The sequence below is a fragment of the Phocoena phocoena genome, chromosome 9 (genome assembly GCF_963924675.1).
Source record: "Phocoena phocoena chromosome 9, mPhoPho1.1, whole genome shotgun sequence".
Classification (NCBI taxonomy): domain Eukaryota; kingdom Metazoa; phylum Chordata; class Mammalia; order Artiodactyla; family Phocoenidae; genus Phocoena; species Phocoena phocoena.
This window is the reverse complement of record NC_089227.1, coordinates 31,015,384-31,087,472: the sequence shown is the minus strand read 5'-3', so window position 1 is coordinate 31,087,472 and position 72,089 is coordinate 31,015,384. Positions and strand designations below refer to the sequence as shown.

At 35.8% G+C, this 72,089-nt stretch overlaps 1 protein-coding gene across 2 annotated transcripts; it reads right to left on the bottom strand.

Annotated features, from left to right (window-relative positions):
• Positions 1–21,815: 21,815 nt before the first annotated feature.
• HYCC1 (hyccin PI4KA lipid kinase complex subunit 1) lies at positions 21,816–63,632 on the bottom strand. Of its 2 annotated transcripts, none has more exons than XM_065884017.1 (10): positions 63,582–63,632; positions 58,179–58,280; positions 52,242–52,421; positions 51,306–51,386; positions 50,690–50,805; positions 50,221–50,316; positions 41,658–41,774; positions 38,593–38,680; positions 37,732–37,891; positions 21,816–22,390 (listed from the first exon to the last, which is right to left on the bottom strand). In XM_065884017.1, exons 1-10 carry the CDS (start codon positions 63,630–63,632, stop codon positions 21,816–21,818), a joined length of 1,566 nt encoding a protein of 521 aa, XP_065740089.1. The 2 variants fall into 2 exon arrangements, with proteins under 2 accessions (XP_065740089.1, XP_065740091.1); XM_065884019.1 differs by lacking the exon at positions 21,816–22,390 and adding an exon at positions 23,214–23,482.
• Positions 63,633–72,089: the final 8,457 nt, after the last annotated feature.

The following is a 72,089-nucleotide window of genomic DNA, read 5'->3' as shown; positions in this document are numbered from 1 at the left end:
GGAATAATTTATATCTATATGGGGAAAAATAAACACCAGCTCTTTCTTAAAATCATACACAAAAATTAAGTCAAACTGTATCACAGACTAAATGTAAAACCTAAAACTACAAAGCTTCTAGAAGAAAACAAAGGAGACAATCTTTGTAATCTTGGGGTAAAACAAAATTTCTTAGATAAGAACTCTAAAATGTGAATTGTAAAAGGAAAAAATGACAAATTGTGCTTCAATAACCAAAGATATATAAGTAGTCAATAAGCACATAAAAAAGATGCTCAATATCATTAGTCATTAGGGAAAGGCAAATAAAAACCATAATAAGATACCATTTCACACATACTAGAATGGCTGGAAGAACAAAAACAGACAATAACAAGTATTGGTAAGGAGGTAAAGAAATTGCAACCCTCATGGACTACTGGAGGGTGTATAAAAGTGCAGCCACTATGGAAAAGAGTTTGGTGATTTCTCAAAAGATTAAACATAGAGTTACCATACAACCCAACAATACCACTCTGCTATGGTCTGAATGTTTGTGTCCTCTCCTTCCCCAATTCATATGTTGAAACTTTAATGCCCATTGCGATGGTATTAGAAGGGAGAGGCTTTGGGAGGTTATTAGGTCATGAGGGTGGAGCCCTCGTGAATGAGATTAATGTTCTTATAAAAGAGAGCCCACAGAGCTCCCCAGCCCCTTCCATCATGTGAGGACACAAAGGGAAGTCTGAGACCCTGAAGAGGGTCCTCACCTGACCATGCCAGTGCACTGACTTCAGACTTCCAGCCTCCAGTACGGTAGGAAATAAATTTCTGTTTTTTACAAATTACCCAATCTGTAGTATTTTGTTATAGCAACACAAACAGACTGACACACTCCAAGGCGTATACTCAAGAGAAATGAAAACATATGTCCACATAAAAATTTGTACACAGATGTTCATATCAGCTTTATTTGTAATATCCCCAAACTGGAAACAACCCAAATGTCTATCAACAGGTGAATGGATAAACACATTGTGGTATGTCCATGCACTGGAATACTATTTAGCTATCTTAACTACAAAAAGGACAAACTATTGATTCACACCATAACATGGATAAATCTCAAAGTAATTATGCTGAATGAAAGATGCCAGGCCAAAAAAAAAAAAAGTATTACTTTATGATCTCATTTATATAATACTAGAAAACGGAAAAACTAATATTTAGTGACAGAAAGCAGATCATTGATTGCCTAAGAATGCAATTGGAGGGAAGAATAGGTTCTAAAGAGGCACAAGAAAATTTGTTTAGTTTTCTTTTAAGGAAAAGAAAAAGTATGACATCATAGCAACAATATTTAAGCTTATATACGCATGGAATAATGTGAATGCAGAAGAATTGATTAAAATACGAAATATGATTTGGCTAAATCTCCTTTTTTTTCTTTTTTTTTTTTTTTTTGCGGTACGCGGGCCTCTCACTGCTGTGGCCTGTCCCGTTGCAGAGCATAGGCTCCGGATGCGCAGGCTCAGCCGCCATGGCTCACGGGCCTAGCCGCTCTGCGGCATGTGGCATCTTCCCGCACCGAGGCACGAACCCATGTCCCCTGCATCGGCAGGCGGACTCCCAATCACGGCGCCACCAGGGAAGTCCCATAAACCTCCTTTAAAAAAAGATAAATATCTGGACTGAAAAAAAAATCCAACAAATCTGATGCTTTCAAGGAGCATCTTAAACACCAAAATAAAAGAAGAGCCAAAAAAAAAAAATGGCAGAAAATTTTATTGTTCCAGAGATTTCTAGTACTAAGAAATAAAAAGAAACATCAACTGGGTTCCCACTTTAGTTTGAGAAAAAACTAACTAGCAAGCCAAGAGAAAGTAAGGAAAGGGAAATAATAAAATTAAGACTAATTAAAACTAAGCAGAAGAAAAAATAAAATTAATAACACCAATAGTTGATTCTGCAAAACAAAATTTTTAAATGAAAAAGCTATTAGCACAAGTAATGGAATGGGAAAAAGAAAATACGAATTACTAGAATTAACTGATGCATAATAGATATTTGTTGAAGAACAAATTAATGAAAAAAGAACAGAGAAAACAAATATAAAAGAGTTCAAAACAGAACTATAATTTAGATGTGTAATATACATAAAGTGAACATGGGAAAATATTAACAATTGTTAATTCTGCAAATCAACATTTCTGTTATATTTGAAATTTTTTATTTTAAAATCTTGGAAGAAAAATTAGGGGAATATGATTTTCTTCTATTCTAACAAATTTTATTATGACCTAGAAGGAGACAGCTATGAAAATACTAAAAATATAATATTAAAACTGATAAAACAAAGGCAAGAAAATAAATACTGATAATATAGTAAGACCAATAAGATACAAATGTAAAAATTATAAAATCCTAGAGAAAACTTAGCAATTGAAACTTTAAAAGAATTTGTCCTGGGCTTCCCTGGTGGCGCAGTCGTTGAGAGTCCGCCTGCCGATGCAGGGAACAAGGGTTCGTGCCCTGGTCCGGGAAGATCCCACATGCAGCAGAGCGGCTGGGCCCGTGAGCCGTGGCCGCTGAGCCTAAGCGTTTGGAGCCTGTGCTCCGCAACGGGAGAGGCCACAGTGGTGAGAGGCCCGCGCACCACAAAAAAAAAAAAAAGAAGAATTTGTCTTTGGGACCCCATAGCGCTTATTGCTGGACTGCAGAGTAAAATAGGGCATATTCATCATGTTTTCAAGAGGAAAAGGGAATAATCCACACCTTAAAAGAAAATCTTTTGTATAAGTCACCATCTTTAGTTTCTTCTCAAAAGAATTAAATAACACCTTTAAAGAAAATTTGCCAAAAAGGAAAAAAGTAATATAATCTCATGTCTTTATTTTATATAATTCTTTCTAATCTTTTCCCAGATGTAGACATATATTTTACATGGCATTATATATTCTGGTTTTTCACATAGGATATCAAATATGTTTCATTTCTACATGTTACTTAATAAAAATAAAAATCAGTTATGGAGAATTTCTTTAACATGACTAATAATTTCACCGCCTAATAGAAGAAATTTATTCATGGGGAAATTAAACTCTAATAGAGGGCGGAAATATACATTTATGAAGACATATACCTTGTTTCTGCCTGAGAAGACTTAAGTAAAACATTAACATGGTCACTAAGTTAGATGAAATTAAATACTAGTTAACAGTCTCCAGCCCACTCTCTTGATAAATTAATAGCAATATTTGGAAAGGTTAGTGAACAAGACTCTCATGCGGTGCCTTTGTTATTATTTGATTTTGATGATGATGACGATTAATAGTAGTAGCAATAGCAATATCATCATCATAATCTTAATGCTGCCACTGCTTTTTCCAGAATGACATTGATACTCACTGCCTCAGATCAATTAGTATTCCCATCTCCACTGACTCCTTATTCAGAAAGAGAAAGTTCACATACCAGTATAAACAAAGAAGCAGCGTGGGGCAGGAATAAATCAAGAGGAGGGATGGGAGATTTTTTAATACATCAGAATTTGATACATTAACTCTGAAAGTGCAGTTGACCCTTGAACAACGTGGAGGTTGAGGCGCCAACCCCTGCTAAGTTGAAAATCCAAGTATAATTTTACAGTCTACCTCATGTATCTGTGGTTCCACATCCACAGATTCAACCAACCTCAGATCATGTAGTACTGTAGTAGATATTTATTGAAAAAAATCTTCATGTAAGCGGACCCATGTTGTTCAAGGGTCAACTGTAATTCCAAATAAACATTGAACACTATTTTAAAATCTAGAAAAATGTGTACTGGCATATTTATCTCAGCTATAGAATGATATATGACAAGATGGAGGCCATTTTCAGATACATATAAAATACAAAACTTTTGTAACTATATAAAATATTAAATGAAAAGCAACCAAAGTGAGAAATATGTAATAAGCTATAAAAGTTTACTACCCAAATTATCAAACAACAATTTTAAAGGTATAAGATTAGTGCCTTATTCTACTTGATTTATAGTTAACATCGACAAACTATTTACACATGGAGACGTGCAGACATCAAATTACCAAAATGAAAACTGCACAGCCTTGCTGGCCTTCTTTAATAAGAAAATGGACATTCTGGGGCACAATTAAAATTTTTAAATAAGTTAAAACTCAAGATTGGAAGCACTGGTTGGTGGAAGTTGGTTGGAAGGCAGGGAGAGTCATGCATAGATGTAATGCATAACTTAACAGCAGTGCAAACTTTTTTCATTGTTCAGAAAATCTACTTAGCAATGAACCATAAAAGAATTAATGTCTTTAAAATGGTAATTCCACTTAGGGGACTATACAAGAAATAATTTGAACCAGTATGTTCAAAGTATTCATACTACCCCAGACGAATCATTTAACTGGTCTTGGTTTTGTTGCTCTAACTATGTGTGATGGTTGCGCTAAAGCAATGGTTCTCACATTCTGCGTGTAAGTAAATCACCTGAGAAAGGCTGGTTCAAGCTCCCAACAAAGAAGATGATGTTTGGACTTCCCTGGTGGCACAGTGGTTAAGAATCCGCCTGTGAATGCAGGCGACACAGGATCGAGCCCTGGTCCCGGAAGATCCCACGTGCTGTGGAGCAACTAAGCCCGTGTGCCGCAACTACTGAGCCTGCCCTCTAGAGCGTGCGAGTCACAACTACCGAGCCTGCGTGCTGCAACTACTGAAGCTGGTGCGCCTAGAGCCTATGCTCCGCAACAAGAGAAGCCGCCGCAATGAGTAGCTCACGCACCAGGGTGAAGAGTAGCCCCCGCTCGCGGCAACTAGAGAAAGCCCATGCGCAGCCATGATGACCCAACGCAGCCAAAAATAAATAAATAAATAGAATAAAGTGTTTAGGAGAGGTGAGGAAATTTTCCTTTTCTCCTTACTTAGTTCAGGTAAGATATGCTAGGATTTTTAAAAATTAATTAATTTTTTTTGCGGTACTGGGGCCTCTTACTGTTGTGGCCCCTCCCGTTGCGGAGTACAGGCTCCGGACGCGCAGGCTCAGCGGCCATGGCTCACAGGCCCAGCCGCTCCGTAGCCAAAGTGAGCTTCCCTGGTTGGCAATACTCTATGTGTGTTGTCCCACATCATCACTGGGAGAATTTAGTGCTATCCAGGACTCCACTGGGAGAGGACAACTGAAAATTCCACACGTGGAATTCTCCTGGACTCTGCCCCATGCAATTCTTCTACTGTCTGAAGTTAATCCGTTTCCTCTTGCTGTAATAAACTATAACCACGAGTTGAACAGCTTCTAGTGAGTCCTGTAAGTCTCTCTAATGAATCACTGAACCTATGAGTGGTCTGGGAACTCCTTAACTTTGCATGCCTGTACAGCTCTGAACACATTGAGGGGATGTGGGATCTTCCCACACCGGGGCATGAACCCGTGTCCCCTGCATCGGCAGGCGGACTCTCAACCACTGCGCCACCAGGGAAGCTCTTAAATTAATTTTTATTAGAGTATAGTGGCTTTACAATGTTGTGTTAGTTTCTACTGTACAGCAAAATGAATCAATCAGCTATGCATATACATATATCCCCTCTTTTTTGGATTTCCTTCCCATTTAGGTCACCATAGTGCATTACGTAGGGCTCCTTGTTCTACACACTTGGATTTAAAAAAATAAACTTTTATTATGAAACACATGTTAAAAGTAACAAAAAAGTATCATCACCTAGTGACATAGTCAGTGACTGGCTGAGACTGGCACATTACCTTAGTCCCTCCACGTATCCTCAGTACAGAATCCCTCAGCCCTTCCATCTCAACCCTTGAATCTAGGAGATCTGTTGGAACAGGAAATTCCAAAACTATTTGAAAAACATTTATTGAGGGCTTTCTAGGTGTCAGACACTTCACTGAAACAAATGTTTTCCTGGAGCTACTCTAAACAGATCATCATAAGGAAATAATTGTGAGTGTGTAAAATATTCTGAAAGACATGAGGTAGATCCAGATGGACACGCCTGTTAAAATGCAGATTTCTGTGCTCCACATGCCTCACCTATTGAACCAAAATCTCTGTTGATGAGGCTGATAAATCTGCCCAGAAAATTCTCATGCAGGCAGTTTGAGGGCTACCATTAAGATAAAAAGTGGACTTAATGGAGTTTTAAGATCTTTCTTGCTCCCAAAGTTTCTGAGTCTACAATTTTGTTTTTAATAATTTAAAACTTTAAAAATTGTAAACTTTAATAATTTAAAATAGCCTAAATGATGAAAAATAGGGAAATAAGTAAGGCATTATTAGTGTACAATGGAGTAGCAGAAAGGTCCATTTGACAAATTTCTTTTGGAGGATTTGGTTTTCTTTACTTTATTAGATAACAATAGCCTTGACAACCATGGTTTCCTTTTTGCTGTGACTTCCATCGTGTGCTCAATTTAAGTACCTTTTCTTGGTTAGATATTCTGGTGAAGCACTGTCGTGAAATACATACTCCAATGCTCCAGCACACAGACAAAACTTGGCTCTTCTTTTTCTTATGATTTTGGTTTTATCACAGCCTATTGTGGTCCTCCTGCAGTATGTGGAAGGAAGTAATGATAAAAACCACATTCCCTAAATATGCTGGTTAATTCCATGCATGTCCTTGATCTATGTCTTCTGTCAATGATTTTTATTCCTTCTTCATCTGTCACCCTATCAGTGATTCTCTATCCTGCCACTAGCCCACCTTTCCAGCCTCTAAATCATTCTGTACTCCAGCCAGAATGGAATCTTCATGCCTTGGATAGTAAAGAATTGACCTTACCCAAAGAGAGGTCTGGTTTTTGCCCTAAGCTCCTGGGAGGTGATCTCTAAGCTGTTGGAATGCCCGCCTGATAGGAGTGTCTTTGTTTACCTGGGGGCCTTGGACCACACTGTATAGTCTAACAATGTGATTTTTGGTGGGAGCTTCAGGCAATGCATTATCAGGTTGACTTCCAGAGGGACTAGAGACTAGAAGTTAGCCATGCAAGTGGTCAAACATATCTACAGGACTGAACCCTAGTAAAATCACCATATACCAAGGCCAAAGTGAGCTTCCCTGGTTGGCAATACTCCATGCGTGTTGTCCCACATCATCACTGGGAGAATTTAGTGCTATCCAGGACTCCACTGGGAGAGGACAACTGAAAATTCCACACATGGAATTCTCCTGGACTCTGCCCCATGCAATTCTTCTACTGTCTGAAGTTAATCCGTTTCCTCTTGCTGTAATAAACTATAACCACGAGTTGAACAGCTTCTAGTGAGTCCTGTAAGTCTCTCTAATGAATCACTGAACCTATGAGTGGTCTGGGAACTCCTTAACTTTGCATGCCTGTACAGCTCTGAACACATTGAGGTCTCTAATTCTTCCCAGCCTTTCCTCCCACACTTCCCTCTATCTAATATTCCCTTCCCCATTACCCTCATTTTCCCTACTATCTGGCAAAATCTTGATATTTAGAATAATTAAATGGCATCTCTTTTGCTGAGTCCTCACCACATCAATCTTGCCCACAAAATCAGTCATCCCCCACCCCACGCTCATTGTGCTCCCCTAGATCGACCAGGACACCAAGCACAAATAACCATGTCTTTCTCATCTCTGCATTACCAGAACACAGCAGAGTGCCTGGTACATAGCAGGTCTTTAGTACATGTGTATGGATTGAATGAGCTACATATGGACATGAGTATTTGAAACAGGGGGGAAAAAAACAGACTAGAAAATATGCACAAATAAAGTACAACTCAGTGAAAAATATGTAAGGCCATTAATAAGCATAAGTGAGAAATGTCAAATAAAGTCTATTTAACATTTACTATTGAGGGACTTCCCTGGTAGCATAGTGGTTAAGAATCCACTGGTCAATGCAGGGGACATGGGTTCGAGCCCTGGTCCGGGAAGATCCCACATGCCGCGGAGCAACTAAGCCTGTGCACCACAACTACTGAGCCTGCACTCTAGAGCTCACGAGCCACAACTACTGAGCCCGTGTGCCACAAGTACTGAAGCCTGTGTGCCTAGAGCCCGTGCTCTGCAACAAGAGAAGCCACCACAATGAGAAGCCAGTGCACTGCAACGAAGAGTAGCCCCCGCTCTCTGCAACTAGAGAAAGCCTTCGCATAGCAATGAAGACCCAACACAGCCAAAATTAATTAATTAATTTTTAAAAATTTACTATTATCTTCATCACCCTAAAAAGGCTAGTTTTCTTTTAGTATGCAAAATGAGGGTGGGACTGCTATGATAAAAATTATTTAACAAAGAAGCACATATATAATTGCAGGATTAGGAGCTCTAAAATATGAAGTGTAAAATGTTACAAAAATGGATGCATTTTCATATTTTATATTCATAAGCAGATTTGTTTTAGCAATCAAATTACTTTGGGAAATAAAATATATCATTACATTTTCCTGTTGCTTTCCTGGCCAACTAATTTTAGCTAACTTCTAGTGAGTTACTATAACAAAATATTTCGGGAATATGCTTATTCTCTCTGAAGTATGTTCACTCAGAAAATATCTGCAAAAATCCACAGAAATTATGTTGCTCTCGTTATTTCACATTAGTGTTTATGTTTTATTATGTTAAAGTAGCTACTCAGGGCTTACCTGTTTAGACGTCTACATTTTGAGTACTTGGGTTTTAGTTTAACCAAAGCCTACACCTGATAAAATTTCATAGAAAGGCTAAAATAGTAACCATGTAAAGTGCTCGTTTACATGGGTTTGGGCTTCAGAAACAGAGAGGAAGAATTTCATGACCTTTTTGGCTTTTTAGGATGGCATCAGGGGACAATTACTGGAACTGGATCCTAGTGGTTGCCATCAATTTGGTGGCGGCTTAGAGACTCTTAACCCTAGAAGGTATCAGGTGAACAGGGTCCTTGTAAATGAGAGCAGCAGTATGTAGATTGGTTTGTTTTGTTTTTGTTTTTGTTTTCCTCCTTGGCTCACTTGTTAATTTTTAATCACAACCAATTGCCCTGGTACTAGAGTTCTGACTGGTTTTGTTTTTACACCAGATAATCTTTGATAATCAGTCTTGATGTTTGGAAAGAACACTTCAGCAATGTCTTTGGCAGTAAGATAATTTGCCCCTAAAATAGGCCCTAGAGAGAAATTATGTACTGTTTTCATATCTACATTGAAGTTCAACATTTTTGAAATGTTTCTAATCCTAGTATTATATCTTTGAAGTGTATTCTAACTAAATAGCCCCAACTTAGCAAAGCAAGATATCCATCCTTTTTTCAAAAGAAAAAAAGTGACATAAGAAAAGACAAATGTATTTAAAGATTGGGTGGTGATTTTATCATAAAAGTATAGTGACTGGCTTCATAGGAGAGTACAGAACATTTATAAGTTGATGGCAATGTTGCTGGCATTTTGCCATCTAAACTCCAGCGAAGGTTCCACTTCTGGGATGGTAGCATGAGTTCTGAGGACCTACTCCCCAGTATACAAGCACAGCTGGTAAAAACTATTTCAACAAACAACCAGTTACAGTCTCTGGAAATTGCCCTAAGTGCTAGAGCAAGTGAAGAAATATTTGTTTAAGAAAATCTACTAAAACTCAGAAAAAACAGAGAAAGTACGTAGAATTTGAGTTAGGACACTCTCCCTCCCTTACACCTCCCAGATTAGCTTAATGGAAGCTCCATTCTAAGTGGATATGGACAAGAATATGGGGGCTCCTCTTTCCTAAGTTCCCAATCAAAGGTTAACTTATCTTACCAGGAGGACAGACCTCTAGCATTTCTCATCTCCTCCAACTCCAAGTCCAAGAGAAAAAATTCCTGGAGAGTGCAGCCAAGAGGATGGGGCCTCCATGCCACCACTCAGCACACATCTACAGCAGAGAGACTCTACCCCAGATATGGCAGGCCAAGGACACTGGGACCCCAGTTACCCTTGTTCCAGCTCACTCAGAAGGCAGTGATTCCATGCCAGGACAGGCAAGTCAAGATCACAGGTTACTGCCCCACTCAGCACTCAGAGTAGTGCTTCAGAGATTTTCTTCTAGGGAGAGAAGTAATTCATATGGAAAGAGAGCTCCAAAGTTTTCCCCAAAGTAACTGAATTTATTTGAAAAAAGTGTGCAGGAAAGTTCAAGCCTAGGTGCTCTAGGAAACAACAGCTCTCTTAATTAAGAGCAATAGTGAAACCACTGGCCAGCTAGTTCATCAGAGAGAATTAAGGAAAATGACAGCTAAGAAGGGTACCCCTGGGGTCAGGAAAAATAAATCTGGCCTCAAAAACTGCTCCTGCCTGAATTTAAGTGGATCAGACTGAAGAACGATTGATGGCCAGGGCATTGTTGAAAACAATAGAGGAATTATCCAGTAACTCATGGAGGCTAACAGTTGGATGTGATATCAAGTAAGGCTGACAGTTTAACAGAGACCAGGGAAAAGACAGTCAAAGAAAGCCCTGTTAAAACCACTGTCATCCCAACGTGACCGTGTGCACGTCGAGGCAGTGCCTTCCAAGAATTGATACCACACAGTGGGAGAAAACAGACTTCATTAAAATAATTTAGCCAAGTTTCACACACACACCCAAATAACAACAAAAATAAGCCCCAGAGGAAGGGGAAGAGAATCGGTATTCATAGTACAATGTCCCAAATTCTTCAGGATAAAAGCAAATAAACCCAGATGAAAACTTGCATGCACATGAGAAAAACAAAGAGTGTATTGCAGTAAAAATGCATGTTTCCTCTTCTTTTTTCTCTGATTTGCAAAGCAATTATATAAAACAGTATGCATGTATGTAACTGTGTTTGGCTTATCACATATAGAAATATAATATATTTTGCAATAACAGTACAAAGGAGGTGGGTTGGATCATAGTATTGGAGTAAAGAAATGACTCCAGATGGTAAATCAAACCAACGGGAACTAATGAAGAATACCAAAATGGTAAACAAAAAGTTAAAAATAACAAATGCTATACATGGATACTTTCTCTCCTTCCTTTTCTCAGCTTTTTTAATAGACATACAATTATAAATAATAATTAAAACAATGTATTCTTGGGTTTGTAGCATATAAAGATTTAGTATGTATAACAATAATAGTACAAAAGAAGGGGGAAGGAGGAATGAAGTCACATTTCTATATCTCAATGGAATTAAGTTAGTATAAATCTGAAACTGATTTTGATATGTTAATATGTATACAGTGAGTTCTGGAGCAACCACTCAGAAAAACTCAAAGCCTATAGTGAAAAAAATAAGTAAGTTAAAATATTATGCTGGAAATGTTCACTTAGAATCAGCCAATACCTGCAGGTAAGTGGCCGCAATGCTGGGCTTGCCTCTCTAGATTTTCGTATTTTAAAAAGAATTCATTCAGATTATCTAGATTTCCATGGAAATCTTGATGTTATTACCCAGTCTGCCATTAATGGAAGTGCAATTCCCCCTCTATCTTGCTTCTTACACTATAAAGCAAGTTCCTTAGATGCAATATTTTGAGGAAAATCATGATGGTCAATAGGGCACTTAGTGTTGCACACAGAAGCATGACAGACAGGGAAGGCAAATCTAAATCCAGATTAACAGTGTCTACTCTATGAACAAATAGCTGCTTCTCCATGACAAAAGAGATTTGATATAATTGGTCTGCCACTAGGCAACTATTTGGTTGCCCTAGGGCATGAAATCTTAGGGTTTGTCACTCCTGCTGGCAGACTGAGCTCTTAGCAGTGGCAGTGATAAGGGTAGCCTTGACGAAAGGAGGGCCATATTGTTTGTCTGTTATTTTATACGTTTTTTAAAAAATAAATTTATTTATTTATTTTTGGCTGCACTGGGTCTTCATTGCTGCGCGCAGGCTTTCTCTAGTTACAGCAAGTGAGGGGTACTCTTCGTTGCGGTGCGCGGGCTTCTCATTGCGGTGGCTTCTCTTGTTGCGGAGCATAGGTTCTAGGCATGCGGGCTTCAGTAGTTGTGGCACGTGGGCTCAGTAGTTGCGGCTCGCGGGCTTAGTTGCTCCGCAGCATGTGGGATCTTACCGGACCAGGGATTGAACCCGTGTCCCCTGCATTGGCAGGTGGATTCTTTTTTTTTTTTTTAACATCTTTATTGGAGAGTAATTGCTTTACAATCGTGTGTTAGTTTCTGCTTTATAACAAAGTGAATCAGCTATACATATATCTCCATATCTCCTCCCTCTTGCGTCTCCCTCCCACCCTCTCTATCCCACCCCTCTATGTGGCCACAAAACACTGAGCTGATCTCCCTGTGCTATGCGGCTGGCAGGCAGGTTCTTAACCACTGCGCCACCAGGAAAGTCCCAGGAGGGCCATACTGTTGAAGTCCATGTATAGCCCTTCTGCTTCCAGTATTGCCACTTTGCTCATTAGCTGATTGAACAAGGACTGACATATGAAAGAAAGATCTACTGACATCCTCAGAATCACCCTGACCATCTGAGTACTTAGCATCTCCTTCAAATGGGGTCTTTGTTTAGTATTTATGTAGAAAACAATTATTCTTACAATCAGAGCCCATTTTGAGCAGTCCAACCATATATTTAGTGCCTGAATTTTATCACTCATCCTCCAACCTTGTTACTTCCATGTCCTCTACCACCTGGCCAACTATGACTCATAAAATGGGGCAGATCTGTACCTTGGGATATCTTTACCTTCTGTGCAGAGCAGACAAGAAATACTGCTCAGATTTATTCTCACTGTAAAGAGTTCCTCTCCTAAGTGTCCTCCACCACCACTGCTGAGTGGGGTTGTAGTGCCACAGTTTACCTCTAACTACTTGCTTGTATAAGACAGCTCAATTTTTTCCTGCTTGGCAAACTGTAATATTCTCTCCTATTATAAGTATAGTTCATGGGTTTGCTTGCTTGCTTGTTTTCTCCTTTCAAACATACCTTGCCTCATTAAATTCAACTTGGTGGATGTAAATGAATATTGAAATGAGATTCCACACTAGAGTAGAATTAGAATAGAAGAGGAAGTGGTGACATGTTGTTCCAGAGGGTTATATTTCAAGCAATTTGGAGAAGAAAATGTTAGTAAAAAATATATAGCACAGGGGGCAAGAAAGAAGTAGAAACATCTTGGCTAAGTGAAGAGAACACAAGTTTTAAGATAAATGCACTATAGGCCTTCATTAGGTAGTAATGGACCTGGGATACAAAAGTTAAACATACTTGTAGCTTCTATAAAAGGAAGCAAGTGAAGCAAGAAGTGAAAATTTGTAGTGTTTAAGTCTTTCCTACTCTATTTTCTAAAGAGTCTTGATATCACTTATGTGCACCACAGAAATATTGAAGAGAATATGATAGAAAAAGAAAGTCAAATATAAGCCCAGAAAAATCTTCATGCTATTCATTAGTTTAAGTAAAAAGAAACATGATGTATCATAATTTACTTCTCAAAAAACTTTTATGTAGATACTCGTTAAAGAACCAAAGTGGTAAAGTTTTACAACCTTCACCTTCATCTCTGTACAGATGTACATTAGAGAATCAAATGAGTTTCACAGACTTCTCTTGAATGGAAGAGGAGCAACACAGTGTTCCTACGTTGCCACTCATTTCCTGGATTGGATTTACATTCTATCTAGTAAAACAAATCTTTATTCACTATCATGTATTCGGTATTATACTAAACTCCCAGAGGGCAACGGTCTAGTGCGGGAGACAGACATGTGAAAAGATAACCGCAGTACAATGTGACGAGGATTATTATATTACAGCACTTTACAAGTATAAATCCAGTGTGATAAGGGTCAAGAAGCTTCAGAAGAAATCTCTGAGATCTTCTGTAGAACCCTAAGAAGTCATTAACGATGTATCAATATGCTGTATTTATAGTATTGACTTACAATCTTTGAATGGGGAGAGATAAACAGACTTGAAACTATCAGTGTCAGTATGGCTTAGATAAAACTGTAGGCCCTCTATGTCAATATGAGATAGTTGTTCATTCCAGTAAACCTTTGCCCAGGAAAGATAAGATGGTAAACAAAACAAAACAAAACAAAAGACAAACAGGAACAATCTCTCATTTTTTGTTTGCATAAGGAAGTTCCTATAGGATGGAAACAATGACCTGCTGACCTGGGCAAACAGCTAGCTTATCAAACAACAGTTTACTTATCAAGATTCTTCAAGGTCCTTATTTGCTGTGTCCACCAATCCTAAACCATTTCTTAACTTTGCCAAATCCAATCAGTTCCCTGTCTTGACAGACATGTCTTAAACCATTTGGGCACAGGTCTCAAAACTCAACAAATAGCTAATTTTCTAGTTCTAAGAGACAGGTAAGCATATCAAGGTGGTGCACTGTCTTACTGCAGTTAACTTTTAGTACTTAATTTTGCTTTATTAGCAGGTCATCAGATGATATTTGAGAGAGTTAAACAACAGCAAAGGTTTTTTTTTTTAAGGATTGCTTATTTAATTGGCATGTACTATAGAGTAGAATCATTTTTGTGTGTCAGGTCAATTTACCTTTCACTAACAGGTCTATGTTGATGATGTTAATCAATGTTAATTGGCTTTATCTTAGGGGGAGCCCCATTTAGAACACAAGATCTGGTCAAGAAATTTGTCCTTTCTGAAACAACGTGAAGTGTCCATCAATAGATGAATGGATAAAGAAAATGTGGTACACACACACGGGAATATTATACAGCCATAAAAAAGAAGAAAATCTTGCCATTTGTGATAACATGGATGGACGTTGGGGGCATTATGCTAAGTGAAATAAGTTAGAGGCAGGGGTGGAAAGGTGAGCAAAATAGGTGAAGGGAGTCAAAAGGTACAAACTTCCAGTCATAAAATACGTAAGTCATGAGGATGTAATGTACGGCATGATCACTACAGTTAATAATACTGTATTGCTTATCTGAAAATGGCTAAGAGAGTAAATCTTAAAAGTTCTCATCACAAAAGAAAAAACATTTTGTAACTCTGTATGGTGATGGATATTAACTAGACTTACTGTGGTGATCATTTTGCAATATATGCAAATATTGAACCATTATGTTGTACATCTGAAACTAATATAACATTATGTGTCAACTATACCTCAATTTAACAATTAATTTTAAAACACATTTGTCTTTCCTAACTATAAACCACTACCAGAGACATAAAGATAACCAATTCATTGTTGTCAGCTACTAAACCAAATGTTAAGTTTGTATAAGAATCAAATGAGAAACTTGTTAGAAATAAAGGTTTCCATGCTTCACTCAGTGATTCTGATTTAGAGGGATTAGCACAAGGCCTAGGAATCTCTATTTTAAAAAGCACCATTTTTTCCCTAATGCAGGCTGTCTTTAGATCATACTTAGAGAAATAATGCTTTCATCCCCGCATATCAGCAAACATACATGTGCTGAACATATGTACATATATGAATATATAAACATATATAAACACATATACACCCATATTAAATGTTCTACCCAAGTCTTATAAAAATGGGATTGCTCTATGACATGTTTTTTTCAGGGAACATTCTATTAAATAATCTCTCTGAATCACCACATACACATCTGCGTTGTTTTCCACAGCTACATCATATTCCACTATATGTGTGCACCATAATTCATCCAGTCCTCTATTAACGGTCATTTAGATTGCTGCTTTTTTTTTTTTTTTTTTTGCTATTGCAAGCAATGCTGCAATGAATACCTTTATACCTTATCCTAAAATTTCTGTAAAATATAGAGAGTGGAATAAACATGGAAGAGCAGGATTCTGCTAGGTCAGAAGGTGTATGCACTTTAAAGTTTGACAGATCCTGCTGAACTACTCATCAATTTAGTTGTACCAATTTAAGTCCTGCCAATGGCCTCTTAAACTAATGATTTCCCCACACCTATACTAATACTAGTATCAATCTTTTTAATCCTTATCTATCTGACAGGTAAAAAAATAAACAAAATCTTAATTTATATTTTACTATGCTTTTAATATCAGAATAACTAGCATTCAGTTTACCACTGAAACACAATTACCTAAAGCTCTACAAAACGTATCATATTTTATTTTTGGAAAACTTTTATTTTGACCTTAAAACTTAACTCTGTCACCTATAAGACAGATGGAATGAGTGAATATCAAACACATGTCTGTTATGTAGTATTCACTTAGTATCTTCTTTTACCAAGTGATAGAAAAGTGAGAGTCACAGGACCTATGTTTAAGCTCTAGCTTTCCACCCAGCAGCTAAGTGACCTTGGGCAAGTCACCTGCCCTTTGGAGAGCTTCAGTTTCCTCTTTTGTAAAATGGGAATTCTAATCATTTTATAGGACTCTTTTGAAGATTAAATGAGATCATAATTTTAACTACAAATATTAGCTATCTACCACCACAATAACAATGCAAGGGAAATTACCAAGTGACTAGAATTATTTGTAAAAGCCTTTCTTAATAATTATAAAATAATTATATGCTGGTATTACAGATTCTGTGAACTGAATCAACTATTTATTGGGATTGCTAAAGTCACTAGAAGAGTTTGTATTCCATAGGGCTAACATACTGCCTACAAAATCGCTTCTCTTGTTTTCTATGATTGCTCCTCTAATAGCAGTCAGAAAATATTTCCTAAATTACTTACTTCCTTAGATGAAATGGAATTATCCAAATATATAATCAACTATACAACAGGATTTTTTTTCAAGCTTCTAAGAGGGTTTTGTTTCTAAGCACACACAGTAATCCTATTCAAGTAACGTCATGGAGATTTCCTAGAGTCAGTAAATGAAATTTAAAAATTTTACCGTAATACAATATGTTGAAGACCTTATCCTTGATTCTTTCCCAAAACTAACATCAACCTAACTCACACATTCATTGAATGTCTCAATACCTACCATGTACAAAGTCCTATGCTAGGAACTAGGGACATATAGTCTCTGCACTCAAGAGATAAAGACCCATATGAAAGATAAAAGGGCAAAGCACTGTTATCTAAATTTGCCTGTACTTCTGGTATGACAAATAATCAGTCACTGGTGCATGACCCATGGAGCTCATCTTCTTTTGGATGGATACTAATGAACTTGTCACACTTCTCAACCATAGCCATGTAAAATGTAAAGCCAGGAATGAGATGTCACTGTCCTATGGCTTACTCCCAAAAGCTCTCAATGGCTCAACTCACCTAAGTCTTCCTCCTTTAATTTCTTCCTTCACATCATGACTTTTGCAAAATTTTATGATGATTTTTTAATTAGTAAAGTGATCTGGAAAAAATATGTTTTCAGTTTTTATTTCATTAAAACAAGAGGCAACACTGCTCTATAAAGTATTGCATATGGAGAACATTTACACAAATATACAAAACTTCCAAAAACTAAACTCCAGTTTATTTCCATAGCCTTAAAAAGGTAGAGAGCACATAAAAATATCCAAAGTCGTAATTTATTCTTTAGGAATGTAAACTCTAGGAACACTATTAGAAACAAGTCAATTTACTATGAAAAGATTAGTATCACTACGTGATTAGAAATAAAGATAAGAGGTACACAATAAACTCCACATAAGAGAAAATAACAGTATGTGAAATAGGACCTTCAGTTTACTAGTAGAAACTTCCTATCAAGACATAAGTACTTTAGAACTCTACTATTAAAAAACACAAAAGCATCTTCTAAAACGTTCACTGGTAATCTCTGTAGGTATGCACAAGTTACAAAATATAGAAGACAACATACTTCTGTTCTCTGATGAAGAATTTAACAATATTAAATATAAATGTGAATAACTCAAAGTATTGAGTATAATTTTACTAAGCAATTAATCTAAAAGTATAAATTCATGCTAATTAAATGACTGGAGAGTTTATTTTTTATCCAAAGATTGGGAAGACACTATTATACATTAACTTCTATCTACAATGATTAATTTAAGTACCCATCAAATTATTCTTTTTTTAAATGGCTTTTTAAAAAATATTTTTTCAGGGGCTTCCCTAGTGGCTCAGTGGTTGAGAGTCCGCCTGCCAATGCAGGGGACACGGGTTCGTGCCCCAGTCCGGGATGATCCCACATTCCACGGAGCAGCTGGGCCCGTGAGCCATGGCCACTGAGCCTGTGTGTCTGGAGCCTGTGCTCCGCAACAGGAGAGGCCACAACAGTGAGAGGCCCGCATACCGCAAAAAAAATAAAATTTCAGTTACCTTATTTAACAGATATATTTCCTCGATGTGCTTCCCTTTAATAAAGTGTAGACTTATTGTGCCTATAGACTCAAACGTTAAATAGCCTTACTTTAAATATCTGCTGAAAATTAGGTCTCAGGGTGTATTTTTCTTTACAATTTAAATTTAAAGGTTTCAACACTTTAATTTTATTCTTCCAAAACAGACAAAATCCCTTAAAAATGGGATCATTTTTTATCTATTTTGGTTTAAAAATTTTATTTCCCTTTATTTTAACTTTTTATCTTTAAAAGTTAATAACTTTTATAATTATTATTGAATAATGTTTGCTAAGTAGTTACTTCATAATTGAAAAGAGCAATGAAATATTGCTTTTCAAAACACACTGAAATCATTTAAGGACTGAGAATTTCTACTCTTCAAATCTACAGAGCTGCCTTTAAAAGTTCCATGGTGGTATAATAAGGGATTCCAGGGTGCTCATCTGCCCTGGGACACTCCCCTGAAGTCTTTGTTTCTCTCTCCACTTGGATTCTAAAACGGAAAAGCTGGCACCCAGCTTCACTAGAATATCCCAGGTAGTCGGATATCTGAAGAGTGAGAGGTTGGGTAATTTCAAGAATCTTTTAGAGGTTTAAAATGTGGAATGGGACTACAATGTCTGCACAGATCCTCTGAGCTATGAGGTGCGAGGCTCCAGTTTTGTGCAGAATCCTTCTTGTGGTAAAAGGTATTACTCTGGATACACACAAGGTCTGTGACCAAATGGTCTCATCAGCATCTTCATAAGAAAATGACCTACAAAAGCCACTCCAACTTTGGAAAAGTGAGTGGGACAAGAAGAGCAGAGATAATTATCATTGTTACCACAGTTAGCATTACCCAGTATTAATAACTGCTATAAAAATTTTCAAATGTATAATCTTTATTTGAAATAGTATCAAAGGTACTACGAAAGAATTTTACTGTTACCATAACTCCACATTCCAGAAAATCAACTGGGACAAATTACTTGGAGCAAAAATTCAGAACCACTCCTTTGAGTAAGCCTTCAGGGTTTTTAAAAGAAAAAACACATGCAGATTTGTTGTGCATTGTGTAAAGGGGTGGTACCCCTTTCATACTTAAAATTGTAGGCATCTACAGCTCTGATTCCATTTTCAAATAACAGAAGAATATAAAATGTTAACATTTTTATTGTAAAAATCAATGAGATTCATTAAAAATTTAGAATTAGGGGACTTAAGTCAGTTGACACTTAAAAAATTAATTAGCTTTAAAAACAATGAAGATTATAATGATCTAGTATCCAATATATTTGATCTAGGGTTGTGAGACCGCTGAGAATTCTAAATATTAGATAAGTGATTTGTTTGCACTTTGATACTGTCTTCTCAAACTTTAATGTACATAATAATCACCTGAGATCTTATTAAAAGGCAGATTATGATTCAGTAGATCTAAGGTGGCTCTGAAATTCTGCATTTTTAACAAGATGGCAGGTAATGCCAATGTTCCTTACTGGTCCTCAGACCACAATGATTTATAATAGCAATGATCTAGAATAGTAACAAAATGAGGTTCCATTACAACAGCTGAACATTAAAATCTGATCTCTTATTTGTGCCAGCTAATGTTTCCTCAAACTTATTCTATAATGTTTCCTAAGCACCTTAACTTGCCTCCAATGCCAATCTTTGAAATTAGTTCTTAAGACTATTATTAATATTGTTAGTAGCTATGCCTAGGGGAAATTCTTTGTTAAATAATTACAAAAAGACAATAGGAAATTCACAGTAATTGTACACAGGATTTAAATTGTAGACAGGATTTCTATTAAATTAATATTTTATCAACTTTCACTGTCTGGTTGCTTTGCTTTTTTTTGTTTTTTCCTAAAATGTATGCCAATAGATCTTATTCCATTTCTATCGGTGGCACTAAAAAAATCAAATTCACTTACATTAAAAACCATATTTTATTCAGGGTTACTGAATAAAAACTAGTTCATGCTTTTTGAAGAACTGGATTTAAAACGATAGCCAAAGCAGTTATGGTCAAAACTGCATTCATAGTGAAAATGCTTTAGCAGTCTTCAAGACATAACAAAATTTTCACATATTTGAGCTCTGCATAAGCAGGTACAAGAGGAAAACTAGCATTTTCTCTGTGTGACCACAGCTAAAGACTGTGAATAAGGAAACTACTGTGTACTAACCATTAACAAGGGGACAGCTCCCTACATCTTCCTCCCCAGTCAACTTATTCTCTCATCCTCAACTCTGCTTTCTCTCTCTTACCCTAGATTATTACTTAAGTATACTTGATTTATAAGGAACCTCAACCACAGCTGAAATGACCACCACTAGCAAACATCAAATTTTTACATCCATCTGGACGTCACCTGACTCTCTATAGCTACATACAAGTTTGTTTAGCTTCTGCCATATTGCCTTTTTATTTTTATTTTTTGGTTGGGAGCAACTACATTGATTATTCTTTCTATCATAACAAGAACATTTCAAATAGGCCTGTTCACAAAACAAGAAACACATTTAATATTTTTCATACTTAAAATTTTAAAGAACACAAACATATATAACCCTTAATTAGTTAATATATAAATGTCCTTTGTCCATATTTCACTATTTTTATTTTCTTTCAATGATATTTTATAGATGAAAAATTTACCTAATTTCCTTCATTTGTAGACAAACAATTCAATATGGTAAACACTGGTATCTTGAGAGATGGGTTGCAAAATTCAGTCATTTCCAGGAAGTCTTCAATGATGTGTGCACTGAATTGTGGGAATCCAAGCTAAGTAGGTTTTCCGAAGCCCAGCAGCAGGGTAAGTCAGTTTTATGGCCTATTACATCTTAGGAACTGAAAGGGATCTTCACCTGCTAAATCCAGATCAAACACTTCAAAGCAACACATCTACTAGCAATCTGATTTCTGATATAATAATGTTCCAAAGATAACAATGGAAACCCCTCTTCCCATCCCCTGGAATCATATCATATTTTAGGTTACAGAGTTACCAGGCATTTTCCAGTGCTTTATATAAATTGTTCTACTAATCTTAAAGATGATCTGGTTACAAACATTTTTAGCAGGCACTTTTCATACATGTCATTTTTGTTTTTTCACATGCCTGTTTTTCAGACTGGCTTGCTAAACAGCCAGCTGTAGAATTCCTGGAGTTGTACAGCAGCCTCATCCTTGAAACACTGTTCTCATGCAAGGAGATTCCCTTTTATACTGAAGGCCAAACATACAGCTACCAAAATAGGAGTTATTAAAGAAAAAGACTCATAACCTCTCATGAGCTGTGACCAATCTGATCAGACAACGTGCCAAAATGTATTGTCACACTGACAATCTTAGGGCAACAGAAACAAATAAGAAAGTAAGAAAAGAAAAAAAAGACTCAAGCCAAGGGGAAAACACACAACCAAGAAATAACAAAACCATATTTCAACTTACTGCAACCTAGACATTATTCCCTTCATAAAGTCAAGGTAGCCTTCAGAATTTAAGACATCAGGGCTCCTGTCAGGAACAGGGTTGAAAGACGACCCTGGGAAATTTCATGAAGAAGCAAAGTCGTATTTTCTGATTCACTGGTTACGTGAGAAAACTCTTACAAATTAATCTGTGGACAAAGTAATGCTAATACTAGGAGGTCTCTGCTGACCTGTTTGATGCTTCACTGGAAGTTCAGTCCTTTCAGAAACATAAATAAGCGTTTCTTCTTGCAGACTACAAGCAGAAAACCTATTGGTATCTGTCCCAGTCCCACAGCCAACAGCAGATGATGGGTTATATGGGACTGTGACACCACTAACTTGTTCAAAGGATTTACTGAATACGGTCGCAGCGGTCTTAGCCAAACCATGACTATTAGGTTTAGGCAGAGATTGGCTGGTTGTTAATGTAAGTCTCTTTAAGGAGACAAGCTCGAGATTCTCACTTTGGGCTCTCTGAGTTTGTTTTCGAGCAAAGTAATCTTTGCACGACTCCCCTGCAGTTTCTTTTTCTTTTCCTCCAGTTTTGTTTCCTCCTGACCGTCTCTGAGTCTTTCCTACACTTGCCTTGTTACTACAATTTTGACTACTGTTTGATAAACCCGACTGGCTAGTACTAGACGCAGCCCTGGAATAAAATCCCTCGTCAACTTCAGATATCTCCATCAGTTCTTCTTGACCTGTTAATTCTGTATTTCCTAAACAAAGAAATAACAAAGATTAATTAACATTAAGCATTTTAAGTAATTGTTTTTTCATGATTCATACCAAATCAAGTATACTTTAAATATTTAAATTTTAGCAAAATATGTAAAGCAACAGATTACAGACCAAAATCAAAGGATAATCAAAACATTCTATAAAATGTCAACAATAGCTCATTATAATTAAATAAGAGTAATTTAGAGTGTATTAAACGAAAAGCATGCCATAAACCACACCCCACTGTGTTTTTAGAAAAAGGTCTCTTACTATTCATGCAAAAGATCAGAAACAATTAGGAAAAATACCACACAGTAAAACTAGAGGTAAACTCTCCCCCAGTAGCAAAGCAGTGTAAAATCAAAGATCATACCAAGGAACTTTTTTAAAAATAGTATTAAAATATTTCAAAGATTTTTTTAAAGGTTGCACTACACATTCTAGATTATTTTACTAAGAGAAAAATATACAGACCATAAGCATCACAAGCTCAAACTTGTTAAAATTCTTTATACATTCTCCTTCATATCAAAGATGGCAAAAATACAAAGATAAGAAAGTAATTTTACATCTCAAAACATAAGCAGAAAATTATTTTGGAAGCAATTTTCTGCCTCATTTTCATAACTGTTTACTCAGAGAGCAGAGCTACGACCATTCCAAAGAGCATTAAGAGTCATTGAGAAACTGTGGTACATAATTCATGCATTTTGATTAGGTGACATGCAAAATTTTTGTGACTGTGCAACTGTTGCTTAAAACATGCAGCAGTGACCCTTTGCCATGAGGTACCTTGGAGTGCAGCTATAAAGTGCTCTGCTAAAACTGCACTCTGCCAGGTGAGTTTATTCCATCCTCCATCATTTTTCTTACAGATTTTTGCCTCCTGATCTCTGGCAAGCCTTTGCTCTCAGTTCTAGGATCTGTGGTTGTTTCCTGTACACCCTGTATATGCTGAGCATCAATCTCTCCTAGTGTTCTGCCTTTTTCCCCATTCCCGGTCCTCTCTCCGGCCACATTTGTGACACTAATCTCAGGAATGACAAGGATGCCCAATTCAGTAGTATCATTATTGTTGTCAGGTTGCTCTAGAATTGAAGATGATAAGACAAAATGATGGCTGAAAACAAAACAAAATAAAAATGCAAAACAAGAAAAGCAAAAAGATCCAAAACAAAAATTGGACGAGTGAATGTTAGGTGTTAAGCCAAATATTTGCACTGTAGAAATTCCCATAATTTACCATACTCTGACAGCACTGGAGACAATGGGGTCATGTTCTTTAATTTCAAATGACAATGACAAAACTCAGAGCATCAATTAATGTTCTGTATTTTTTCACACACATATTTGATGTGGACTATGAAACAGAAATTTTTTTATAGTTTAAAATAGAATTTCTATTATTTTTAAGAGAATATTGTGACCACTTGAACTTATGTCAAGCTTTAGGCAAACTTTCGAGGATTTATAGCCAAAACTTTAGCTCTTCTTAACATGAGGAACCAAGCCAGTTAGGAATTCTCCTTGCACAATTTTTTTATTAGATTACACTGAGACTGCCTTAATAAACCATGATAATGGAAAAATGCTTATGCACTTATATCATGGTTAGTAATGCTACAGGTATAGTTTTTGTTTCACATACCAACCATCTTGTATATTAGTAAATATTAATGTGGCTGTGACAAAATTAAACAGTCTATTCCTTCAGACTCATACTAATTCCATAAATTTAGGCTAATTTGTAACCGTTCATTACTAAACTGGAGAAAAATAAAAATGGATTTGGAAAAACAAATTGGCTATTGGTCCTTTATTCTGAAAATGGTCATTTGGAATCGAATGAAAAGGAATGAAACTCCTAACGAGTTAATACTTGTAGACATTTTATTGTGTCTCAAATCACAAAGCCATGGTTTATTTAAAGTTGTCAAGGAAATGTCCATAACAGATGGGAAAAAATAACATGAATATGTCTACCATGGACCAGTAATGAAAGTTAAAGTTCAAAACACCATAAGACTATGTAAAAACAGTATATACTCTTTTAAAATGTAGAACACAAATCTGTGTGAGGGACATTACCCACTATTTTCAAATATTTTTCATTTCAAGGTCTCCTGAATGGTGCTACAACATGTGAAACAGTAACAGGCAAAAGTCTGGCGGCCAAAACCATATGTTCCTGTGGGTGCCCACTTTGCTGTGCATCTTTAAGTACTACGAATGCCTGGCTCTCACCCTAGACATTCTGATTTAAATAGTACGAGGTATGACCTGGGCACTGGGATTTTTAAAACTTCCCACATGACCAATGTGCAGTAAAGTTTAGAACCACTGCTCTATTCTGATTCTTTCAAATTTTGAAAACTTAAAATGAAAGTTATTATGGATACCCTGGGTACTCCATACCCAGCAGGCACATGCACCTCCAAAGGTCCTCAAAGCTTCATATTGCCCTGCGCTGGTAGGCCAATGCGCTGGTATATTAATTTCCCAATTAGCTAGTGCTTCATAAACTTTTCTTTTAATTGGGGTATAGTTGCTTTACAATGTTGTGTTAGTTTCTGCTGTACAACAAAGTGAATCAGCTCTATGTATACATATATTCCTTCTCTCTTGTACCTCCCTCCCACCACACACCCCCCATCCCACCCACCTAGGTCAAAACAGAGCACTGAGCGGAGCTCCCTGCACTATACATCAGGTTCCCAGTAGCTATCTGTTTTACACATGGCAGTGTGTATATGTCAATCCCAATCCCCCAGTTCATCCCATACCCTCTCCCCCACCGCATGTCCACACGTCCATTCTCTACATCTGTGTCTCTATTCCTGCCTTGCAAATAGGTTCATCTGTACCAGTTTTCTAGATTCCACATATATGCATTAATATACAATATTTGTTTTTCTCTGACTTACTTCACTCTGTACGACAGACTCTAGGTCCATCCACGTCTTTCGACTGAATACACTCTAAATGAAATTTTTATTTCCTAGACAGACCAAAGCATGTTGGTGAGGTAGTATGACATTGCTACTTCTGCTTCCCTAATAGAGGTTTAATGAGACTAAGAAGTTCCAAACAAGCCCATTTCCCATTGCTAATAGTTGTCTTCAATGTGAGGGCAAGTGACACAACACTGTAAAGCAACTATACTCCAACAAAAATTAATTTTAAAAAAACAAAAACAAAGTAAGGGCAAGTAAAATCTGAGGTAAATGCCAGAGGCCACTGCAACTGAGAGTAAAATCAGCATGGCACTGTTGGTGACAACCAAGAATTGTCCATTTACACTGCAGAAGCAGTTTCACAAAAGATCTATTAACGGGATCATTAGTCCAAAATAGTTATAAACTGTTGAAATTATCCAGACATAACAAAGTCAATGATTACTAAAATTTAACAAAATTTTAAAAGATAAGCATAAGTAGCCTAACAGAATAGAGAACAATCTACTACACTGATTGGCACTAAATAGTTTTCTTGAGAGTGTTCACATATATTATTCAATTATATTCTTAGAATAATGTGTTGGTGCACCTCTGAAGCAGGCAATTTGACTCCCATTTACAGACAAGGAAACTGAAGTTCAGAAAGAGTTAAAACAACTATTGTATGGGGGATCTAAACAGTATAACATACTATAAATTCTAACTCTTCAACTCATTAAAGTCAATTTGAGTTAAATATTCTCTTATAGAGATTTTTCAATTACATTTAACTTACTGGCTTAGATTCCTGGCCATTTCATAGAAAGCAAATAAATTACTTGGCTGAACACAGAGCAAGAGCAAATAAATCTCTAAGAAAACCTAAATAAGTCATAACTCTCAAGGTTAATTTATTTTTTTAATTGAGTTTATTTTTTAAAAGATGTCAATGAAAATTAAAATGGTGCTGCAACGTGAAAATATAGAATTTTGCAGGAAAAACTAGAAAATGACAAGAATATTATATAAAATAGCAATAGGCAAATGGATTGCTAATCACATTCACTGGGATAATGGTAAAGATCTGTAATCCAAGAAAAAATAACATTAATTTTTTTTAATCATGAAATTAACTGGCATGTGGAAAAACAAGATATGTTTTTCCACAAGCAAAAATCTTTAATTCATTTATGTATGTTATCACTCAAAAATGGTAAAAACCACAAAACTTTTAAACTGCTTATTAAAGTAAATTCATAGAAAGAAAAACATGTAATTCTGCACAGAGCTAGAAAGAAAAGAAATATAATTCTCAGGAAAATTACAGGATAAAGAAAGATAATTACATAGCAAACATCTGTTATGTTATCTTGCTCCCTATTATTTCTCCAACTTCTTCCCCTATATAATTCTGTGATCCAATCCCCCTACACACAACTTCTTATTGGTCTTACTATTCTCTAGGCCTGGAATGCTCTTCCCCACATAGCTACGTGGCTCACCTCCTTACTTTCTTCAGGTCTTTTCTCAAAACCTTCTCAGTGAAGTCTTCCCTGATCATCCCATCAAGTTTCAATATTCCCCATATTTCATATGCCCTCTTCCCTACTTTGTTTCTTTTTCTTCTTAGCACTTCATTACTTTCTAACCTACAATTATTTATCTTGTCTACCAGATGTAAGTTCCATGAGGCCAGGGATTTTTATCTGGTTACTGCTGTATACCTAGCTCCTAGGAAAGTAGATTGCATTAAGTACGTGCCTAATAAACATTTGTTTGATAAATTGAACGAATCTCCAGTTATGAGGTGAAATTATTAAAATAAATAAAGTTGAAAGACCATAAAGAAGGAATGAGAAAGGTAAGCTGGGAATGTGTTACTTGACTTGATAAAATGAAAAAATAATGTATAGCATAAAAGAATTTTTAGGGACTTCCCCGGTGGTCGAGTGGTTAAAACTCTGCACTTTCAGTGCAGGGGGTGCAGGTTCAACCCCTGGTCGGGAAACTAAGATCCTACATGACGGGTTGCATGGCCAAATAAAAAGAATTTTTAGATGGCAAAGAAAAGCAAAGGATTTTTGTTTTAGAAAAGTGTAGTAGCTGCCTCTAAATGTAGGTTTAGTAAAATGCTTATTAACATCAGAAAGACTTTTTATTTTTAAATCTATAGTTCTTTTATTATGTTATCCAGAGGATAAGAAGAGAAAGTTATTCTTTCTTTAAAAAGACCATAAAGGAGATGTTTTAAGGGAATATAAATGCATAAGAAAACAGAATCTGCTTAAAAGCCCAGAACTTAAAATTTTATGCAAAATGTGTCATGATTGTTCTATACCTATAAAAAAACAGTACTTACATTTGACTTTAAATAATTTGAAAAGTTCAGAAAAGATCCAAAGAGAAACTTCTCAGAGAATATTTTATTTGTATAACCTCTATAAATAGGTAATATTCTCTCCATGTACAGATACGAGGAGAGTTAAAGAATACTTTTAACAGACATTTCCAAATTGATTCTCAAAGCCACTCAAATCATTTCTCCCTAGAAAATTTCTTCTGGCTTTGAGGGAGAAAAAACAAGTGAAACAAATTGCAAATATCATTAAAACTGATCATGAAAAGTTGTGATTTCTCTCATATGTAACTTTATAATCCCAAATATCTATTCCATTATGTCAGTCATGTAACTCTTTATCCTAGCTTTAGCTTCTATTTTTTCACAGCTGCCCTACTTACTAAAAATGACAATTTAAATAAAGGAACAATTTATTATTCACAGAATTTACACAACTCTGTACTCAGACTGATTCATAAGTCTAAAGGAATCTGGAAAAAAAAAAAAAGACAATCAAGGTGAATCCAAAAAAACAACAAAAAAAGAAAGGAACCTGGTTATGACCTAAGACACTTGCAAATTCATTTGCAAAATCAATAAAATAAGCTGACATTAAAAAAAATTAATCTGTATCATACAATTTTGACATTAATTATGAAAAGTATTTTAGAGTAGACCCCAGAAGAAAGTCATACATATTCCTTTACAATTTATAAGATATATTTTAAATGTCATAAAATACCTGAACAATTTCATATTACCCAGTTTGATGTTTACAATTCATTCTATTCAATGGAAGACAAATGTTTTCTATATTCATTAAGCTATTCATTGCAGTGTTATCCATAATAGCAAAAAGTTAGAAACAAATTATTTAGCATATTAAGGAAATGGTTAAGTAAATGCTGGAATATAAACTCAATGTGGTGTTATGTAGCCATTAAAATAATGGGACCTACTAGAAGAACTTGGGAAAATGTTTGACAGTGTTAACAAAAGCACAGCATGTAAAAAAAAATTAATTAGACCGTAACTATGAAAAATACATATATGTATGGAAAAAAAAACTGTAAAATGGTAATTGTTTAAATACCGTGATTATAAGTGAATATTCCTCTACCCAGTTTACTATCATGTTGTTGCACTGTTTTTCAATAAAATAAGGAAAAAAGAAGTAAATTGCTCAGTCTATATTATAAATTTATCATTTATTCACTTATTCATGCATTCAACTATTTCTTGAGCACCTATTACGTGCTAGACATTGTTTTAGACTCTGGGGATACAATGGCCAACCAGACAGACAAAGACACTGCCCTCACAGAACTTACATTGTAGTATGGGAATTAAGTAAACAAGGGAATTTTAGATAGTGGAAAATGCAATGAAGAAAAGAATAATGGGAAAGAGTAAGCAGGGTAGTGGGGAGAAAGTCTACTTTAGACGGGTGGTCTGGGAAGACCTCTTTGAGGAAAGGATATTTGAACTGAGATCTGAATGATGAAAAAGCACTGGCTACACAACAATGTGGAGGAAGAGAGTTCAAGCTGGCACTTATTAATAATTCAAATCTTAGCTCAAATATCCCCAATTCCTAGTACAAAGACCCTAAGGCAGAAATGGCTTAGAACGTTGAAGGGTTAGAAGGAAAGATGAGAGTGGTCTTCAAATGAGGTCACGGTGGTAGGTAAGACATCACCAGGGCCACCTATGCCATAATACAGAGCTCAGACTTTTTTCTGATTGCAATGGGCAGCCATTGACAAGTACACAGATAAATTATTCGGGTACTTTATTAGCATTCTTTATCAACAGAAGTCACATCTGTATAACACAAAATATTGAGCACGAAGTGTGCCCTGGGTTAGAAAGAATAGCACTGTAACAGTCCACAGCCTGGGCCAGTAATTTGCAAGGCAGATTAGAGTAAAGTAAAGCTGCCATAGAAACACAGAATAAGGTCCTGGCAGTTAAGGAGCTGCACTCTGAGCAAGAACATGAATTACTAAGATTTAGTAATATTAATCCTGAAGCCAGAAGCAGAATTTCCAGGTAAGAAAAGAGCAGCCTGGGTCACAAAGAAAAAACACAGTCTGGACAAGAACAATTTATTTACGGACACACTGGTTAGGAAATATTACCAGATTCCTTAAGTAAGAACAGGCAAGTCTTTAACTTGTGTATATAGTAAATGACACAATTCTCCTTATCGAGGTAAATTCAATTACTTGCAATAACTTGTCATCTTTATTAATCTCAAGTATAAAAAAAAAATCTCTTTGAGAACTGCCAACACTGCTGCTGGATCAGGTGAATCCTCCATGATTAAAGATCCTCAAGACCAGAGAGACCAAAAACAGGTAAGCAACATCTACTAAAAAACTATCTATAAAAGCTTATTTCTTCCTCCGTGCACATTGTACAAGAAATGCTCCTTAAAAGGTTGGGGGAAGGGTAAAGCTCAATAATAAGTAACAATAATAATAAGTTCCTTAACTACAGCCAGAATTATATAAGGCATCCTTAGTAAAAAAAAAAAAAAAAAAGTAGAACACAGTCATTTACAAACAACAGTTTTTGCCTCATAAAACAAATAATTTTAACTATCTTGCTTCTCTGTAGAAAAAATTACTTCATTTTATCTAGAAATAAACTAAGATTTTTTGTTTGCTTCTAAAGTTGGCCAGAATTCTTAAGACTACCGTCTTCCTCTTTAAGCCTTATGTTCACATGTGTCAATTGTATTTTAGCTCTCTGGTCAATATGTCCTTTTTCTTTGTGTCACCCAATATTTTCTAATATATTATTTTGTCTTCCATGAGTAAAAGGTCAATATCAAAAATGTCAGTTAAAATTCATGCAATGCTAAGTTTGGTCAGAAGGAAATGCTTATTTTTGGTTCTAATGTTTTATCATCTATATTGGGAAAAGAAAATTTGTTCCTCAAACAGCATTTTAGAATCTAAAAATAATGGAGCTTCTCAAAATGATTTTTTCTAAATTTCTTTAAAAAGTTTAAACAACTTTTAAAATAAAAACATAAGCATTATAAATTTCTAATTGTACATGTAGAATTCCAATAGCCAATTCTTTAAAGTTTGCTACTTTTGAGTTTAAAATTACCATTTCTTCATTTTTCAAAATGCTTTTATAACTATCAGCAATTTTGTTTTTCCTCAAATGCTTTACTTATAAAGTCATAAAATCTGATTAACAAAATAAATGTTCCGTGTCAAGATTTATGGCATTTACCTTCTGCAGTATCTAGAAAGACTAGGTTAAATGTTTTGAAATATTTACAAATAATCTTTTTTTAAAATATTTAACTAAAATATACCTCTTATAATTATTCCAATTTGCTCAACAGTTAGAAAGTTATTAATGTCCTATTTATCAATATGTTATTATATGATAGAAATTATTAACATTTTCTAAATCAATATCCATTTTTTAAAATAATCAGTTTTAAATTATTTCCCAACATGAATTGCATCTTTTTATTGTTCCATTTCTTATCTCATCTAATAAGTGAGTCCTAGCTCACTGGGAAAACTGAAACAAGTCACATTTTTTGTCATTTTTTAAAAATATAATCACAGGTATCTTTGAATTTTATTATAATCGTTTAAATTTATTTAACTACCTTGGCATCCTTTAAATAGGAACTTAATGCTGAAAATGCAATAAACAGCTGTAACAACATGAAACTTCACTTTCTTTAGATTCACTCTATGTAAACTATATTTTGTTTCATTTTTCACTTAAACATTCCATACAATTAATTAAATACTCTAAAATTCTCAGGGTACTGATTTGGTATTACTAAGTTAGAAGACTTAAAAATATATATAGTATTTATTTTCCATTCTTTTTCACTGCTTAAAACTCTGTACTCTTGGATCTCCTAAGTCAAAATAATGATATGCAATATTATAAAAATAAACCATTTAACATATTCCAGGACCAAAAGCAGGGCAAAATTCAAAGAATCTAGATTACAAATATTGCTTTTATTGTTACACCTACCTGTTGCAAACAGTTGTAACCGTACATAAATGAGAATACAAGTTCAATCTATTCTATTTACCTGTCAATTTGGGATTGAGACAACAAGCATTAAAACAACTTTCTAAAAAATCCTGACTGTAATGGTGTTATACATGTCAGATAATAAAGTACTATACCTCAGGGCTTTAGAAATTACAAAAAAATCATTAAACTGATCGTTACTATTATATCACATATGTATACTTTTTTGTTTGATATTACACTCAAACTAAACATGTTTGTCTCAAATTGAGGAAAGCCAATGAAAGGGTTGATCAATCACAGGATGATCTGAATAGCAAGCTGGCTAAAAAAAGCTTATCAAGAATACAATTATTGGGGCTTCCCTGGTGGCGCAGTGGTTGAGAGTCTGCCTGCCGATGCAGGGGACACGGGTTTGTGCCCCGGTCCGGGAAGATCCCACATGCCGCGGAGCGGCTGGGCCCGTGAGCCATGGCCGCTGAGCCTGCGCGTCTGGAGCCTGTGCTCCGCAGCGGGAGAGGCCACAACAGTGAGAGGCCCACGTACCGCAAAAAAAAAAAAAAAAAAAAGAATACAATTATTGAGCAGTTAATAAAACAAAGTAAATAGTTTTAAATTAATAAAAGTCAGCCTTTACAGAGTGCTTTAAAGCATACCAAAATGCTTTTCACTGACTTGTCTCACTATCTCACAAATACACAAGTGGAAAAAAGGTGGGCAGTAATAAAGAATTAGGATTTCACTAGATAAGACTTTTATCAGATAACTAGTTGGCAAAAATTATAAGCACTCATTATTTGCAACAATAACTTAATTAGAGGATGTTTATGGAATGGGTATTTCAACAACCATTTTAAAAGAAAGGAGGAAAGTTGTTACATTGTTCCAAGTATAGATAATTTTTTAAAAAGTGGAAGAGTGAGTCATAATGGTGGCGGTGGTGAGGAAAGAGACAAAGAAAAAAAATAGCAATTAAATTTGCTCTGGGAGAGGAGAAGGAATGGAAAAGTACAAGGAAATAAATAAGTATAGATTGTATAATAGAATCTTGTAGAGAATCATTCAGGGATTTAAGAAAAAGGGCTCTCATAGCTGAAATGGTAGATAATTAAAATAGCTTTAGAAGCAACATTTAAGAATAACTATAGAACAGAAGCATAATTATAAAGAAATACCTTCTGTTTTCCTTTCAGTTCTGTTTATTTTTTAAACGTAATAAATATTTAAGAAAATAAAACTGCATTTTTATTATTAATTTTAAAAATTGATTATTTCACTGTTTTATCTTATTTTTCTTATTGGAATTTTCATTTTGATTCTTGTGACGGTCATAATCTACTCACATTCTTCTCTTACCTTACTTAATGCTTTTTAAAATCTTTATTCAATTATTATCTTTCTCTAATTGCATTTTACTTTCAAATTATGACTTCTAAATAGCCCTCAATCTGTAGGTGGCTCAAAAATCTAGGTTTAAAAAATACATACTAAGTGAAACACAATATGCTTAAAATAATTAACAAGTCTATATAAATATATATAAAGCTATTAATTCTGAAACTATGACCCTTGAAAGTCAAAAGCAGCAACTCTACATTGTAATTTTACTTTCCAAACATATGTATTGACATGGAATTATGAATTCATTAAACCTTTCTCAAAAATTTATACACAAAGTTTAAAAAGTCTGAAAACACAACATTAAGTTAAGCCATGCCAGTACAATATTAAAATAATTAAGTGAAAAGTGGGGAAAATCAGGCAAACACACTAGTTCTCAAACACGTCTCTCCAAAACAATACTTCAGCTGAAACCAACCTTTCTTTAAAAATCACCCTATTTAGTCACTGTCTGATCCGAATTAAAATTACAGGGCCTTGCGACATCTCCCTGGCTTGGGATGTTGATAGTCAGGGTGGATAAAGCATGCTGACAGAGGGCAGTGGTCAGAGGGTATATGGGAACTCTGTACTTTCCACTCAATTTTGTTGTGAGCCTAAAACTGCTCTTAAAAATAAAGTCTATTAATAATAATAATTTAAAAATTGAACCATCCAAAATATAATTCTAGATATTTGGGTTGTTATTTAACAATAATAAGATGATGGCAAGGGATATATGTTCTGAAATGTGTGGAAATGCTAAAGCTAAAGTAATTTTTTACCTTCCAAAAGGACATTTTCCATTAAAATATAAACTATAGATAAATTCTTAACTTTAAGAAAAGAATGGCAGATCTGTGAAGCTTCAGAGAATCCTGAAATATTGATACATTCTAAAAGAGCTCAGGAAAAAATTTTTGAATGCAAATGATTAAAATTGTTCCAAATTAATTTTCGAAAGACTAAACCATGAATTGGTTTTGGCTGTAAAGACAAAGAGATTTTTTCTGTTACAAATAATGAAAAGAATACATGTGATTAACTGCTCCAATTTAATGTATTTGTTTGCTTGTGCAATTTTTGGTGACTCAGATGTGCAAACACACTAATGGCTTAATTATGTATATTCCTTAATGAAAAAGGGAGATGGAAAGAAAAAAAGAAAGTTCTGCTTGGCTGCTTCTGTGGGACAACCTCATTTACTCCTGCCCCTCTTCTCCCCAGCTAGGATGGAAAATGGAGAAAAAAGGAGAGAGGCAATAAATAAAGACATAAATATGGAAGCAACCTAAACGTCCATCGACAAATGAATGAACAAGGAAAATGTGGTATATATACAATGGAATATTATTTATCCATAAAAGAAGGAACTCCTGTCACTTGTAGCAACATGGATGGACCTTGAGGGCATTATGCTAAGAAATAAGTCAGACAGAGAAAGACAAATACCATATGAGATTCCTTATATGTGGAATCTAAAAAAACTCCTAGATACAGAGATCAGAGGTGGGAAGAGGGAGTGGCTGAAATGGGTGAAAGTGATTAACAGGTACAAACTTCCAGTTATAAAAACATAAGTCTTGGGGATGTAATGTACAGCATGGTGACTATAGTTAATAATAAGACTGTATGGTGTATTTGAAAGTTGCTTAGAGAGAATATCTTACAAGTTTTCATCATGAGGGGAAAAAAGCATAACTATATGTGGAAATGCATGTTAACTAGACTTACTGTGATCACATTTCACAATATATCCATATATTGAATCATTATGTTGTAGACCTGAAACTAATGTTATATGTCAATTATATCTCAATTTTTTAAAAAGACACAAATAAAAGAAAAAAGAAGAAAAAGGGAAGAGATCCAAGAAAAGAAAAAAAAAAGGGCCAATTGCTTTCTTCTTTCCCAGCATTAGCAATAACAAGGAAAAAGACAAGGAGTAAAAAAAAAGAGTATTCCTTAAAGTTCATGTTTCTTGTCCCTTCTCCTTCCCCAGCCCTCATCATCACTGCCTTAAAGTTGCATATTCCATATTCCTACCGTATGATACAGTTCAGGGTCTGGGAAGAAATCCCTCGTCCTGGGAGGGTTGGTGTGGGAAGGGAATGGTAGGGATAGAGGTGGAACACGAAACACATTTAGCATTCCATGAAACAAAGAAACTCTAAATGTGTTTTCACACAGTCATAAACTAAGCTTACATGCTACAGTGCTGTGCTTCAGAAACATTATAAGATGATAAGGCTTTTGTGGATCACCCAGGAATCCACATGCCCTTTAACATTGTTTCTGCAAAAATTAATAAAATTAATTAATAAATAAAAATTAATAAATTAATTTTAAAATAAAATTGTTATAATTTATATATAAATTCATATGTGAATGTAATATAATAAACATAATTTATATAAACAAATATAATTTACAACTTGAGAATGATCTATATATTTAAGGACTATAGTAAAGATACCTATCTTCCCCACAAGAAGCCAGTGTCAGCTAGAGCCCAGGACAATGATAAGGTTTCAAATAGGAATCAGGACCATGGAGATGAAAAACAGAAAAGCTTTCGATTCAGCAAAACAGGGTAACAATGAAAAATACTGCTCTAGGAAGGAAAGCCAAGACTACTCTAAAAAGGGAGAATGCAACCTACCTGTAGAGATAAATAAGGACCTTGGACTAGGAATATTTTGGAGTCCACTGGATAAAGAGAATTCACACTGCAGAAGAGTGGTAAACAAGACTTAGCTACATTCTACATGCGCCTGATTTGCTTTTCACAGTTCGTTCTCTTTAAATCCTCATCCTTGACTTTTTTGTTTTCATAAACAGGAGTTGCCCAAGTAGTTGTTAAGACTGAATAAGTGTAGGGAGACAGATGACAAGTAAGGTTAAGGCTGTAGCCTTAAGACACTGTGCCAACCCTTCAAGTGGTAGCCAATATAAAATCTGGAAGATATGTAAGAATCTAGTATATACAATATATTCAAGTAGTCTTCTCTTGTTTTGGTAATTTACTGCTATGCAATATTTCTGGAAAATGATTTCTATTTTATTGCAAGGTACACATCTTATTCCATTAAATGCACTTATGGACACATACACAAATCTTCTTTCACACATACATACGTGCACATACAGTTAAACTTCAATATTTCACATTTTTAACTGCAGGACCTATATTTTTCCCCTAGTTCCCAATATGTCCACCGAAATAGAAAGAAGGGAAAGTGAAAAAGGAATTAAAATTCATTCTTGCATTTCCTGTAGTGGTAATTTTGGAGCAATTACAGCCACAACGGACGCATACGATCTGGTTCATTGCCTCTGTGTATACTTTCACTTGCTAATGCTTAAACAGAAAACGGATCTCTAGGGGAACATGGTGATATCTAATTAAATGACTTTCTACCTGTAATCTAGTTCCAAACTGTAGCAAAATTTTCACTAAAGAAACTGATGTATGTTTAGACGCTGACTATATGTTTTAAACAGTAGCATAATTTGCCTTGATAATGGCAAATATTTACCACTTCTTTTGTGCCTTCCTAAAGGACTTTCGAGAATTGGTCACATTACTTTAAAAAAGGAAAAGATTGAAAATGATCATTGGTTAAGCTGGAAAATTTCATCATCATTTTTTTTTGGACATACTGTCTCCTAGATTCCCTGAGTAGAAACAATGGCAGCTGTTCTCATCATCAACTTTCTATTTTGTAGTGAATAATCTCACTCTTCTCACTTTTGCATTTTCTCTATAGATATCATAGAGACAACTGGAACTATCAAATATACCAAAAGGAGCTACCATTTTCATTGCAGTTTGTAGCAAGGAGAAAACAATCGATTTTGTTTTACTCCAATATATATGTTTGCTTGGAGCAAAGAAATGGCTTTTTGCTTCCTATTCTATGGTTAACTTCTAGGAAGGTGACAGTAATCTCCTTACACTGATTCTTGCCCACTACAACAACTTCTAGGTAGGAGGCGAGTTATAAAAAGAACAAGAAATTAAATAAAAAATAATAAGTTATAAGAGAATGGAGAGAGATGGAAAGCATTAAGAAGGTCATGGTAAATAAAATTCACTTCCAGTAGAATTTTTAAATAAAATGAAGCAGTCAAGAAGGGATACTAAAACAAACAATCTTACAAGAAAATTAACTTCTAGAAAATAGAAATGCCTAGAGTTGTATCAATACCATGGGATTCTTTACCAAGACGTCCAGAAGAAAATGTTAAAGTCCCTATTGGTTGTTCCATTTCAATATGCAAGTTTACCTGCTAAAAAGTTGAAAAATCAGAAACATTAAGGAATATTTGCAAATAGTTGTGAATAGAAACCCAAAATGTATTAATAATTGAAAAATGCATTTCCTACTCTCCTACTGTGTTGAAATAAAATTTAAGAGCCAATACAACGTTTAAATAAATTTTCATCCGTGTATGTAACACAAGGGGCTCTGTATTCTTATTGCCTGCCATTCATGGATAAGAAATGAAAAGTTAAAGGTGATCCAACAGCTCTTTATTCCATGCCACTATGATATTATTTACTAAATTTGGAAGTTACAGCACCTTAAGTACAGAGAAGAAGGGGACAGCAATAACAATCCTCTAATTTGAGGAGTGCTTTATTTCTTACCGTGTCTTTTCCACCTATGACCTCTTATTGACATGCTGGTTACTGCATTTCTCGATATTCTAGAGGAAGTTGGTGTGATTTCAACTTGAATACACCTTGTACCCTCCTTACTAGATTTCATGGCACCATGAGGCAATGAAGCCTGTATTGCATTGGCAACCTAAAAAGGAAAAATATAGTTCAAGATTGGCATTAAACAGATGTATTATTATACCCTTAGATAAAACAAGATGTTAAATTCTTTTTTCAATTTGTTTATTGAAGTAGAGCTGATTGACAATGTTGTGCCAACCTCTGCTGTGCAGCAAACTCGCTCAGTTGTCCACAGACAGACACATTCTTTATTGATAGTCTCTTCCATTATGGTTTATCCCAGGATATTGAGTATAGTTCCCTGTGCAAGACATTAGGACCATGTTGTTTATCCCAAGATGCTAAATTTTAACAGATTTTTAAAAAGAATAATTCCTTCAAGATCTTTCATAAGATCCTCTAAAATGAGGAGTAAGAACGCAGAAGGAAACATGGTTAAAAATATATGTGATGAAATTTAAAATTCCAAAATACTAAACTATATTTCCAAATGCCTAATGCTAATTAATACATGCAGCTTGAGCATGTTAATGAGAACATTCTTAGAAGCGAAAATGACTATTCATATCAGGCTAAGACGTTAGCCTAATGAAATTTTCAAATTATATATACCTTTTACGAGTAACAAATTTTTCTACTATAACAGGAACATGAATCACTGAGTACTAATAATGTATTAATGCACTACAAATGGCTACTTCTCAATTTATAGTTCTAAATTGAGAAATTTTAAATTACAAAATTTACATAAATAAGTGAGACACCTACCAGCAATGGCTCTGGATATAATTCTAGCTGGGCTCTGTATATAATATCATCCAATGCTTTTTGAGCTAGATCCCATTCTCCATTATAACTATAAAATTAAATGAAGTATAATTACTTTAAATTAACTCTATATAACTGAACAAGATATAATGAGAAACTGTTTATCTTTAATAAGGAAAATAATAGATCGTATTAGCACATTGCTTAGCATTCTACCCTCATTAAATACATATTTCTAAATCTTTGAATTCCTTTCAACTGTATCTGAAAGCCTATTAGTAGCAAAGAAAATTTTACAGATGTAATTTCTTCTCTAAAGAACATGTCTATTTATAGAACAGACAGCCAAAAAGCTAGGCAATCTCAAAGCACTTTACTCTTTCAAAACAAGTCAGAGCATAATAAATTATATACCTTAGAATAATGTTCAGAACACTGTATGGTCAAACTACTCTGTAACTCGCATGGTTTTTAATGAAAATCTACAACTACTGTGGCTTGCAGCATCCTAAGTAGTTACTTCTTTGCATTCACATAGTCATTTAGAAGTGTACGTGACATATGCTGCAAATATCACAGAGATACTGGGAAAAAAGTGCACGTGTATATTAATTTTCAAAGATATGGCCAAACTCTTCCTAAAAATTGGCTAAATGATGGAACGGACAGAGAAATAATGGCTTGCTCATCTGACAACAAAATAAAGAAGTGTGAATTACATCAAGCGTGCAAGTGAGGCCTAAAAAATGGAAGCAGCATTGCTCTCACCCTAAAAACAAGATAAAGCCAGGTAATCTACAAAATCATAACTTCTCATGAATCCAACAAGGAGCTAAGGTCACAGGGCAACCAAGTAGCCTGAAACCCAATGGCAGCCAGGTGCCCCTGAAGAGAGTGAGGCCACAATGCAGGTGGGTAAAAAGAATTCAGCTAAACTTTTCAACAAATTTCTAAAAGCCAGGTGTGGGCCAGTACAAGAGTACAAAAACTCTGGAAGCAGATACAAGGGGACGTCACACCCACTCATAAGCTCTTCTCCACAAACCACCTTTAGGCACTCATAAGAAAAACTAAGCGCAAGGCAGGGGACCAGAGAAAGCTGCTCTTGGTAGTGCAGGCCTGAAGGAGAAGAGTGGCCACCAGAGCAGGAAAGACACCAGACAGATCCAGCCAGACACTTTCAGTGGAACAAAAATTTAAAGCCTTTGGGGAAAGAGCAGAAAAACCCTTTCACCCCGAGGGCGGAGGTGAAGACCAACTCACTCTCGCTGTGAGGGAGAGAAAAAGAAAAAAAGCCTCTACATGTAGGGGAGGATCAGGAAATCATCCTATGCTGAGAAGAAGGAAGGCCAGAGGTCTCCTACCACTGGAGGGGAGACAGGACCACTGAGGAACTCCCACCCAGATAAGCAGGGACATAGGGCCTGCTTAGAACTGAGGCTAGACGAGGACAACAGAAAACACCACTTCTCCTCCCCCCAACCCCCAACCAGGCTAGTATACATCTAGAAACATGGAGCAGCACTCTACTGCTGGAGGAGGGGCAAGAACACAGAGAGAGACCCTCTCTGAGGTACAGACACACCCAGAAAGCTAAAAGCTGAGGACGGAGCAAGAGTATTGAGGAAAAACTCTCCAGCAATAAGTAGCAGGTAACATAAAAGGAATTTGGAGTAGGTGGTGCAATACAGGTAATCACAGCAGCAACGAATCCAGTCCCAGCTCACTCCTGCCTACAAAAACTCTACCAACATCCTAGAAAAGAGACATATCCATTTCTAGGCATAAATAATATTTATCTCAATCTTTACTGTCCTACCCATGAACAAAATAATGATCAATCAAATATTACAAAGCGCACAAAAAGCAAGAAGAAAACAACCCACTATCAAGAGACAAAAACCAACCGGACCAAATTCAGAGATGACTCAGATGTTGTACTTACCTGGGAAATTAAAATAACTGAGATTAATATATTAAATGCTCTAGTGGAAAAGAGGGACAACATGTATGAACTGACGGGTAGTTTAGCAGAGAGATAGGAACTATAAGAAAAAGCCAAATGAAAAGGCTAGAAATAAACACAGTAACAGAGATGAAGAACCCCTCAGTGGGCTCATTAGTTGACTCAACATAGTCAAGGAAAGAATCAATGAACATGAAGACAGATCAACAGAACTTAATCAGAAACACAAAGCAAAAAGGAGAGAAAATAAAATATATCAGAGCATCTAAGAGCTGTGGGACAATACTAATGGTCTAACACAGGGGTCAAGAAACTTTTTTTTAAAGAGCCAGATAGTAAATATTTTGGGCTCGTGGGCCATACAGTCTCCACTGCAACTAGTCAACTCTGTCACTGTAGCACAAAAGCAACCACAGACAATACATAAACAAACAGATATCACTGCTTTTCAATAAAAAACTTTTTAAAAACCAGGGAGTATGCCAGATTTGGCCCAAAGATCATAAATTCTGCCTTCAGTTAAGAAGTTTATAATCTACCGGGGAAAATTAAGGTATCAAGTGAATATAATATAAAGTATAGTAAGATATGTGTAGTAAGAGAAGTAGAAAGTAGTAAAAGGGTGCAAAGAAAAATACTAATGTCTCAAGTATCAAGTAAGACTGAGCATCAATATTAGAAATTAATAGCAAATTCATAATAAAATTTGATGAAAGAGGCTCTAAGATGTTTCTTAAGAATTAAAATTTCTGGAAATGGAAAAGAGATATTCATTAGGGAAAAAATGCTACTTGGAAATTACAGCAAAAAAAAAATTGAGTAATGAACAAAGAAACTGTAAGTGTATTTAGGTGTCACTAATTTTCATTCTGTCCCTGAATTAAAGAAAGACGATGAAGTGTTTTAGTTGGTTACAAATTCTTTGGGATATTAAAAGATATGTTTTAAATAATAAAACTATTATCAAGATATTGATTCATATTTTTTTCACAAAAATGTGCTGATTGTTTATTGAGATTATAATATAGCAACAATAAAATAACAGACTATAATTTTCCAAAGAGATCAAAGATTAACTTTGTATATGAAATAAACTTACAAGGCAAAATAAATTCCTGTTAACATTTGCACCATGAATCCTGAAGAAACCGGTACCCTGCTACTTATACCTTTGTATTTTCTTACATGTTGTCGAGGATATCCACAAACACAGATTCTAGAAAGACCAAAATAAATATATTTGTAAAATTAGTAAAAATTAAGGTAATTTATTTTTTAACATTTATAAGCCAACAATGTACGAGGTATGCTCTCATACAAACCAAACAGCAATGAAACAAAGAATTTTTCAAAACAGAACGTTTGTCTGTAACATTTTACTGAGTAAGTTAGACTGGGAAAAAATGTAGAAAGCTGGGGATATGTTAATATAACATTCTCAGAGCTGGTTCACTAATTTTGATCAATCATTATTACTGACCAAATTATTAATGATGTTTGGTTACCATAAAACCATAAAACATGAAGCCCAGCACTATTCACCATGAATAGATCAGTGGTATGATCCTCTATTCCCGATAAAGTTCTTGACACAAACTGCAGGCTCCAAAAAAGTATTCTAAAATTAGACTCAAACTTCATACAGTATATCTTAATAAATTTCAGATAGATTGAAAATTTTTATGTTAAAATACCATAAGAGGGGACTTCTCTGGTGGTGCAGTGGTTAAGAATCCGCCTGCTAATGCAGGGGACGTGGGTTCGATCCCTGGTCCAGGAAGATCCCACATGCTGCGGAGCAACTAAGCCCATGCGCCACAACTACTGAGCCCGTGTGCCACAACCACTGAAGCCTGCGCGCCTGGAGCCCGTGCTCTGCAATGAGAAGCCCACGCACTGCAACAAAGTGTAGCCCCCGCTCGCCACAACTAGAGAAAGCCCACATGCAGCAACAAAGACCCAATGCAGCCAAAAAAAAAAAAAAAAAAAAGTAACATACTATCATCAGGGAGTGAAAAGGAAAGAATAAGAGGAATGTATAATTATCCCCACATTTATTGGGGGGTTTGGATAGCTGGCTGGCTGGTAGTGCCACTAAATCAATTAGGACAAGTAACACATACTGTTTTGGAAGGTGCTAAGCTTCAGATATGTTTATTTCTAGGTATACAATATAGGTATCAGTTTCATCTGTCATGTCCTCTCTCCCACCCCGAACGTCTTCCATTAATAGTACCTCTATCCCTCTTACCTTTAGGAAGTAGTCACCCCCTATAAAATTAAGTATAACCATGTGATTATGGTGAGGCTGACAATAAAACTGCCTGTGACAAGAGATCGCTACTCTGAGATCTATTTTTCCCTTCTTCCTTTTAATAACATATATAAAGGCACACTCCCCTCCACACTCCCCAACCAATTTTAACTAGAACTATGGTCACCTGCTAGAGACCATATTTCCTAGGCTTCCTTGCATCTAAGTGTGACCATGTGACTAGTTCTGGACAGTGGTCTGTTAACTGAAGTCGTATGACTTCTAGGCTGTACCCTTAAAAGGCAGCTGCTTGCCTTTTAGAAACAGAGCCAATCTGCCCTCAGACCATCTATCAGCTTGGACTTTTATGTGAAAGAAAAATAACCACTTTATTTTAGTTACCATTATTTCTGTTAAAACAGCCAAACCAAAATTTAACCTGATACAGTACTCTTCCAATAATACTACTATGCAACTTGGCCCTATAAGGGTTTGTATAAGCTTCAGACGGCACAATCGAAACTTTTGCTGGATTGTTTTTCATAGTGAACCTGGGAGAGATGTTCTTTTTCCTGCATTCACTAAAGGAAGACAATGTAAGCTTTTAGCTGCCTGTGGTCACTGCTCTTACCACGTAGAAGAAGCCTATCTTCAGTAAAAAAAAAAAAGTACAATGCCAACAGATGAAAATGAGGTAAGAGAGAGAGGAGAGAATAGCCTGATAACAGTTGAGCCTCTGCATCTAGTTGACCCTGCGGCCAGTTCCATCCCTGCTCTTCCCAAGTACTAACAGCCAAAAACTTTCCCTTTGATATTAGGTAGTTTTACGTAGGTATCAGTCAGTTGCAAGAGAAAGAGTTAGTTCTAACTCTTACAAAGTATCTATGCGACATCTTGATGAGGATGTTTACTGAACTGGATACACAGGTTTAGAAATCAGGAAAGAAGCATAGGGTTTAAGAAAGAGAATATGGTCAGAAAAATAAGTTATTGCTGTTATTACACAACTTTTAAAAAACAACATTGCCATAGCTCTAGGATGGTCAATCAACTTTTAAATTTACTTTACGTAAGAATTAGAGAGAGACTTCTCTCAATTCACAAAAGAAATAGGATTGCAGGTTCTCTTGTTTTCTCTACTAGCTACCTATAAGGAAATAAGCAGTTATCTGTTAGAGGCTGTATTTACTTCTTTATTTAGAAGTGCAAAGGGTTAGTGTCTTAGTCCGTCTGGGCTGTTATAACAAAATACAACAGATGGAGTAGTTTATAAACAACAAAAATTTATTTCTCATAGTTCTAGAGGTTGGAATCACAAGATCAGGGTATCAGCATGGTGGGGCGAGGGCCCTCTTCAAGGTTGGAGAGTTCTTGTTATATCTTCACATGGCAGAAGGGGAGAGGGAGATCTGGCTAAGAACACTAATCCCATTCTCAAAGGCCCCACCTCCTAATACCATCACATTGGGCATTAAGATTTCAACATAAGAATCTGGGGATGGGGGGAACACAAACATTCAGATCATAGCAGTTAGGGGGTTTTGTTCGTTTGTTTGTTTTTTAGCAGTTAGTTTTTAATAACTACTAAAACTTTACCCAAACTGTAGCAAGTGACTTCAGGAATTTTTCATATATCAATGAAAGACTTTTAAAAAATAAAAACTGAATTATTTCCTTTAATCATAATTTTACTTAATGGATCACAGATCTGAAGTGGAAGAGATCATCTATCATTCGTTCACTGAACAAATAGTTACTAAGTTTTTACTGTATGCCAGGCATTTCTCTTGAACTCTAAGGAGACAGCAGTGAAAAAAACACCAAAGTTCCTGACCTCATGATATTCCAGCAGTTGACAGGCTATACCAAGTGAACAAACAAGGTAATAACAGTGTTATAAGTGCTAAAAGGAAATAAACTGGGCTGGGAAGGTGCTACTATAGAAAAGATGATAATGGAAGATCTCTCCAAGGAGGTAACATTGAGCTGAGACCCAAAATAATCTAGTGCTAGCCAGCTGCAGCATAACTCATAATGGCAACTCTTTACCCTCTTTTCTCCAGTCCTTTTTTTTTTTTTTTTTTAATAATTAATTTTTGGCTGCTTTGGTTCTTCGTTGCGGTGCACGGGCTTCTCATTGCGGTGGTTTCTCTTGTTGTGGAGCACGGGCTCTAGGCGCACGGGCTTCAGTAGTTGCGGCACGTGGGCTCAGTAGTTATGGCTCGCGGGCTCTAGAGCACAGGCTCAGTAGTTGTGGTGCACGGGCTTAGTTGCTCTGCAGCATGTGGGATCTTCCCGGACCAGGGATCGAACCCGTGTCCCCTGCACTGGCGGGCAGATTCTTAACCACTGCGCCACCAGGGAAGCCCTCTCCAGTCCTTGCTTTTAATAATTAAGAATTCTGATTTACTCATCAGTACTCTGAATGCTCTCTTCAAAGATATTCTTTTCGCATAGATCCTTCACTGAATTTACATAAAACGCAGAACAAAGCAAAAACAATCAACAAAGCTACATGTCACATGAATGCCTGACTCCTCTGTTCATCAGAGGGTATCCTGAAGTTGCCTGACTTCCCTTTACAAATCCAAAACATAAGGACTCGACCTTACGAAAGAGCAGCTGAGTGGCCTAACCTCCACTGCTATATTAAACTTACTCTGCGGTCACATATAGGTATCTCCCAAATTCACAAACCATGATAAAATAAAATTCCTTTTAGAAGGCATATTTGTCAATACATTTCTGGAAGAAGTTCTAAGTATCAATTTGTAAGTGAGGGAAACTACTGCCATGATTCTCATTCTCTGTTGAGAGATACTATCTCTTTCTTAGACTGAGAGAAAACCTGTGAGATTGTTCTCAATATACTGAATTACAAACCACAAAATGATTAGAAAGCCCAATTCCAGTGGGGCTGAATGGAGAGAGTATTTATTTAGAACTTAAAGTAGAAAAGAAAACAGATTAACTACTATCATTAGATCATCAGACCAGTGAGTAGAAACTAGCTAGAAAAAAAGGGAAACAATGATTTTTCTATTTTTTAACTTGAGAAATATTTAAAATTTGGTCCAGTTCTATTTCCTATCCATCTGGATAAAATACACAGACTATGAAATAAAACTAACCAATTTCAAAACCTCTTCCTTTTCTGCTCTGCTTTTTAAATAGTGAGGAGAGGGGAGGTGAGGAGAAGGCCAGGAAAGCAGAAAAGTGGGGGAATAAGGGAGAAAAGAGAAAATGGAAGAAATTCCTATACAGTAATGAGCACTTTTCTGTTCTCATGCTTCTGCTCTTTGAAATTAGGAGCCTAATAAAGGCTGCATCTTCTATCACTTTCCTCAAAAGAATACCATATACAAAAATAGTGCTCAGGGCTTCCCTGGTGGCGCAGTGGTTGAGAGTCCGCCTGCCGATGCAGGGGACACGGGTTCGTGCCCCGGTCTGGGAGGATCCCACATGCCGCGGAGCGGCTGGGCCCGTGAGCCATGGCCGCTGAGCCTGAGCGTCCGGAGCCTGTCCTCCGCAACGGGAGAGGCCACGACAGTGAGAGGCCCGCGTAACGCATAAAAAAAAAAAAAAAAAAAATAGTGCTCAAGTTGCTGGAGAAGAGATTTATTTCCGATGGGTTGTAAAGGAAGGATGGAGAAGATTTACAATGGTGAAAAGGTGTACAAAGTAAATAATAAGCAATGAAAAGTCAACTGTAGGTTCTTTTCAACAAGGAATTTCCTAGTATAAGATATGCTCTAGAACGGCTGGCAACTGCAAACAGGTGGGAAAAAAGAGCGGCTGTGTATCTATAGTGAACATGTGTGTTCATCATTGGGGTGCTAGCTGTCATTTATTGAATGATAACAAAGTGACATACACTGTGCTAAGAGCTTGTTCTCTCTCTCTCTCTCTCTCTCTCTCTCTCTCTCTCTATCATTTTTCAGTCAGGAAAATTAATCCACAAGATGGTTTATTTGCACAAAGCTGTCCCTAATAGACAGAAAACAAGAAGAAATCTGTTCAGTGGTCAGGAAGGCTGATTTAGGAATCAAGGGCGGGTCAGTGTTTCATTACAGGTTCACAGGAACAAATATACTGATCAAGAATCCCTAGCAGTACACATTCAAGTCAGTCACCGAGGTGACTCACCAAGTGAACAAAATCAGGACAGTCTCTTAGACAATGGGGGAAAATTTAATTTACAGCTTAGTACAGTTTCATCTTTAATATTTATATTCTACATCAAAAGGCAAGATAAGCCATTTCTTAAACTCAATTGTATTAAAAGAGATGATCAAAAAAGAAAAAAAAAGAAAAAACTATTTCCCCAAATTTAGAGGACTTAGGAATATATTAATAAAACTTATTTGTAGTATTGGTGGGTATGTTGCTTTTAGGAGGGCCATATGTAATATTTAGTACTAGCAGAAAATAGAAACTTGTTGACTAAAACTCAGTCTACCTCTTGCCTCCTTTCAGATCTCTCTTCTAGTGGTCCATGCACATATGCAGGAGGGAAACACAGGCTATCAAGCTGGCCATCAGTCTGCTTACAGTTAACTGAAGCAAAGCTTATAGTTAACTGAACAGATTTTTGACCAGTAGAATAGATTTGTATGTATGCGTGGAGGGTGGGAAGTGTCCAGGATTGTTTTAATTCCATGATTCATTACAATCAGAAGGTTAAAAAAAGAACAGAACACATTTGTCACTGAACCTAGCTCAGGTATTCCACGAAATTTTTCTGGTTGTATTTATGTGTCCTTCCTCCTAGACAACCCAGTCTATCATTTTGGTATAATTATCATCAACAACCAAACTAATCAGCAGTCTGAAACTACTGCAACATGGCCAAAACAACTTGATTAGCCATAACACAGTGTGATCACTTTATTTTATTCTTCAGGAAAACCTGCACCAGGACTAAGATCTTCAGGAATCTCTTGTACTTTAACTATCATAATCATTTATAACTTACTTATCACCATAGTTCTGTAACTAATTTTCCTTCCATAGTTCTGGACTAGGCTTTGCTTGATTAGATACTAGTGCTTTCTAGTTTTTTGCTATACACCTTTAAAGTGTACACCTTAATTAGAATATTTGATAAATAATTAAGGGAATCCAGAGTTAAGAGAAATAAATAACTAGATTTTAAACTATCGAGAATACAGTAATAGGGAATCTAAAACAAAAATAAAAGCAAACTAAAAAAGATGGAAACGATAAATTTGATGGAGTTCCTATTACATCATGTTCTGTGGCTTAAGAGTTAGCATTATTAAATAGTTTAAGTCTTTTGAATTACATAGATCTCTTTCCTCCCTCATTTTCTTATAGCTAGTGAGTATACCAGAGTTTTTCTTGTGGCATAGAATTAATGTAATATGTTTCTACTAAAACCTTCCTTGGCCAAAATTCTATAGCTAGTTTTCAAGTAATCGGTGTTTCTATTTGCTTTCAAAACCAGCTCTTACTTGTGTAATCTAAGTCTCTGGTTAGTTAAATTGATATGTTAGCAATTTTCTACCCAGAACATAAAAGTAATTATACTGAAGATAGTGCATTGGAGTTACACAGGACAGAAACCAGTGACACAGGTTCTTTCCTAACTTTGCCATCAGTCATTTCAGGAAAACATCAACAGTGGTCCTTATTTAGGAGGTTGTGTTAGAACATTTGTATGTATTAGAACGTTAGAGCTTCAAGCATATTAGAATATTCCTGGGTCCTACCATCTAAAATACTGCTTTAAAGTAGTGTGTTTTAAGCTCCACAGGTGAAAAGTTCCTGCATCGAACTACTCCATAAGCCATTGTTTCTGAAGTGTTGGTTCTTACACTCATTTTAGTGCATAACAACATTTTCACTGGACCATAATGAAATGAGAAACAAGGAATGCTAAACATCTCACTTTTGGCTTATAAACTGTTGTCCTTCCCTTCCATTCTACCCTTTTTGGGTGTTAAAATACTCTCCCCTTTCATTAAATAATGTTGATGGTAGATATTTATAATACAATGACTTGACAAAAGACAAAGTCGGCAACACCATGTAAATACCCACTTCAGCTTTCTTGAAATTTTACAGATCTCTGAAATTCAAAAACTCTGGGCACCTCTGCCTTTAAAATATTTAAAACAAGAAACATATTAGAAAGAGTAAGTGAGAGAGATGGCACACTGGTACCATCTTCTAAGGTGCAGCAAATGTACTTGTGCTCCAATTCAGGAAATATCTGAAAGACTCTCCACTTCTCTATCTTCTCTAATAAGCCCCCTGCCTTGTTACCTCCCTCTCCCTCTCCCTGGTCCTGTGTGGTTTTCTATCTTATTCAATAGAATCAATTTAGGTTTTTTGTTTGTTTTGTTTTGACTTCATTTCTAAGTATTGCTCTATGCACCCTCCCTCTTATTAACTTTCTAAAGCTACATTTTCTAAATAAGTTTCCCAAATCTAAATTCTTTTACAAGTTCCTTAATTCTATATTTTCCCTTATTTACTTGAGTTACCAAAGGCATTTTCTCAGCCTTGTTTTTTTTGTTTTCTTTTGTTTTTGTTTTTTTATAAAAAGGTAACAGGGACTTCCCTGGTGGTCCAGAGGTTAGGACTCCTCGCTTTCACTGCTGAGGGTGCAGGTTCAGTCCCTGGTTGGGGAACTAAGATCCCGCAAGCCACGCAGTGCGGACAAAAAAAAAAAAGTAACATCTTCAACATACAAAATGTAGAGAATGACAGAAAAATCACACAGGAAAAAAATTAAAATAAACTATAATTCCACCAAGTAGATATAACTATTGTTAATATTCTGGTCATATTCAGTCAACACTGGAATCACACCATATATACTATCATTAAGTACTCTTTTAAATCAGAATTCTTAAATATTTGCATAGTATACACAAGGATTACCATAATTTACTTAACCAAGCTCTTGGCTAAATTTTTTTTAACATGAAAAGTTTAAAAACCAGTATCTCTTACTTCCTTCTTGGTACCAAATTAGAGCACAATGAAAATAACTACCTAGATAGATAGATAGATAGATAAACAGACAGATAAAAAAGCAAACAAAACAGAAACCAACCACATGCCAAAAACTGAAAGGTCATAATAGTTCCATTCTTTTAATTATACAGTATGATCCTTTTCTTTTTTTTTTTTTTTGATCCTTTTCTAATTAAATATTCTATTGAAATGTTATTCAGCTTTACCCACTTCACTGTGTTTTTTGTGACTTCATTGTGTTTTTAGGGAGCTTTCTGTATGTCAACTACGTGGAGCTTTATATTAACCTATTTAGTGTTTCAAGCAAATGATTAAACAAAACAGAAATAACTTAGATATGTAACAAACTAGCAATCTTAGATTCATATATTTCAATACTAAAAACATTTGAATTTTAATTTACCTTGAACAAATTTGACACAGTGATTGAAGAGAAACACTGGGCATATAAGTTAGGGCAGCATTGTAACACAACAAAAGGAATGTCAACACTTCAAACCTAAAGATAAACCAAAAGAATATTTACAAATCTTGAGAATTCTTAGAAGTCAACTGTAATTAAGCAAGCATTGGGGAGGGATATTATGTTACAAAACAGACCTGTACAATATAATCACATCAATAAGAATACAAAACTGAAAGAAAAAAGTAACAGTCATATGAAAATTATCTTAAAAATTCAATGTTCCAGATGACATCTGAAGCAAAGTGTAAGTGACAAATCGGGAAGATGTGTTTTTCTCTTGTATAGAATGACTCAACATTTTAAAAATTGTTACATACAACTCATTAAACATTATTTATAAATCTACTGAAATAATTTCTTAAAAAATTAGCATGGTACAATAGCGGGTTATGTCTCCACAGTATACCTATTCTGTGCTGTCAGCATCTCCCTTTGGGGGTGAGGTCCGCTGTACACAACTTTTGACAAGCCATGCTGGGATAGGGCGCTCTCAGTCAGAGCCATGGACCCAATGCTGGAAGGCTAAAGAAAAGACATGTGAATAAAGAAAAAACCATTCTGTTGAAGATGTGGTATTTAGAATATATACACCAGTAAGAATGAATGCCATGAACATCATACATCTTGGAAATATTCAGACTGCCTACTAAGTATTCTGCTCAAAGATTTAACAAATAATTAAAAACAAACCACAAATAGAAATACAAAATAGTTTAACTTTAAAAATTCTACCCCAGAAATACATAATTGCCACACATAAAAAATCTAATCTTATCTGTCAGGAGAAGGGGAGAATATTTCAAAATGAATACTCTTAATAGATCTTTTAAAATCAGGTTTTAGTTTAATGATTTTGATTACCCATTTTTACTTTGGGAATAGCCAATACTTTGTGTGGTGTTTTATACTTTTTAAGGCACTAATAAACTGATAAAATTTTTTGTCTCAATAATCAGACCCTAATTTATAGCAACTTCAAATCTTAGGACCAATAAACTTACTTTGATAAAAATGTCACTTACCTCATGATATACAGATGGTTTGGATAAAGATGGAATCGTAAAACTCAATACTTTGCTATGTCCCTGTTTGTCAACTATTTCCTACAAAAGTGAAAGAAAATATCTTACAATATTTATTTTTTACACATAAATTTAAAAGCTGAATTTAAACTGTTAGTCTAAAAAAAAAAAGACCTGAGAAGAAAGAAATTTTAAATTCAGCTAAAATCTTAAACTATGATAATCGATTATTCACAAATACTAGGAGTTAACCTTCTCCTTAAAATGTAAGTAACATAGTTTTAAGGATGAAATACAGATGTAGTGTGGTAATAATCATTGATTTTTTCTCATGTAAAAAGTTCTACTTTCTAAATCAATTAACATAGTTATGAAATACATTATGAAATGACCCTTAAATTTTTTTTTCCACTTTAAAAAGTACAAACCTTAAGTATGTATCTAGAATATTGTACTATTTAATATACAAACACTATTAGTAATGCAAACTATATATTTTAAATGAATGGTGTGAAGTCTGGAGACAGTCCAGATTTTACAGAATTATTATTGGTAGATATTAGACTAGATCTTTTCTCCCAAACTTTCTGTGAAGGTCACAATAGACAATTTATAGACAGTGGATTTTAAGTCTAAAAAACTGAAAACTCAACACTGGTATTTTCAGATACCTCCATAAAATCATTTAAATGGGCTGATTTTTAGTCTCCAATCAATCAAAAAATGTATATTTACATAATTGTATGTATGCCCATATAGCCTTCAACCTCCAGAAAGTTATTTTTGGGAGAATGAGCTACGAGTCATTTGATGTATTAAAAATAAATATTAGCTTTACTAAAATGAAAAATAGTTGCCATTATGTATTCATTTTTGTTGAAAGGGTTATATGCTTGGCTTCTGTCAGAAAACATTTTAACTATATTAAATACAAACCAAATTGTAAACCCCTAGGAGAAGAGCTTCAATGCATCCACTGCTATGCACATTTCTGCTGGCTGAGACGGCAAGGTAGCACCAAATCAGTTCTGGAAGAAACTGCAGTGTAAATCGAAGCAACTGCTCCTCTCCGCTGCGATAGAACTCAAAGAGCTGGTGACAGACAGGTTCTAGCAACTGCAAGAAAGACAAAATATTCATTCAAGGACTGGACTGTATTTGAATGACACTGATGTATTAAATATAAAAGGTTTTCCCTGATTGGTAATTACTGAAATATACAAATGTTTCCATTTTTTGGAAACACAAAACTATTCACAGCTAAGCTATTTAGTAATGAACTCTAGTGGAAGGCCAAACTGTAAACTAAGTGTATACTGAAGCACTTTATAAACTCTAAAACATTCTGTAACTCGAAGGTAGTATTGCTATTAAAACCATATCTTTTAAAATTCCTAAAATAGATAGGTTGTGAGAAGTTTCTTCCTGAATATCCTTGCTTCCAGATAAAACATGTCAATATAAATGATCGGCTACGGGGTTGGAGAAATTGATATGGGAGTCCTAGGGAGTTACTGTCTCATTGCCCTCCTGAGTTATAACTAGGCAGCATGGGACAGCAATGACCAGTATGTGGAGGGAGAAGCTGAATAATATAAAGCCCCTAGGTCTAGTTTCTTACTGTAACCATGGTTAATTCCCCTGGATGATCTAAACGTTGCTATCATTTTATTTTAAACTTGATTTGGACTTACTGATAGCCTTTTTTTCCCCCTACCACACTCCCCCAGTTACCCAGTTAACAGAGCTGACTGTATCTTTATAACAGACATTTTTTTAAAAATCAGAAAGTCAAGATAAGAGACTTTTATAGGTATTATCTTAAAGCATATATAATCATCACACACAAGTCATTAACGAATATGTCAGGGCTACTTTTCAAACAAGCAGGCTACTATTATATTTTCAGCGAATGGGAGTTCATTCACTTCACTAACTTAGGCAATAGATTGATGTCAATTTACAAAACAGATTTTCTATTACCAATAATTGGAATGAACAGGAACTAAAGTGGATGTTTTGATTTTTAAGAAGTTCAATATGTAAAGCAAACCGGGTATAATTAAAGTCAGTATTATAGAAAAAGTTATACTTTAATAAATATTGACTAAATCAAACTGGTCTTTCCTATTGAAAAACTATCTTCTGACAGTTAAGGAACATTTTTCCACTCTCAGAATGGTCATCAGAGTGCAACAGGTGTCCACTGTGGCATGGCAAAGGCAAAAGGAAACTGGAGGGTCAGAGGCAAAGTAACCCCATTCACAGATAGCAAGAAAAGTTTTTAGGGTAGGAATTTGGAAGAATGGAGAGGGGGATGGTGGAAGAAAGACTGGTAGGGGAATGTTTAGCTTTCAGGGTGGAGTTTTAAAATTTCTTTGTGGACCAGTGTCGATAATCTTGTACTGTGGTGTAACATCGGTCTTCTCTAAATACCACGGAAAGCTTTGATTAAATCAATTAGTATAATCTAAAAATTATTTGCAAACTTGTGAAACTTTATGCTGAAAATTTATTCAATAGGCTGCATGAACACATAATCAATTTTAATCAAAACACCCTAAAAGGCCTTTTAAACTGGTTTAAAATCTAAAATTAAATGGAGTTTTGGTTTATGAAAGCAGAACCAAATGAAGACAGATTCAAAAGGGATGCAGAAGTTATATACTGCAATGAGATTAGATGAAATTATGCATATCAAAACACTAGAGGTAAATACCAGTATCTGTGCAGGATTTTACAGCTTGCAAAGTACGTTCACATATATGAACCCATTTAATTCCCACAATATTATATGGTACAATGTCATTACCCTCATGTATACTTTCTATATAAGGAAATTGAGACAAAGAAGCTATCAACTGAAACCAAAAACATCACACAGCTCAGGAAGGTCTGACTGAAGGCAAGGCTTTCTAACTCCTTTATAAACATAATGGAAAATGTCGGAAAAGAATAAAACAATACACAATGTGGGAAACACAAGCAGTGTTTGACTTATCTAACCTGAATATATATATATATATATATATATATATATTTTTTTTTTTTTTCCGATATGCGGCCTCTCACTGTTGCGGCCTCTCCCACTGCAAAGCACAGGCTCTGGACGCGCAGGCTCAGTGGCCATGGCTCACGGGCCTAGCTGCTCCGCAGCACGTGGGATCCTCCCGGACTGGAGCACGAACCCGCGTCCCCTGCATTGGCAGGCGGACTCTCAACCACTGCGCCACCAGGGAAGCCCTAACCTGAATGTATTTGAGACAAGCAATGGAGCATTACAACATGCTGTATTCCTAGTGTCTTGCTTGAACTTTTGAATTATTTTCTCATGAAAACATTGTTATACTTGGTGGGTAGGTTTCATAATACTGTTAAGAGAGAACTGTACCTTAAGTATATGTTGATGTGTTAAATGGCCTTTTTATGGTCTAATCATCATGTACCTTCTTTCCATTCTAAAATACATTCTGAATTCTGAAACAACTGAGTTACAAATGAAATTTTACAACAATCTATTCATAAGTAAGAAGCTGTATCTTAAGAGAGAATTTTAATGGTAACAGAAATGTATCATAAAAATGCCTTTAAATGACTAAAGCAGGGATAGAAGATGGAAAAGAGCTAAGTCTGGGTAAAGTCACAAGAGAATCTTCCAAACTTTTTTTGAATTGAACAGTTACTGAGAATACAGGTAGGAAACAGATACAGAAAAGTTGGAGGGCACTACTCTTCATGTGCCAGTAGCCAATGAACTGACCTCCTCTCACTCTGGGATTGCTATGCCTAGAAGATTTTATGCGGCTTTTTCAAAAAATACAGCTGGTTTCATAACAGACTTGAGCATTGTTAGCCTCTAATCCTATGCCTATCTTAGTCAATTAAAAGCACTGGTTAAGGAAATTTCATTGTATCCATAAACTGCCTCTTTACAGTTTCTTGAGCCTGCCACACATACCTGCCTCAGGGCCTTTGCACTTACTATTCCCTCTCTGGAAAGCTCTTGCCCCAGTTTTATTTTCTTCCTCTAATTCATTCAGACCTTAATTCAACCATCACCTCCTCAGTCCCAACACATACTTCCCCTACTCTGCTTTATTTATCTTCACAGTTTTATCACTGACATCTTATTATACATTTAGGTATTTGTTTAATGTTTCTTTCACCTACCAGAATACAAGTTCTAATCTATAAGAAAAAGAATTTGTTCTGTTTTGTTCACTGCTACATTTCTAAGTGACTTCTGGCACACTATATGTGTTCAATAAATATTTATCAAATGAATTTAACTGAATAATGAAAAAGTACTACTTGTAAAATCCAAATACCAAATTTCCCAGACTTCAAATAACAGCAGAATCAACGTTCCAAATTTCAAAAATGCCAAAAGACAATGACGTCAACTTTTTGGGAATATCTCCACTTTTTTTTTTTTTTTTTTTTTTTTTTTTTAATCTCCACTTTTAAGACACAAAATGTTCTAAAGAGCAAAAGGAAGGTTATGATGTTAAAGTAGACACTGCTATATTTTAGAAGCACTTCTAAGTACATTTTTAAAGACTGAGTTGTCTTTTTAAGAATACAGAATACACACTGCCTTTACCACATTCATCAGGCTAAAAACATAAAACAAACTTACATGCAAAACCTCCTAAACCAGTGCTTCTGAAAGTGTGGTCCATGGACTGAAGACCATCTACAAACTGTTACCAGTCCTCAACAATATAAATACAGAAATTGAGAGGAAATATTTAAAAACTTTTATAGCAACTTGATATGGCTGCAATAACCAAGAGGATGATCAGCAGACTTATTGAACAGAGTATGGATCAGTTAGGGGTCATCAAATTTATGTCGTACCTCGCATGTGATGTGAGTTGCATACTTGTCATACACATTAGGTACACATATTGGTCTGTGAGAGACTGGAAAAAAAATATTAAACTGGTACTTCACCACAAATAGTTTGAGATATACTGCTCTGAGCCATCAGAGCTCACTGTCATCTGAATGAAAGAAATGTTATGAACCAAACTAGCCTATCAGAAATCTACCTCTATCCAAAGCAGCCTGGTTAAAACACACTTCATTAGAGAAATAATTTTTAAGCCTTTCAAAATACTGATCAGTAAATGATAAATAAGACTTAATTTGTTAAAAAAAATAATAATAAAGCACACAGCTATACTTGATCCATTTGGTAAAATAATTCTCAAATAAACATGGAAAACTGTAAGACAGCTTCTACCCAAATACTTCAAAAACTAAAACCCTTCAAGAAAAGAAGCTACTATACAAATTAAGAAGCTTTGGGAAGGAGGAAGGTTGCTCTATTTAGTTATTCCAGTTAAAGTTTTTGTCTTGTCAATATAAACCCTAGTCTTTTTTTCAGCACCTAAAATTCATAATCTTTATAATCTTCTTTATGGAATAATCAGTAAAAGCTGGGTTATTCTAGACCCCCTCCAAAAGAGGTTACCTACTCAAATAACAAAAGACTCTAGTTTTGATAGTTTCATCCCAAAGGCATATAGGTCCACATAGGACTAGACACCAGGGTGTAAGTTGTTTTACCCCTAGATAATAGGACTAGTGGTCTTAGAGCCTATCGTTTCACTTACCAAACTCAAGTATAAAAAGAATGCATACCTCATACTCCTCCTCTCTACTCCACCTCTTTCCATTCCCACTGACACTGCCCTAGTTCAGGTTCTCAACAGCCCTCCTACACTGTTGTCATAGCCTCCTAGTCTTCTTGCTTTCATTTTTTCCATTCGCCAATCTGTCCTCCACATAGCCACCTTCCTAAAACAATCAACTGGTCAAGTCATCAGCGCAAAAAAAGTCTAACCTGCTTATAATGGAATTCTAGGCCCGCCATGGTTACAACCTAAACCTACCTTTCCAGCTTCAGTTCCCAACAGTCTTTAATCTCTTGTTAACTACTGCATTAGCCTATTTGCTTTTATCTGAATGCCATGCCTTTTGATTTTCCTCACTATTTCCAATCCTTACCTATTATATTTCTACTATGAATGGTGGGATTTATAAGCACCAGAATCTGGAGTATAGATCATTTTGTCACCTTCAAAGTAAACTTGCTATCTAAAAAAGAAAAGGAAATGTGGGGTGGGGTGGAGGGGCACACAGAGAAAAGAAGAAAGGACTGGGAAAAACACCAGCAGGACCAAACTACTTGCTACTCCTCAAATTCCGCATATTTTCTCAGGCCTCCATATACTATTCCTACAGCTTGGAATGTCCTTTTACTTTCCACACCTGGAAAACATGTGCAAATCCATCTAGACTCAGTTAGGCATTGCCTTGAAAGCATGTATTTACATATTTCCTCCCTTTCCTCTTACGGGATAAAGACCATGTGCTACTCATCTTTGATTTTCTGTTGCCTAGCACTGCAGCTGGCTCATAACGGGCACACAAATATTTGCTGAATGAATAAATGAATGCAGTGACCCAGACTTTCCAAGGCTATCTCCAGCAAGATAGATATATAGATAGATAGATAGACAGATACCTACATACATAATGCATAGGTAGATGAGCAGGAACATGTTCAGAGGTGGCTTTGGAATATGGTAATAATTCTATTTCTTGGTCTGGGTGATGGTACACTGGAGCTCATTTTATTATAATTTTTTTTATTCTGCCATTTTTCTGCACATAAAGTATTCTTCTCTTATCCCTCTATCTACTTCTCAAAAGTAATCAGCTAAACACTCCAGAATATATATTATAATTCTTTAAGCTATACTTTTCTTGCCCTTTTTAATATATGTGTTATTTTTCACAGTAACAAATTAAAAAATCAATCAAATGAATACTACTAGCACAATAAACTGTTAGAGTACTTACCTCACTTTGTGGCTCCTGGATAACTTTATAGAGAGATGAAACTAAAGAACTCTTGTCTTTCAAATTTGTAGCATAATTTGGTAAAGATGTTTCTGGTAGTGTCTAAACAAATTTTAAAAAATACATTTTATTTTTATGAAATGTCCAGAACAGACAAATCCAAATACAGAAAGCAGATTAGTTGTTGCCAGAGATTGGGGGACAGGGAATTGGGAGAAGGAAGAATTGGGAGTGACTAACCAGGTATGGAGTTTCTTTTGGAGGTGATGGAAATGTCCTAGGATTAGATGCTTGTGTTACTGGCACAACATTGTAAAACCACTAAAAACCACTGTATTTTCATCTTAAAATAGTGAATTTTTCATTATGTGAATTATATCTCAACAAAAAAATTGTAAAAATAAAATAAAAGATATATTTAATCCTCAACATCAACAGGGACATAAATTAACATTCAGCACTTCATCTTTGATCACAGTTTGGGGTTAGAAATAAGAATACAAATCATTTGTAAAGCCAGAGATACATTTTTTGTAGCATTATACAGGTTATCAATCTATTAGCAGTATTTTATCCTGTTTCTTAATAAACATGTTATATAAGGATCTAATGTTTCAAACCTTAAAGCCACAGATCATCTATCAAAGTAACTCCTGAGTTACATGTTGTGACTGTTAAGTAAGACTGTTCTACTTTACAGAATTGGGGGGAAATTTTTTACTTCTCAGAACTGGAGAAGAAAGTCACACTACCAACAAACTAGTGTTCTTAATTCCATTTAAAATAGCAGCAACTAATCACAGAGCCACCCTTTCAGAAAGGACACTATGACCAGAGAGGAATGGGAAGAGATAAAACTCCAGTAGTAAGTCAGACGGTTTAGGATAAAAGTAGTAGGGAAATCTGAAGAAAAACAAAAACCCACTTCATCATAACAAATGATAAAAACCTATCCTTCTAGAGTATACCCCTTCCTTAACAACTTCTGTCTCCCAAGTCATTATTTTTTCCCATGAAAATTATTTCTATCAATCAACCAGTTAATCAACAATGTTAATCCTGCAGTAGATATAATGTCTCAAGATATTGCTAACAGTCATGCCAAGATATACACTATTTCTTACATGTCCCACACCCTAGTATTTCATGATTTAAAATGGGTTATGGTTAGTGTATATAGGTGGGTGTGTGCATAAATAGACATAGAAAATTAAACAGCATTAATTTTTATAATAAGGACATTTGGTTCATTTTTACCCTACTGTGAACTCCTTGAGGGCAAGAACTATCTTATCTCTCCATCCACAGCATTCAGCACAAAGCCTCGTATTCAAATCTTTGCTGAAGACATTTATATAGATGAACAAAATAAGAAATAAATACTGTCACTGTTTACTCTTCAGTAGATTCTTTAAAAATAGGTCACATTTCACCTTAGGATATATGAGTGAATAGCCTCTTTTTTTAATTTATTAAGATAGTTTTGTTTACCAGAATGGTAAGTAAATGTGAACTGTCTGGGAACCTTCCACAATTCTTCCGGGGTGGGGGGGCGGAAGCGGGGAGTTTCACTGCAGCTGCTTACACAAAGAGGAGATTAGGGCTTTCTTCAGTGTTTCAAAAGCATGTAGCAAAAGATCTCCAGGCAACATTCCATTTCCGCTATTTGATCAAGAGTAACCTAATATTGATGGAATTTATATAAAAGGGAATAATAGTCAAACAACAGATTTCCAATCACCTGAATGATAACGAACCTAAGTATACATGTAAAACACATTAATATATGTGTGTGTATGTGCACACGTGCACACGCGTGTCTAAACAAAATTTTAAACCAAGTGAATTGAAAAATAAATCTTAAAAAATGATTAGTGAATAGAAAGATTATTACATACACTATCTAGGCTAAAACTGGAAGAGTCATTAAAAATGTGAACTACAATTTTCAGTTTATGTACCAATTAACGCTCATGAGGTAAAATATTTTTTGTGAAACAGCCAAAAGCAAAAGGACAGCTCTTTTCTGAAAAGACAAGTTCTAGAAAATATCCTGGGCCTAGGCTACTACTGCTAAATGAGAGGAAGGATCTCCCAAAAATTAGTGTAGTGAACTATTATATTTTATCACAATTCTGTCATTATTTCATTTTGTGAATGTGGGAAAAGTTACTTTTGTCTATAGAAGGAGAGAAAATACAATTGCTGTGTTTATGAACAGTGCTTTGAAAACCTTAAGATCTAAATGGCCTATGGATTTAAATACTATGACAGCAAACCTTTAAATTTTCTTACACTGTACTAGTTCAAAGGTACTTGCCTTCTTAAATACCAGCTAAGCTTTCTCACTTTTCAGAAGGCAGAACTGGAGACAAAAGAAGTTATAATGGGACATTATGGTAGGAAATTAGTCTTGGCAAAATTTGAAGAAGACAGATGCTTCATACTAAAGTATCATTTGGCAGATGGCTTTTATAAAATGTAAGGAAGTGATATGGGTTGGGTGGAAGAGAATTAATGAAGATGGACAGATGGGTGGAGAACCAATAAATAAAACAATTCTGACCAACAACATTACACATAAGACTAGATTTTGAGTCACATATTGCGATTCAGTGACTACCAGAAAATCAAAAATTTGGTGGATAAATCTACATATAACATTAAGAAAAACACAATACAATCTGAAAGATAATATTTTACAAATAAATATTTGTAAAGACAGAGATTGAACTAACTATTCATGATGAAGTTTGAGTCTAATTCTTTTTGTTGGTATACTAAGAGAATATTAATGAGGGCCCATAGCTAGAGTAAATACTAGTTTTTCCAAAGGCAAAGAAGAAAAAAGAAATAAAAATTGCCCAAAGCAAACTGCATTGTCTTTGTGCATTTGAGAGAATGTTGAGTGACGTTATGAGGTTGGGGGTTCAGACTGTACCCATGGAACAGTGCACAGCTAAAATCATCTTCAAAGACCACCTATTTCACGTTTTCTGGTGAGGATACCGAGACCCAAAGAAGTTATGTGATTTGTCCAACATCGTAAAACCACCTAGAGGAAAAATTATGATTAGACCAAAGGGTGTCTGACTTCTCAGCCCCATGTACTCTGTACCACTTACTTTATTAATCATGATGACCTTGGCCTTATTAGCACCACGGTTATTAGATTAAACAACCAAGCAGAGGCATAGATAGATGACAGATAGATAGATAGATAGATAGATAGATAGATAGATAGATAGATGATCCCTAAACTTTATTTCTTAAATATTTTCACCAAAATACATAATTAACATCACAAATCATTTCAAAAGACAAGATATTCAATTTTAAAAGTATACTTGGGAGATTTGTTCTCATGCACTTTCCTATCTTCTATCACTTTTACTATACTGCTGATTTTGTCTGGTAACCTTAATTTCTTCATCAAATATAAACAGAGCTGAATTCAACACACATTAACACAATTCAAAATAATTTTCAGAAATGCCTACCAAATTAACCAAGGAATAGGAAATATCTTCCCTTATACTTGACAATAATTTAAATCATTTGTTATGTCAGATTGATTGAAAATTGGGTAAATTTAATTTTGGCGGGTTAGGGGAAAGTTAAATAACCTTTTATTTCATGGGGCCCAGGATCTTACTCCCCTCCTCTCAAGGAAAAGTTTCCTTCCCAGGAAGGGAAAGAAATAAACAAAAAGATGGGAAGGGAAGATAATTAGTCATGATTTTCAGTTATTTGCCTTAATAGCTGATCCTCCCCTAAGCCTCACCTCCTTTATCGAGCCCTCTTGACACAACTCCCATAGTAAAGAATGGCTAACTGGCTCTATTTGCTTGTGCAAATTTTACTTCATCATTAATATAAGAATGCCCTAGAAGTGGTATTCAACTGTTACACTTGACAATTTTAATCAACTTGCCAAAAAAAAAAAATCATGGTAATGAACCATATTAAATACTCTTGAAGCAGGAAAAAAGCTTAAAAACACAAAGACAACATATGTAAGAAAAAAAGGCACACACCAGATTTAATCAAACTATTAAAATATGTATACTATATACAGTGCCCTTTTATAAGTGCATGTATAATTACATCACTTTATGATGAGTTACGGGATCCATAAAAAGATATTCAATTCATGACTATAAAAGCTGAGAAAATGAAAACCTTTGTCATTCATCAGGATGAGATAACGACCGGTAAGGCCAGCTACAAAATTAACAGGAAACATTGCTTCTCTCAAGGACATACTGCAGCTAAAAAGTGTCATAACCTCCATTTTTGAATGACTACTGTATTCTTACTCAGTGAGAAGCCTTGTAATCTAAAATCATAGATATCAAGAACTTTGTCATTTAAACATATATCGGTTAAGAATGAAACATCCCACTCTTGGCAGGAGGATCTAAGTCACCTAGACACAGAGAAGCAGGCTTCAGACAAGGGGTTTCTGAACCGAACATTCCACACAGATGTTAACTTTGTAGTTCCCAAGACAACATTACCCTGGGTCCACTTCACAGTCCAGGCCAGATTTTAACCCCATTACACATAGCTCTGCTTTGTTTTGAGTCTATCAAAATACTGCTTCCTTTAAATTTCACCTTTTCTGAAAATCCTATAACAATTTTACTTTTTCCTTTGTTTGGTGAGATGCCTACAGGGTACCTATTGTATAGTCTCCCTCACTGAAACAAGCCAATAAGTCTGACTTTTGTCCGAGGCCTTGGGCTAACTTGGCTGGACAAAAAATGACAATTTCAGCCCAAACCCTTCCTTCCTGTGGTTCATGATCAGGAAGCTCACATAATTATGTGTAACAACAAGACCCAGGGGACAAAAAGAAGTTAGCTAACTGGTTAAAGGAACACTATTTTAACTATCATAAAGAAGAGTTCATGAGACAAGAAAACAGAGTTTTATTTTTCTTCATCAACTAACCAAGAGTTATATACCGCTTATACAGGCACTGGGTTAGCCAACTAGAGAAAGATGCACTGATAGAAAGTTGGGCAAATATCTTCCCATCTCCTCCTCATCGTTGATCTGCCCACTCCCAGTGCCCCCCAAATTGGGAGAAACATTTCAACAGTGAATCTTTCATGCTGGTTGGAGAGAATGACATCAACTTTCAGAGACTTTAACCATTCTTTGTGGTGTTGCCATAAAAGGGAGAAAACAAACTAAACTACTTGGTGAAAAAAGGAGTCAATTTCCTAGGAAAGATTATTATGTGTAAATAATCCCCTAATAAGATTTTTTGGAACATTATTTTGCTTCCACAGATATTAAGCTTTTTAGCCATTAAAAAAAAAAAGTCACTGGAATTTAAACCAGAGACACAACTTCTTTGGAATAAAACTATTATATTAAAACAGTAAATATTACCTTAAACTCTGACAACCATTCCTCCACAACCCCTTTCTCTGAAGTGAACATCTTTCCACATCTGTTCTAAACCTTCAACCTGAAAATTAACATAGAAAAATGTTAAAATATTGAATATATTTTCTTTATAGTCAGATTACCAAGAATAGAAGTAATCCTATAAAATTTAGCTACTTTGTTACTTGTGAAATTAAAGCAGTTTCAAACATAAATTACTGGGTTCATTTCAAAACCAATGTGCAAAAACAAGCATTAAAATGCAACAATTTGGGCTTCCCTGGTGGCGCAGTGGTTGAGAGTCCACCTGCCAATACAGGGGACACGGGTTCGTGCCCCAGTCCGGGAGGATCCCACATGCCGCGGAGTGGCTAGGCCCGTGAGCCATGGCCGCTAAGCCTGCGCGTCCAGAGCCTGTGCTCTGCAACGGGAGAGGCCACAACAGTGAGAGGCCCGCGTACCGCAAAAAAAAAAAAAAAAAAAAGCAACAATTTTGACAAAAGTATAAATATCATAACATGATGAAATTGGCTCTGCAATTTTTCATTCAGCTTTTAGTAATACCAGCTGCAAAACATACTGGACATTTTCCCCTAGTTTCAATTAAATAATTCCAAGTAGATAATGCATCTTAAGAAAACTGTAGAGGGACTTCCCTCATGCTGCAGTGGTTAAGAATCTGCTTGCCAATGCAGGGGACACGGGTTCGATCCCTGACCCAGGAAGATCACACATACCGCGGAGCGACTAAGCCCTTGTGCCACAACTACTGCGTGCCCCAACTACTGAAGCCCCCGCGCCTAGAGTGCGCACTCCGCAATGAGAGAAGCCACCGCAATGAGAGAAGCCACTGCAATGAGAAGCCCACGCACCGCAAGGAAGAGTAGCCCCCATTCGCCGCAACCAGAGAAAGCCTGCACACAGCAGCGAAGACCCAACGCAGCCAAAAATAAATAAGTTAATACATAAATTCATTAAAAAAAAGAAAACTGCAAAATACATTTTAAAACTGAAAATATAAAAAGACGTGCATCCAAAACTAACTTTATAGAAAGCATTAATTTAATTTGCTTATATTTCAGTTCTTTACTACAGTAACAATCTATCTAGGCAAGCCACTTGGTTCCCTGAAAGCTTAATATTCATAAAACAGAAGTAAAAGTGGTAATATCCAAGATAATGACCTTAGTCTTAACAATAGTTATTCATAAGATTGGAATTTACTTAAGTATAAATAAGAAAAAAGGAAGCTAAAGGAAATGCAAAACAAATTTATCTCAAGCAAAACTTTTGTCAAAGTACAATGTAGTTTTCTTCACCCATCCATCTATAGGAGAATGAACTTAAAAACTGTTTCTTGAGGAGAAACTTTATTAGCTCTAGCTGAATTTCCTAACCTCCTAAGTCAGGCACAAACCCTGCATTAGCCTTCTTAATTTTAATCAGCATTATCATGTAGTAGAAACCGGGACAGAATTGACAGAAACTGAATCCTGATTCTATTCTTACTTATAGTATAACCTTGGGCAGGTCATTTGCCTTACTTTTTTCATTCATGAAATAGGGCTAACCACAGTACCTACTTTCAATGGATTATTGTGAGAATTAAATGAAAAAATGTAAATAAAAGCACTTATTACAATACCTTGCAATAAAAGTGTTATTACTATGCAATATTATTATCAAAGAATATCAACTTGTATAGCCTCTACTCAGCTGTCTATCAAAGTATACAGATACTTCATAATGAACAACACAGGTTCTTGCAAAGAATACATTCTAATGTTTCTGTCGTCTAATTTCCATTTAAAAAAATGATTAAGAAAAAAATATATATTCACTAATTCATTTATTCATACATGAAGAATTACTTGAGAGATATGCATTTTATTTTTTCAGGATAAAAAATAGCCCTTTTGGGGCTTCCCTGGTGGCACAGTGGTTGAGAGTCCGCCTGCCGATGCAGGGGACACGGGTTCGTGCCCCGGTCCGGGAAGATCCCACATGCCGCGGAGCCGCTGGGCCCGTGAGCCATGGTCGCTGAGCCTGCGTGTCCGGAGCCTGTGCTCTGCAACAGGAGAGGCCACAACAGTGAGAGGCCCACGTACCGCAAAAAAAAAAAAATAACCCTTTTTTATTCTAAATTTTATCCTTGGATCAAGCCAGACTATTAGAAAACCACATATTTGTACCATATTATTGATTTTATAGAACTGTCCATTCAAGTAAACTGGGCTTTGGAATTATGCCCAAAATGTTACCGAAAACCCTGCTAGATCACGTTCTTCCCTTTAAAATCCGAAGGAGGAGAAAAATCACATCTTTCAATCACATTTTTCAATACCAGGAAAAACTCTCCTTTAGAGTAACTGGTTTACTTTTTCTTTTTTGTTTTTTTAATTGTAGTAACTGATTTTTTAAATTTTATTTATTTTTATTTTTATTTTTGGCTGCGTTGGGTCTTTGTTGCTGTGCACGGGTTTTCTCTAGTTGTGGTGAGCGGGGGCTGCTCTCGTTGCAGTGTGTGGGCTTCTCATGGCGGTGGCTTCTCTCGTTGCGGAGCACGGGCTCTAGGTGCGCAGGCTTCAGTAGTTGTGGCACGTGGGCTCTGTAGTTGTGGCTCACAGGCTCTAGAGCGCAGGCTCAGTAGTTGTGGCGCACAGGCTCAGTTGCTCTGCGGCATGTGGGATCTTTCTGGACCAGGGGTCAAACCCATGTCCCCTGCATTGGCAGGTGGATTCTTAACCACTGTGCCACCAGGGAAGTCCTGGTTTGCTTTTATATTATGGATACTGTGAATCTTATTACAGATTCTCTTTGCTTTGATTTTAATAAAATGGGAGTCAAAGTTTCTGCCCTAACTCTGTAAGCAGGCCAGGATTAATTTTATTTATCATTTTATATTATACACTTACCCTTATTTTCTTTCTACCTAGATCTACTTATTTTTATCCTGTTATACATGTTTGTGAAGCAAAATGAAGCAAGGTAAATAGAAATGCACATGAGTTTTCTTTTGTATTTATCCACTGTTTATCTAGTAAATTAGGACAGAAAGCAATCCCAAATAGAGTGACACTACATCAAGTTACAGAGAATTGGGGAGGTAAAATTTTTACAAAATTTCAAAATAATTCTCTACTTAAAATTAATTTTTAAAAGGTTAAAAGGAATCAAGAGGCATATGCAAATGGATGAAGAATAGTCAAAGCAATCTTGAAGAACAACAGAGTTGGAGGACTTGGATTTCTAAATATCAAGGCTTACTATAAAACTTACCAAAACCATAGTAATTAAGACAGTGTGGTATTACCATAAAGTATTATCATATTATCATCATATTATCATTACCAAAAAAGAAAATGGAACAATTTAGAGTGACCAGAAACAGACCTACACATATATTATCACCTGATTTATGACCAAAGTGACACTGTAATTCAGTAGGGAAAGAGTAGTCTTTATAAAAAAATGGAACTAGGTCAACTGGACAGCTACATGGGGTACGGGGTGGGGAGAGAACCACAACCTATAGCTCATGCCATATGGAAAAGTCAGTTGCAGCTGGATCACAGATCTAATTTTTAAAAAGTAAAACAAAAATTTGAGGAGAAAACATAAGAGAATACCTTCATAACCTTGGGGTAGGCAAAAAATTTTTAAATAAGAGGCACAAAAGCACTAATCATAAAAGGGTTTTTATAAATTGGATTCATTAGAAGAACTGTCTGCCAACAAATGAATGGATAAGAAAATGTGATACACATACACACAAACACACACACAATGGAATATTATTCAGCCTTAAAAAGAAGAAAATCCTGCCATTTGCAACAACATGGATGAACCTGGGGGACCTTACGCTAAGTTAAATAAGCCAGACAAAAAAGACAAACACTGCAAGATCTCACTTGTACATGGAATCTAAAAAAGTCAAACTCATGGTAACAGAGAGTAAAATGGTGGTTTCTAGGGGGTTGGGGGAAATGGGGAGATGTTGGCCAAAGGGTACAAACTTTCAGTTATAAGATGAATAAGTTCTGGTAACCTAATGTGCAGCATGGTAACCATAGTTAGTAATAATGTATACTTGAAATTTGCTAAGAGAGTAGATCTTAAGTGTTCCCACCACACACACACACAAAAAAATGGTAACTATGTGATGTGATAGATTTGTTAATTAGCTTGATTGTTGTATATCAAAACACCACGTACACCTTAAATATATATAATTTTTATTTGCCAATCATACCTCAATAAAGCTGGGGGTGGGGGGGAAGAGAAAAACTTCTATTCATCAAAAGATACTACTGTGAGAATGAAAAGGCAAAACCAAAGCCTAGGAGAAGATACTTACAACTGACATACCTGACTAAAGTCCCATATCCAGAACATATAAAGAACTCATAAATTATTAAGAAAAAGGCAGAAAATTCAATAGGAAAAGCAAGCATGTCACTTATCCAAATGGAAACTTAATATAAAAGGTGCTTAAATTTGTTAGTCATCAGGGAAATATCACACACACACACACACACACACACACTTACAAGTATGGCTAGAATGAAAGAGATAGTACCAAGTGCTGAAAAAGATATGAAGCAACCAGAATATTTATACACAGCTAGCATGGATGTAAATTACTACAGTATCTCGGAAAACACTTTGGCAATATCCTCTAATTGAACACATGCATACTCTAACAACACCACACATAAAAATATACCTTACAAGGACTTCCCTGGTGGCCCGGTGGTTAAGAACCCGTCTGCCAATGTAGGGGACACGGGTTCGAGCCCTGGTCCAGGAAGATCCCACATGCCAAGGAACAATAAGCCCGTGCGCCACAACTACTGAGCCTGCAGTCTAAAGCCCGCGAGCCACAACTACAGAGCCCACGTGCCACAACTACTGATGCCCGTGAGCCTAGAGCCCATGCTCCGCAACAAAGAGAAGCCACTGCAATGAAAAGTAGCCCCCGCTTGCGGCAACTAGAGAAAACCCACGTGCAGCAATAAAGATCCAACACAGCCGAAAATAAATTAATTTTAAATATATATATATATCTTACAGAAATGTGAATATATGTCTCTGAAAGATATGTTCAGGAACATTCACAGCAGCAGTTTTTGTAAACAGTCAAAAACTAGAAAGAGACCAAGTGTCCATCAAGAGTAGGATGGATAAATTATAGTATATCATACATGGAGTTCTACACAACGACAATAAGCAAACTATAACTACATCAATGTCACAATATTGGGAAAAGGAAGGCAAACAAGAGTACTGCTACACAATTGCATTTATATAAACTTCCAGAACAGGCAAAATTAATCAATTTTGTTAAAAATCAGAAGAGTGGTTGCTCTTGAGGCAGTTAATTCTTGGGTTCTGGTAATATTATGTTTCTTGATCTAAGTGCTGGTTACACAGGTGTGTTCTTTTAGTGAAAATTCATCAAGCTGAACACTTATGTTTTGTGCAGTTTTCTGTGTATATATTATACATTAGTAACACCAGACAGCTCCAGGCCTCTTATCATTCACTTGATAGAGATCAAATGGAAGCCCTCAATTGCATAACTGAGTTCACATGAATACTCAGTAAAATTGTCCCTCTCCATACTTCTTTGCCTTCCTCTGCAGAGCTCAAAAGGGAGACCTCAAAACAGCACCCCCCAGAAACTTTCACAGCCTCACCACCACTACCTGCCTCCACCAGGACTAAAGTCATTTTCCCTTCCCCGCTGTTGATGTCAGGAACCACAAGAAACTACAGCTCCCAGGTTACACTCAGCCCTTGCACACTGATCTTCGTAACTCTTTGCAGGCCCTCTATTTTACCTTCATCTCCTATTCCACCCTAATACTGGAAGGAGGTTCTCTTTCACTGTGCCTTCTAGAATTCACTGTGCCTTCTGGAATTGACAATCTGTTACCAGCAAAATCCTCTATATCTTCAACAGTTCTCTCACTATCACTCTCTTCTTGTTCTAACAAGAAGCCTGACTCTTCTCTGAAGACACTGCTTTCCCTGCAATCTTCTCAAAGAGGACTGCTTTTCCTCTCATAGCCCTGGAAGAAACCACGGGCCCTAGAGGTAATATTACCATTTCAGATCATTCTCCCTCTCTCCCCTCGAACCATCCACCCAACGCTGTTCCGAAACTCATGAAGCTGTCATCTATCATTCAATTCCTCCCTTTCATTTCTACATGATTTTAGCTCTGGCTCACTGTCATGTTTTGAAACTACTCTTCCTTCTCACTCCCTGAACTCTGAATTCCTAAAAATCTCCTACAACAATACTGTCTTCTTCCCTGCCTCAGCAACTCAATCCTATTATCATGAACTAGACCAAACATTTACACTTTTAAATATTGAGTCAACCTGAAAGAACACCCAATGGTCAAAGTTGGAACAATTTGAGCAACAGAACAAATAACGTAGTAGTGAATTATTACCCAAAGTATAAAATAAATATACATGAGTCCATATTGATATAAATAAATGACTAAACAAATAAATAAATGTTAGAGAATAAGAGACAAATCTTTTTTTCAGAAGAATTCCAAATAATATATATAGGTATTTCCCCCTCTAGGAGGAGTTTAGTCTCTGCCGCCTCCCCAGTGAGAATGGGCTGGACATAGTGATTTCCTTCCTAAGAAGAGAGTATGGAAAGAGGAAAACAGTAACTTTATAGTGGAGAAATCTGATAAACACTGCCTTGATCAAGGTTAACATCACCCATGATGTCATGTGAATATCATGTGCCCTTGATATGATGACAAGGGCACCTTACCTCTAAAAAGCCATAAACCCAGTATAATCATGATACAAACATTAGAAGAAACTCAATTTGAGGAATGTTTTACAAAATATCTGACCTATATTCCTCAAAACTAAAAGGTCATGAAAAATTAAAAATGCTGAGAGACTCGCAGACCAGAGAGACTAAGGTGACATAACAACTAAATGCAATATGGTCTCCTGGATTGGATCCTAGAAAAGAAAAGAGATAGTAATAAAAACAAAGTCTGAAATTTAGTTAATAGCAAAGTAATAGTAATGACAAATGTACAATGGTAATATAAGATGACATTAGGAGAAACTGAAACTGGGTTTGGGGTATACAGGAATTCTTTGTACTATCTTTGAAAATTTTCTATAAATCTAAAATTGTTTAAAACATTATTGAGGCTCTGATGTATTTCTGTTCTAGGATCTAATCCAACTGACATTTACTGTATTCAAAAACAAAATTTAAAAGCACAAGAACACATGAGCACATATTTCATTAGTCATCACTTATCCTGTAGCCACAGTCTACTCATATTTTCATTATTATGAAAATAGCTTTGAGCTTGCAGACACCATGAAAGGGTCTTCAGGACCCCGAGAGGTCTCAAGATGATACTTGGAGAACCATTACCCTAGTCCTTGTCATTACCCACTCTGATCGTTCCTCTTATCTTTTCGGCACACAATTTTATGTACTCAGACCCCAAAACGTTTTGACCATACATGAATCTAATGTCACCTTCCAACCTTCTCCTTTCTCTCCTTATCCATTTCAAATTCTTTAGTCAATTATAATCACCATTTTAAATGTGCTCCCTCAACTCCTTTGCTCTTACTAGTTTTACTCCTTTAGCAAAAATATAATTTTGGTAAAATCCAACTCTCCACCTAGTCCACGTAAGCACCCATGCAGCTGAACAAGGTGGAGAAAACAACTAAAACAACACCTAAAACTTATGACCAAGAACCTGACTCGAGCTCTTACTGCTGCCTGGTAATCATGCAGTGTCCTCCTCCCCATAGTCCATTCACTTTGCTACTGTCCTATTTAATTGTTTCGTGCATTCTACCTGATCCTCAAAACCCCAAAACCATCTCCCCATTCCTACTCTCAGCTGATGATTTTAATTCCTACTTCACTGACCAATCAGAAGAGAACTTCCACAAACTCCCAAATGTCTACCAATCTTAAAGCATCTGTATCTTTATACTCCATCTTCCCTTCTGTTAACTATAAATGAACTGTCCATGATCCTATCTGCGATCAATCCTTTGAATTACACACCACAACCATCCTTTCTTGTCTACCTAAAGAAATTGGTCCAACGAGCCTCCTTCTCTCCCTAATTAAATGTCTCCCTCTCTACTAACTCACTCCCCCTAAAAAACTCTCAACCTTATTTCCTCTTCAACTATTTCCACATTTCTCTGCTTTTGTTTTATACTCAAACTTCTCAAAAGAGTTGTATGCTTGTTTTTAATTCCTACCTCCCCTCATAACATTTTTTTTTTTTAGTTTTTAGAAATCAACTTTGAGGTATAATTTATACACAATAAAATGTACACATTTTAAGTGTACAGTTCTACGCATACATCATTTTTTATGTTTTTTACCCTGTAATTCATTTCTAATCTCATAGCATTGTGGTCAGAAAAGATGCTTGATCTGATTTCAATTTTCTTAAATTTACTGAGGCTTGATTTGTGA

Coding starts and splice junctions, on each gene's coding strand:
- HYCC1 (XM_065884017.1), bottom strand. CDS start 63,632: ATGTTCACTTCAGAGAAAGGGGTTGTGGAGGAATGGTTGTCAGAGTTT. Junction 50,317..50,689: donor ATGCTGACAGCACAGAATAG/GTATACTGTGGA, acceptor GTTTATCTTTAG/GTTTGAAGTGTTGACATTCC. Junction 38,681..41,657: donor ACAGGAATTTATTTTGCCTT/GTAAGTTTATTT, acceptor TTAATTTTATAG/TTATAATGGAGAATGGGATC.